Source organism: Chelonoidis abingdonii, chromosome 3 (assembly GCF_003597395.2).
Source record: "Chelonoidis abingdonii isolate Lonesome George chromosome 3, CheloAbing_2.0, whole genome shotgun sequence".
Lineage (NCBI taxonomy): Eukaryota > Metazoa > Chordata > Testudines > Testudinidae > Chelonoidis > Chelonoidis abingdonii.
Genome location: NC_133771.1, coordinates 209,515,893 through 209,587,981, shown reverse-complemented (window position 1 = coordinate 209,587,981; position 72,089 = coordinate 209,515,893). Strand labels below are relative to the sequence as shown.

Sequence of the window (72,089 nt, the reverse complement as noted above, 5' to 3'; positions counted from 1 at the left end):
GCCTTCACAACCTCCTCAGGCAAGGAGTTCCACAAGTTGACTGTGAGCTGTGTGAAGAAGAACTTTCTTTTATTTGTTTTAGACCTGCAGCCTATTAATTTCACATCAGGGTACCAGTGAGCTGCTGCCATTGGAGAAGGAACAAGGTATCAGGCATTAAGGGCTGAGGAAAGGGTAAGGGGGGCAGCACTAGATGGGATGGAGAGGGGGAAGGAGGACTGAGAACTCAAGTGGTGAAGGGAAGCAGGTAGAAACAAAGCACTGGGGTTCACACCCTTACCCTGAAGGTAGAGCAGAGGGTTGTCAGCCTGCAGTGCCCCAGTCAGAAACATGCCACCCGCTCTAGGCTCGTGCTTAGCACCTAGCTGGAGACTGAAAACAGAACGCCTCCTTGTGGAGTGAGGCAAAAGCAAGCAGAAGATGGCTGTCCAAGGAGCACGCTGCAGCTGCCTGCAAAGGATGCGGAGAAGATAGCAGCTGGAGCATCCCGTTACTGCGGGGAGGAGGAGGTGAGTTGCTGCAGCAGCTGGCTCAGAGCGAGTGTTCCATCATGGCAGAATCCTTGGGGCTGCTCAAGTGGGGACCCTTCCACTGTTCAATCATTTGTGATTCCAGAGGCCTTGACCCTGCAATGAACTGTGTGGGGGTGAACTCCCATTGACTCTGCTGCCTGCCACACAGAGCTCATGGCAGCACTAGGCCTTAGAAGGTTTTATGGGGGATCTCTGTCTCCTTGATCCTCCTTTCCCCATGAATACTTGTCTACACTAACATTGGCCAGAGTAGCCATGCCAGCTGGACTCAACGCTCACAAACAAAACAACTTTGTTATGGTGCTTGGACAAGAGAAACACACCTTCCCACCCTCTCTTCTTGGTTTCCCTAGCAACCTTGTTTTGTTGTTCCACAATGAAAGGCCAAATCAAATAGCATCCGAGGCAGAGGCACATTAAAAACCTCTTCCCTTCATTGAAAGACTCCATAACTTGGCAACTTCCCTGGTTTGGGAAAAGTAAACAGTTTAGACAGCATGCTTACACTACGATTTCTATTCCTGGAGGATGTGGAGATCTGAACTTCACTACTGTTCTGTTAGTAATTACACAGCCTTTCCTGAGAATACGGTCATGCCATTTGTCGGGTTAGAATTAGTAGCCTATTACATAAGGGTGCATTTCCCCCAACTCACTTGATGTATCACAGCACCATCTGCTGGCTCCTATAAATTAAACAGATTGACATCTCTGCTAAAAAAAAATCAACTGGTATAATATTTTTAACACTTCACAGCTAACCTGAAGGTTCTAGATCTTGGTGTTTTCAACAAAGTTGTTACATTTTTTTTAACATTCTACAAATAAGTTCCACATGTAAAAAAAAACCTAAATAGTTCTGAGTAACCCATCTCTAGGAAAAGGAACGGTCAGCAAAGATGGTTAATAAAATAATTATCTATAAAGGGCTCGCGCCAGGAGTTCCTTCTCAGAAATGGTATAATGATCAAAATCCACCCATTCTGCTAGTCCCCCAAATTGAATTTTGTGCCTTTTGCAAGACTCCTTGGCTATAGTTTTGCAATGCAATTAGTTATTCTGAGTGCCTCGGGTTTTGGGTGTCCAACTTGACACTCCTGAAAGGGACCTGATTTTCACCCGCCCTCTGAAAATCAGGCCTTTCAAGATGTCTGAAACTGGTCCCACCCAAAAGCTTTAGAAAATCCTCACTGGCCTCTGGCAATTATTTACTCCAGGCAGTTGCCTAGCTGAGCTTGCTTCACCAGAATGGCTTGGTCATGTTCATAAACTTTACTGACAGTTGCTTCTTGCAGTTAAGTTATAACCTCTTGGGGGTTGAGAGGAGTGTTCTGATCCCAGCCCCTTGCGAGACGAAGCTCTGTGAGCATCTTGGAAAGGTGAGTGGCTTTGAAGAGGGGACGACTTGAGCAAACTGGGGAAATGGTTAAGAAAGGAACACAATGTCTCTGTCACAGTAGACACACACACACAGTCAAATATATTTACAGCACCTGCCAGGTGGATCTGCCGGGGCTAGTAAATGTACTTTTATTTTTTAAACAAGCCATCAGAGGAGTATAAAGAAAATGGGAATTTTTGCCGATAGTCCCTTGGTCATTTTTATTTCCTCCAAGTGGGTTTCCTTTGCCTATTTAAAACAATCCAGATTCAAAGGAGACTAGGTTCCCACCCCCGAGCAAAAAGTAATATTGTTTTTAGATTATGAAATCTTTGATACACAGAAGGTGAAAATAATTTACTTTACTGCCTTAAACACCTGGTCCCCCAAACCCTTACTCACAAAGTGTAAATCAATGGGACTACTCACGTGAGTAAGGGCTAGCACAGAAGTAACGGCACGCAAGATCAGGCTCTTATTTAGAAGTGTAGCATAATCATTGTGTAAACTGGACAATTAACACCCCCGGCAGCCAACTGTACCATGAGATTTGAGGTAGCTCCTAATTTGGGAGACTGTGTGATCAAGTGGATAGTGCAGATTGGGAATTAGAAGACCAGCTCTGCTTTGTAAATTAAGGCAAGTCATTTCATCTCTGTTTCCCCTCCTGCCCTTTGTCAGTCTTGTCTGTTTAGATTGCAAGCTCTTCAGGGCAGATACTGTCTCTGACTATATCTTTGTACAGCACCTAGCATAGTGGGGGCCCATCTCGGTTGGGATTTCTAGGTGCTACTGTAACGCAAGCCACAGGAACGATCATTTAATCAGACAGAACACTGCAGACAATGCGGTAGAACTGAATACTGCGTGGCAGTGAATGGCCATTCTTTACTATTGCTAGTAGTCTGCGCACCTCCATTTCTACAGTCTGTGCTAGCATTAATATACCATCTCCTAAAATGCACATTAAAAAAAGGGATTGCATCCACACACCCAGTAGCATTTTATATTCCTTTCCTGACTCGCTCTTTCATTGAGCCATTTGAGCTGCTGTGTGATGAAGAGCAATTTGCAATTAATAATACCAATTTTAAAATGTGACTCCAGATACACAGCCTTTGATTTAAGGAAGAGGGTTTCCCCTTTCAGGGCCCAGCACACGTACAAGGTTCAAACAAAGTACGAGGTGCTAATGAACAGAGACTTGACAAACTGTTTTCCTGTGCAGGATCTCAGCACATAATGATTTCATTCAGCAGCTACTGCTGAAGCATGGAAAGCATTGCTAAAGAAATCCCACAGTGTTCAGACTATCTTTTTCCAAACTTTAGTTCCCCACATACACACGCCCCGTTTGCCAGTGGATAACCTAAATATTCATCAGCTGATATTTGCCATAGCTGTGAAGTCATGAATGAGGCCAAACGCCTTTCCCGCCTGCCCTGTCTGCAAAATGGCAGCTTCTGGTCATAGCTCATCACCAAACGACACTTTCCGAAATCCCCAAAGTGCACTTGCAGGCTTTTCAAATTCGGTCGGGTTTTTAATGTGCAAAGCAGAAATGCTGCCTGCCTAATATTTACCCTGGGATTTACAGGGGAAAAAAATATTACTTTGCTATGCTTTGGGATGCCTTGACGTAACGAACAGAAATGCTGACAGCTCAACTCTTGGTTGGTTGATTTCAATGGACATGACTGCTGCAGGTCTCCTTTCTGAGTCAAACACCAGACACTTGAATGATTTGTTGGGTGGAAAAGAGAAACAGCTTTAATCTGTAATGCTGTTTTCTTAACCACTTAGTTGCTGTCACAAGAAGCCACATGCATTGGAAAACACTTTTCATAAGACTCCTTTAAGCATGCCTTGAAATTTGGATCCTGAAATGTAGCATCTCCCATCCCTTGTCACACGTGTTTGCCCTCCATAGTCTAGGTAGGGATTGCCTCCTTTAGAATTGTTCTAACCAAATCCCAAATCATTTGTTCAAGTTTATACAGAGTTAATAGGTAGAGGAGTGTCTTCCTAATTAATACAACCAGGGATCCCCTGACCACTTCTGATACTGCCACTCCAGGCTGTGGGCTATTATCACTGTCACCAGTGCAGAAGAGGTGGTGGAGGGACAAGGACTGCTTGATGCCGCTTTTCCAACCACCAGTGTCTCACTGTTCCTCCCTGTTTCTCTTTTTTCTCTCTCTCTCTCTTTCTCTTTTTATGCACACACAGTGAAAGAGAGCGTGTGTGAGGAAGTGAAAGAGAGAGAATGACAGAGTGAGAGTGAGCCATGACAAAGAAGTCTGCTCCCAGAGTCATATTTGCTAACATAACCAATGGAACTACACCAGATTACAACAGCTGAGAATACAGCCCAGTTGGCTGTATCATTACAGCCCTTTGAGACAGAGGAAACATTTTTCTCAGAAAGTTTTCATTAAATGGCCAAAATTTGAAAAATTTCAGTAATCACTCTGCTTTGCTGGCCAGTCAAAGCAATGAATGTAGCTGTGCATTTTCCCAGTGCATTGCTCTTCCTATATTAATTACTAGTACGTCACTATTAGTGACAATAAAAATACTTTGGAGTAAAATATTCAATGCAATGTGTGAGGATTCGGCTAGAATGCAGCTTTTGCTGTTAGTGGGAGGCAGTAGTTAAGTCCCCTCACTTCCCTTTCTCTACAACCAGGTTGAAATCGTAACTGTGAAGATTACAACTATGATATGCAGTGACAGATTTGGATGCCTGGAACTATATCCAAAATCTTTGCTCACTCTAGGTGAATCAGGGATTTTGACCACATTAGTGGACAATAACTTGGAGTAACAGAAGGTTCAATAAGAGTAAGTTCTATAAGTACATTAGGCACAAGAGAAAAACCAAAGACAGTGTAGGTCCTCTACTTAGAGGGGAACGAAAGCTAAAAATAGAAGACATTAAGATGGCTGAGATGTGCAATATCTATTTTAATTCGGTCTTCATTAAAAAGGTTAATAGTGACCAGATACTTAACACAATTAATATTAACATGGAGGGAAAGAATAGAGAACGAACAGGTTAAACTATTTAGATAAGTTATGTGTATTCAAGTTGGCAAGGCTTGATGAAATTCACCCTAAGATATTTAAGGATGGTTGCTAAGATACTGAAACCATCTCTGAATCACTAGCAATTATCTCTGAGAACTCCTGGAGAACGGGTGAAGTCCCAGAAGACAGGAGAAGGGCAAACATAGTACACATCTTTAACAAGGAGAATGAACAGGACCCAGGGGATTACAGTACAATCTACTTAATTTTAATGCTTGAAAAGATACTGAAACAAACTATTAAACAATCAATGTGTCAGCACACAAAGGATAATAAAGAGTTATAAGAAATAGCCAACATGGATTTACCAAGAACAAATCATATGAAGCCAACGTAATTTCATTTTTGACAAAGTTGCCTAATGGATTAGGGGGAAGCTGTAGACATGATATATATTGATTTAGTAATATATATTGATTTTAGTGCCTGCCACAGTCTCACATGATATTATCATAAGCAAACTAGGGAAATGTGGTCTAGATGGAATTATTGTAAGATGGGCACAAAACTGGTTGAAAGACTGTACTCAAAGAGTAGTTATCAATAATTTGCTGTCAAACTGGGGTGGTGTATCTAGTTGGGTCCTGCAGGCGTTAGTCATGAATCAAGTACTATCTAATATTTTCATTAATGACATGTTAATGGAGTGGAGAGAATGCTACTAAAATTTGCCGATGACAGCAAGCTGGGAGGAGTTGCAAGCACTTTGGAAGACAAGATTAGAATTCAAAAGGACCTTAACAAAATTGACAAACTGGTCTGAAATCAACAAGATGAAATTCAATGGAGATGACTGGAAAGTACTGCATTTAGGAAGAAAAAAATCAAATGCACAACTACAAAATGGGGAATAACTGCCTAGGTGGTAATATTGCTGAAAAGTATCTGTGGGTGAGAGTGAATCACAAATGGAATATGAGTAAACGATGATGCAGTTGTGAAAAAGGGCAAATATTGTCCTGGGGTATATTAACAGGAGTGTTATATATAAGACAAAGGAAGTAATTGTTGTTCTCTATCAGGCACTGGTGAGGCCTCAGCTGCAATACTTTGTCCAATTATGTGCATCACACTTAGGAAAGCTGTGGAAAAATTGGGGAGAGTCTGGAGGACAGCAACACAAATGATCAAAGGTTTAGCAAACCTGGCTTGTGAGGAAAGGCTAAACAAACTGGTCATGTTTAGTCATGAGAAAAGAAAACTGAGGGGAACACAATAACAGTCCAGATATGTTCAGGGCTATACAGAGGTTGGTGATCAATTGTTCTCTACAGCTACTGAAGGTAGGACAAAAAGGAATGTGCTTAATCTGCAGCATGGGAGATTTAGGTTAGACATTAGGAAAAACTTTGTGACTGTAAGGATAGTTAAGCACCGGAACAGGCTTCCAAGAGAGGTTGTGGAATCCCCATCACTGGAGGTTTTTAAGAACAGGTTAGGCTAATACCTGTCAGGGATGGGCTATATTTACTTGATCCCACCTCAGCACAGGGGCTGTAATAGGTTCCCTGGATTATGATTGTATAGTACAGTGGGACTGAATGACTCAGGGGACGGCTAACGGCTTTTCCCCTCTGGGTCGTTAATTCCAGTATATCCTGGCAAGTGGAAATAGAACATTTTAACCATCTGGTGGCTTTTCAGTGTTCCGCTTAGTAAATATGTTTTGCATCATGAAAGCCATCACCAAACCTTGCAAACTTGTTGGTTGTCACATCTTGGGCTGTGTCTTCACAAGAGATATTTTCCTAAGGTTCTCCACCCTAGCAGCTCCATCAGAGGTAGCCTGGGACAGAAGATGCTTCTTGTCACCACTGCAGTTTTAGTCAGGCCTGCACAAGACTCTGGCTAAAGCACCAGCAGCATCTTGCAGGTAAGCGCACTGTAACCATGGCTACCAGTGGAGGAGAAGATTCAGTGTTTGCAATGGTAGGGTGCTGTAGTGGGAAATTGCTAGGTAGACAAGGCCAGAGAGGACAAAACAGGCATGGAAAGCAGTGGAGTAACTGCCAGCAGCAAAGTCTGGGCTAGGCAATGAGCACAGACCTTCAGTGCTGAGCGCCCCCTAGCAGGATAAATCCCCTGCTACACCCCCACCACCAGTGAAGCTCTAAATGCCTCCCTCTCCCCAAATATTCATGCCCTCCTTCTAAATGTCCAGCTTCTCCTCCCTATCACAAGCGCACACACCCCCACACCAAACCCTCACCTCCTCCAACCATCCTCCTCCTTCTCCCCAAACACACCTCTCTTCCACCCCATGCTCAGCCCATAGTTAGCATGACAATGCTGCTGGAACTGCTATTGCTATTTTATTTTGAACAAGGAAAGGTAAAAATTGAAAGTCTCTGCACAGATTTGTGTCTTTATAGCCTTCTCCTGCACTCCCTTGTCAAGTGATTGAGGGTTTCCAAGATGGGCCCTGAGCTTGCAAACCATTGTTAAGGAATGTTCTATGCACCCACAGGGCCGGTTCTGTTGCACGAATGCTACTCTGAAAGCTCAAATGGCAGCTGTTTACTTTAGATGAGGAACATCAGGATGGGGTGTGTGGGCTTTATAAAACCAAAATCAGGCACATTACAAATTTCGTTCCGTAGTTTTCAACTTGTCAACCTTTTGCAAGAGACATGTCTCCAAGTAAGCCAAGGAGTTGGACTGTCACTGCAGGAGCATCTGCAATTTGTGCTCACGGTCATGGTCCTTGTAAATGAAAATGTAGGCACGTAACTACACACATATGTGCAGGTCTTCTTTATCAAAATAGTTGGCCATCGAGTCTATGCAAATGAGGCCTCACTTAAGGTCCCATTGAAAAGTCCCTCCACTGCATACATAGAGTTCTTATCACTTGAAAGCATGAATCCATGCAGCTTGGATAGGAACCTAACGTTCCAGGCATCTCAGTTTAAATTTAAAGCTGATCTCAGACCTCCCTCACTATCAATAAGGCAATTTTACATCCCCCAGCAATTCTCTTCCAAATCTATTCTGTTCTTCCCCAAATCAAACAATTCTTCTGATTTCTCCCTATCCCAAAACCTCTTTGCAGGGCTGCCAGCTCCACAGATGGAAATATGGACTAGGCCTCCAGTTCCCCAGGAGAGGTGTTAAAAACCCAGATCAGAACTGGCCAGGCAAGGACTCCTGGGAGCTGTGCAGTTGCCATGTTAGCCAAACCTTCAAAGAAGTTTGAGAAGGATAAGAAGTTTGGATCAATTATTCCTGCTTTAGTCCATTTAAAATAGAAACGGCCCCACAGGGTTGCAAAACCACAACAATCATATTTTTGTTTGGCAAAGCACAAACCAGTAGCATTTCAGATCTGTCTTCATCAGAACTACCGGCACACATGAGGAAGAGTAGAGGGGTAAGGGGTTCGGGCACCAGCCCAGCTCTGATTTGTAACTGATGGTTTGCTTGCGTGCCCTCAGAATGGTTGATGGAGCTTCGTGACATCTTGTGGTCACCCCAAATGCACATCCACAAAGTTGTTCGTTAGAGAGTAAGGACTCGTCAGTAATGCATCAGATTGGGACTGTGGGGGATCTGGGTTCTGTGAGATCTTGGGCAAGTCATTTAGGGCCAGATTTTTAATGGCATTTAGATGCCTGACTCCCACTGATATCAATGGGAGTTATGTGTCCAAAAACCTTTAAAAATCTGGCTCTTAATCTCTCTTTATCTCCATTCCCCATCTGTAAAATGGGGATAATAATAGATCCTTTCCCCAACTATTTGTCTAGTCTATTTAGATCATAAACTCTTCAGGGTAGAGACAGTATCTTATTAGATTTCTGTAAGGGCCTAGCACAATAGGGCTTGCAGATGCTACTAATATAGTAATTAATATAATGTTATGAATTCACTCACCTTGCCCAAGCAATCTAGAATCTAGGCATGCAAAGTGAATTTGTAACCACCTAAATGGCAGATTGTGAAGCACCAGGCTTGTCTTTCAAGAGGTACAGGTATCTAAGTGCAAATGCTGTGTTTCTGCAAGCACAATTGACCACTTGCTGTTTTTATTAACCGTTTAAGCATTGTTGCTTGAAATCTATAAAACGCAATGCCTTTGAAAATGAAGATGCTAAACTGTGACTTCAAGCCAGTTTGCATCTGGAGGAAAAGTTTTGCTGCACTGAAAAATTCTTTGTGTAACCCATGTGGTATTCTCCCTCTGTTTGGCAGGAGATAAGATAAACAGAAGCATAGCAAAATGAAAACAAAATGGAACATGTGTGCATCATGAAATAATTACAGTGCCATTTCATTAGAATCTAAATCTGGATTGGCAAACTTGCTTTCAAAACAATTTTGCTCAATCCACTGTGATAGAATTTGAAAGCAGTGACATTTTGCAATATAGAAGCCAGAGCCTAGCTGCTGTAAGTTGGTGTAGATTGACAAAGTCTATTTGGAGTGATACCAATTTATACCAGCTGAGGGTCTGGCCCAATAATTTTAAACTTACTTTCTAGGAGTGTTCAAGGACACCATATACTCTGTGTCCTGTAAGGCCGTGGTTACTTATAACGGTATTCAGTGTGGGGTGGAGCCAAATGTCCACATCAAAAGTAGTTTTATAAGACAGAGCCTTACAGCGAGGTTCACGACTTCAGAAAGCAGCTTTTCCCATGCTCTTAGGATTTGATTTTGGGCTGAAAACCATTCAGGAAGCCAAAAAACACAGCGCCTCCTTCCCGAGGTTGGTTTCATCTCTTTCCCTGTAACACCCTTTCAACTCCCGATTGTCAGATTACTACTATAATTTACCTACTGTAGCACCCACTAGATGCTCTTTCCAAACATTCAAGAAGGAGTGGTTCCTAGTTTCAATGAGTTCAAGGTCTAAGGACATACAGGTAGATGGTGGTGAAGTTATACCACATAGAGGAGATCAGTTGGAAGGAGGCATGAAGATGATGATGCAAAAGGCCAAAAAACAAGCAGACAAGTCAGGAGCGCTGGTGGATGGGGGGAAATGTGAAGGAGGGACAGGCAGAGTTTGAAGACACTGACAAGAAGCTCTAATGTGATGCAATAGCAGAGGTGGAGCCAATAAAAGTGGAGCCAATAAAAGAAGGGAGTGAAATGATCAGATGATCATGCCAGGAAGATGCGTTTAGGGGCTGCATTTGGAATGGACTGAAGGGGACAAATCAAATACAACCCAGTGGGTTACGTCTCCAGGTTTGGGTTGAGGCACATTGGTGGTATGAAGAAGCTAATGTGCCTTCTGTCTATGCTGTTCCTGATCTATAATGACCTGATCCAAAGTCAGTTGAAGTAAATTGAAAATCTGTTGATTTGATTGGGCTTTGGATCAGGTCCTAGATGAAATAAGGATTTTAGTCCCTGGGGCTATCAAGCCAGGACCTTCCACAAGTAATAAATTCACATGAAAACTCCAAGTACACAAAACCTGAGAAATGTCTGTCCACGATACATGATTGTTAGGGCAGTAGACTTGTCAAGACACATTTTGGAAAAGGTTATTGTTGCAACAAAGGCAAATGTATTTTGTTTGCAGAACCACCCCTCTAAGTCACACTGTTTCGTTCAGATAGTACCAACAACCGCTAACATCTACTGGCCCACTCCTCCATCTCAAAGGCTCAGACTAGTTACCTGAATTCTTCAGAAAAGTTATCAAGATTTTGGAACTCTCTAATTCCTCCTCCTCACTTTTCCTTTACCTCCTTGTCCACATAACACAATTTGGAAGGTGAAATACTCAGTGTGCTTCTTGCTTTGCTACAACTGCCATGCCTTCTTTTGATGGTTATCACTCTTTGTGATGAGCTTAATCCCCATCACCTGTAAAGCAAGGGAAATAACCTGATTAATTATGCTTCACACATGGGAGGTGATTATCTAATTGCCTCCTGGCCAAGGCTAGGCTGTATAAGATGTTGAGGGAGGGACTGAAGAAGAGATGGGTCCTGGGGAAGAAGATCCTAAACTAGGGCTTAACTGGTTGGATACAACAAGGGACCTGTACTGAAGCCCAAGAGGTAGAAGGGCTATTAACTTAAAGACTCATTAGAATCTTCATTTGGACTTGTTCATGTTATCCCAGAAGGGGCTTAGACTTTTATGTGACTTGACAAGAAGGCCCCTGGAACACCCAGAGGGGGAGAAGATGCAGACAGAGAAAAGCTATTGCTGGCCAAAGAACTGGCCACCGGTGGTGTGAGCAAGAGGTGAAGTCCTATGCAGTGCTGCGTGCCCAGGTGTGAAGGGGCACCCTAGAGGCAAGGATGCACATTTACATCCTCCTCTGTGCTTTTTGGTTTAGGGGCAACATTGCCAATTACTTCTGTTTTCCCTACTTGAACAATCGAACTTATCAGCCTAAGACACAGCATCCTATCCCATCTTCATCATCAAGCAATAAGTTACATGAATAACTGTGACATACCAGAGTGCAAACCCAACCAAGAAGTAGCTTCGTCACCCCTGCCCTCTGACCAGGGGTGCCCTTTACAATGCTTTGCTGCAGTCACTTCCAGCCTGGACTGCTCACAAACAGCCTCCAGCATGCAAGTTACTCCCAGCTATGCCTCTGTGTGCGCTGCAACCAGCCAGCCAGCCACAGCTTGACTCCTGCTACCCTTGGTAATACTGAAGGGGACCCAACACACTCCCAGTCTTAAATTTTCCCCAATAAATGTATGTCCTGTACTGCCCAGTCCTCTCTAGGGCAATACAAGTTTCTATTAAGTCCATTATTTCATTAATAGAAATAATACGCACAACACTTGCCACCCAAATTGAGTTTCCCAAATACTTCAATTTAAACACACTGGATTAGATAAGACAAGTTTATTAACTACAAAGAAAGATTTTTAAGGGAGTACAAGAAACGATGCATGAAAGTCAGAAATGGTTAGAAGGGAATAAAGTTAAAATGCTATTAGTGCCTAACAAACTGTATCAGATTTAAGCAAAATTTCTCACCATATGTGTTCAGCAGTCTTACTGATCAAACCCTATAGATCAGGACCTCTTCTCCCAGAATCCAATGAAGTCTTCCTTTGTTGCTTCAGATGTAGAGAGTAATATGGGCAGGGGGAGAGAGATGGGTGCCTTGAGGTGTTTCTCCCTCCTTTTTATAGTTTCCATGCCCCTCTTGGGTACCAGGAGACAAAAAGTCTATGGGGAAGGATGTTCCCTGCTGCTTTTTCCTCACCGGTTTCCCTTTCTACTTGATTACTCTGTTTACTGCTTAAATGCAAATCAAGCAGCACACAAATACCTTTGTTTGAGACAGACCTGTCAGTCAACTTCTGCTTGGTTAGGGCGGTGGTTTGGATTATATGTTAACATCATCATACAGGGAAATCTAATCTTAACATATGATACCACACATTTTATCAGGATGATACTGATCAGTAAACTACAAATTTTCAGATGATACCTTACATGGCATACTATGTACAAAGATTATTACAATAGTGTATAAGTCGTGAATACAGGGGTATATTCTCTCACACTAACATCTGTCACATGTGGCTCGTTCTCACTCATCCTAGCCCCAGGGGAGAAATTGGGTATGCAATGTAAGTTGTTTTTATTTTGGTTGGATGGGTCTGGGGGGATTTGTGTGGGTTTTTATAAATCTGCGTGCTCCTCCGTGATCTGTTGAGCCAACCCCTGCTTTCCCACCCCATAATCAAAAATCAGATACGAAACTTATGTCTTTTCACATTAATTTTCAGAAACAATGTTGTTAGTTGTCACAAGATCCAGGGGAATTCCACTTCACCATGAAAGTTTTTAAAAAACTGAAAGATTTAAGGTAAATGCATTAACTTCGTCCTGCAGCCTTTTAACATTTGGCTCTGAAATCACTCTTTATGAAGAGGGCTTATCAGCTTTGAACATGGAGAGTCAGTCAGTTAGGAGATAAGCAGAGCAAGTTCATTATCCCACAGGAGCAGTAACCTAGAAATGGTTAATTAAACCCAACGAATAAGGTCTATTTCCTCATCATCAAAATTTACTCTGCTCCACAACACTATGGGACCTTCCTCAAATTAAGTTGGGTTAAGGACAGGAAACTGCATCTTCTAAACTTTAGAAATAGATCTTAAACATGTAAACATAAGATACTATGCCCCTATCTTTTGAGTAACATTTATATTATCTAAAATAAACAGTCTTTCTGAAATTGCTTTGTAATTGACATCTGACACAGTCCACATTGCAACACATATGATAAGTGCAGTAAACAGTCGAAATTATGCTTCCTTATGCTCTGAGAAACACTCATATTTCCTCCAACAGATAAACTTTATTTTGTTGCTGTGCAACCGTCATGCAACATAATACACTTGGCAGTAAATACGAGTAAGAATTTTACAACTGAAGGGTAGCGTGTGGTCTTTTGTTTCCCTCCTTCCCCCATACTTTGAGTTAAAGTCCCAATTTATGTTCATGCTGTAATATTCCATCATTTTATTCTAAAACTTTTTGCAAACTCAAGCTTTTGGCAAAAAAATGACTCAATGAGTGAAGCTCAATCCGGGGTATTTCAAATAGTGCATAAGGGAAGTTGGGGGAGGAGGATCGGGGAGGATGAAGACGCATCAGTCCTATGTGATTGATGGGAGATAAATGGCTATGGGTCTGAGCCTACACCCGTTTATATCAATGGCAAAATGCCCCAGGACTTCAATGAATGCAGAACAGTGGGATAGAGCCCCACCTCCTGTTTAAAAAAAAACTTATCACTAGATTTCTAGGGCAGGCTTTTCCAAAGCATTCTGCATTGATTTTCCTTCACTCCAACTGATGGTACCATTGACTTCAAAGGGAGTGGAGTTAGGCCAACAGCGATCACTTTAGAAAACTCTAGTCCTGGTATTTCGTGTTCACTTGAGAGGTATCAAGCAATCTTGGTTTTAAGCTGAAGGAGCCTACTAGATTCTTAACCTGACTGCTGTATGGATTGGGGGAGGTCACTTAACACTGCTGTGCCCATTCCCATATTTTGTACCCAGGCAAAATTCCCATTCCCATCTCCTGAGAAGTGTAGTTTGCTCGAGGCATACAGGACCAAGTTCCTTGTCTTAGTTTCCTCAGACCAAATAGTGTCAATACTACTTATGGACCTGCCTCAGGCAGTGTTAGATCTAAGGGCTATCAATCCTTCAAGTGCACAAGTAGTTCTTATTTGATTGAAATACACAAAGTAAAGCTTTGGAAGGTCAAGCCATAGAATCATAGAATGATAGCATATTAGGGTTGGAAGGGACCTCAGGAGGTCATCTAGTACAACCCCCTGCTCAAACCAGGACCAATTCCCAACTAAATCATCCCAGACAGGGCTTTGTTAAGCCTGACCTTAAAAACCTCTAAGGAAGGAGATTCCACCACCTTCCTAGAAAACCCATTCCAGTGCTTCACCACCCTCCTAGTGAAAAAGGTTTTCCTAACATCCAACCTAAACCTCCCCCACTGCAACTTGAGACCATTACTCCTTGTTCTGTCACCTGCTACCACTGAGAACAGTCTAGATCCATCCNACTTATCCATAAATAGCTATGGCCCTCACATGAACAATGGGACTCGTCATTTGAAAAAGGACTACTTATGTAAGCGCAGTGCATGGGATTCTTCCATCCTAAGTGCAGGACTCTGCACTTATCCATAAATAGCTATGGCCCTCACATGAACAATGGGACTCGTCATTTGAAAAAGGACTACTTATGTAAGCGCAGTGCATGGGATTCTTCCATCCTAAGTGCAGGACTCTGCACTTATCCATAAATAGCTATGGCCCTCACATGAACAATGGGACTCGTCATTTGAAAAAGGACTACTTATGTAAGCGCAGTGCATGGGATTCTTCCATCCTAAGTGCAGGACTCTGCACTTATCCATAAATAGCTATGGCCCTCACATGAACAATGGGACTCGTCATTTGAAAAAGGACTACTTATGTAAGCGCAGTGCATGGGATTCTTCCATCCTAAGTGCAGGACTCTGCACTTATCCATAAATAGCTATGGCCCTCACATGAACAATGGGACTCGTCATTTGAAAAAGGACTACTTATGTAAGCGCAGTGCATGGGATTCTTCCATCCTAAGTGCAGGACTCTGCACTTATCCATAAATAGCTATGGCCCTCACATGAACAATGGGACTCGTCATTTGAAAAAGGACTACTTATGTAAGCAAGGGGTGGAAGAATTAGCCTCTTGGGGGCCCAATCCAAAGGCCATTAAAGTCAACAGGAGTATTTTCATTTACTTCAATGGGTTTTGGATAAAGTCCTTGATGAGTCAAATCCTTCTCTCCTTACTCGCGCAAGAAGGCACGTTGAGTTTAATGGGACTTGGGTAAATGGAACATGATTTGTCCCAACGGTTGCAGAGTACCATTTATATGCCTATCTGAAATGTCAGCCAATTTATGGCTGCAAGGCTGGAGAATTGGCATATTATCTAAGCACTCTCCTCCTGCTTTCTCTGAGGGGTAAAAATTCCCAGTTCACAACCTTGAGGACCTCCAGCAAAATGAATGCTTGTCAGCACTAATATTCCTAAATTAAATATCAAGCCAAAAAAACAGAAACGCATGTCCAGGCCTTCTTTATACATCATCAATGGAAATAAGAGGACACACATTCAATTTTACTTACTTTCTTAGCAGTTTACATATAACCTTTCTGCATGTCAGTTTCCCCATTTGTAGAATAATGGATAGATACCCTCCTCGTGTGAAATGCTTTAAGATGTGTGGCTGACGTCATACTCAGCATTTACTGCATCATTACTATTATTTAGTATTTATACTTCAGGGAAGTGAAATTTGTCCAAGAAATCATCTAAACCAATGTTAATTTTTTTTTTTAAGTAAAAATATTGCAGAACTCCAGCTGGTGTTCAAGTCACTAGGACTACATGGATTCATACCAGCTGAGGATCCGGCTTACGGTCGGTATTCATATGTTATTATAACCTAAGTGCAAAGAGATTTGTGTCAGTTAAGACTGTGAACCTCCAAACTCCAGACTGGCTGTACAACCCCTTGCATCTCAAAAGCCTCCAAGATACTTACACAGCTCCCAGCCTACGCTGTTTACACAGTGATGTAGTTGCTAGGGGAAACAATGCCATGTTGATACGAAAGGAATATTTAATCTGAACAATCTGAAGTGTAGCTTCTATAAACAGTGAACAAGAGGTATCCTTTAAACTTTGATATTTTGGTAGTTGTTTGCTATCAAAACATTTCTGTTTATAGTTTCATTTTAACAGCTAAGCTACTTCCAGACATGCATGTTAACATCTGAGAAAAGTTCTTCACATCTGTACACATATTGAAAAGTCAGCAGTTTCTGGTTAGCTGGACAACAACTACAATTGTGTGCACTGGGAGAGAATTAGGGCCTACTCTTGCCATCCTTTTCGCACCAGGGGCCAGATTTTCACTGAGCACTGAGGAAAACCTGGCCCATGTACTTCTTTCAGAAGTAGCCCCCTATAAACCAATAGGACTACTCTCCTAAGTAAGGGTTTCGTGATGAGGCCCAAACAGAACAACCTGGCCACAGTGAATAGGGTGGCGTTGTCTAGAGCCACACTTTTTTGTACTAAATCTTGGACACGGCAGGGGAAGTTCTTCGTACCAATGATGCATCAATCCCTTTCACACTCCGGCATCCTGGGAGAGAAATTATATACGTATGTGAATATACTTAGAAGAATAATCAGCATTATTCAGGATCTGGTCTTCCAGCAAAAGATGACCCTTGACTGTTATCATAGATTATTAGGGTTGGAAGGGACCTCAGGACATCATCTAGTCCAACCCCCTGCTCAAAGCAGGGCTAATCCCCAACTGGCCCGCTCAACATTGAACTCATAACCCTGGGTTTAGCAGACCAACGTGCAAACCGCTGAGCTATCCCTCCCCCACAATAGTCTTGTGATTAAGGCATAGGTACAGCATTCAAGTCATCTTCTACAAATGTCCTGCGTCACCTTAGGCATGGCACTTTCAGAGTTTAATTCCAGAAGGGACCGTTATGATGATGTAATCTGACCACTTTACATAACACAGGCTAGAAAATGTCACCTGTGATTCCCACATTGAGCCATATCATTTGTAATTGAGCTCAAGTTACCTTTTAGAAAAACACCCAATCTCAATTTGCAGATGCCTAGTCGTGAATAATGTACCACATCCCTGGTGTTGTATGCTAATTGGTAATTACCAACACTGAAAAAATTACTATGTAGTCCCACTTACTCTCTCTGTGCCTCAGTACTCTATCTGTAAAACAGGGATAATTATACTCCTTTTCCTGGCATTGTCTATGTAAATTGCAAATTCTGCAGGGCATGGACTCTTATTCTAGATTTGTGCAGTGCCCAGCACATGGGTCCTGTTCTCTCTGGTCCCTAAGCATCATTGTAAAAAACATAATAAATACTAACAGATGGAACTATTCAGGATGGAGACTGTTTTGCTATATGAATGTGCAGCACCGAGCGCAATGGGTCTTTGTTGGGGTGTATAAATACAATTGTAATACACAGAACTGTGTTAAGTTTACAGTTCAGTGCAGGCTCCTTAACTTTTATAGCTTAGTGGATAGGACAGTGGTCTGGGACTCAGGAGATGGGAGTTCAATTCCAGGCTCCGCCACTGGCCTGCTGGGTGACCTTGAGTAAGGCACATCCTGCCCTGTGCCTCAGTTTCCTCATTCATAAAAATGGGGATAATGATACTAGTCTCCTTTGGAAAGCACTTTGACGCCAACAGCTGAAAAGAGCTAGATACTGGACCACTTTTATTACCTACAAAAGCTGATGACAGGGAAGATTTTTATTAAACTATATTCTGCTGTGATAGTTACAAGCTAACAAGTTTAGCTAAAGGCTTCTCTATGTGACAAAGAAACCTGCAGCGGTGCTGGTGTTTCAGTATGTTAGTGCTGATCCAGTGCAGTGCTAGGGGATGATTCACTGGAGGTGGCGTCTTCCTCATGAAACATAAAAGCGAGGTTAAGGCTGTACGCACCTTTCATAATGGAACCTGGAACCAGATTAAACTCATTTTTCTATTAGCACAGTGCAGTATGGGATGTGCCAAGTCCAGAGACCAGCCATTATGGACCTAATCGAAACAGGGTGACCAGACAGCAAATGTGAAAAATCGGGATGGGGGTGGGGGGTAATAGGAGCCTATATAAGAAAAAGACCCAAAAATCAGGACTGTCCCTATGAAATGGCTAGATCCAATGGCTACTGCAGTCAACAGAAATCTTTCTATTGACTTCACTGGACTTGGCATCAGGCTCTGAGAGCAGTAGGACCCAAAGTACCCTTCCAGGGCTCATTGCTGCAGAGCTGGGGTGGAGTTGAAGGGAACTGATCCCTTACTGGTGTACTGCAAGTAGTGAGTTTGCTTTCACAGTCCACTTGAAGGAGGAAGATGGGAGAACAAAGCTGTCGGCCATCCCTGAAGATGTGGAGTGGGGAAAGGGTCCAACCTTCTTCCCTCTGATCATGCTAGAGTTGGAGGAGACTCCAGGCCAGAAGGATCCCCCAAAGACAGCATCTACAAAGAAACAGAGCCGGGGCCTGCTGGGAGGAGAGCATGTTCTGAAGAAGGTGGACCCTGCACATGGTTTCAAGAAGAAAATATGGGAGACGTAGCATTTTCTGCCACGTTCCCCTTTGAACCTGAAACCGGGGGTGAAAATGCATCAGCCCAAACCAAAGCCCTGGATCTAAACACCACAGAACTGGGAGACAGCTCTGAGTTTCATCAGGGTCCCATATCTCAATACTGGGTCAAGCTGGTCCCCCACACTAATCCCCTCTGGGATTTCAAAATGTAGATCAGGATCCAAATGTTGCAGCTCAAGCCCATTGCTGGGGGAAAAAAAAAAAAAAAGAGACCCACCTTTGCTGTTGGCTTCTGCAAACTGAACCTAGCGACTGTCAGATGGCTCTACCCCTCACTAACACTAGAAGCATTAGAGATCACTTGGTGCTTTTTGCAAATACAGAGGCATGAACCCCAATATTCTGCCCAAATTCCCATTTCCACTTTCAATATTCATTCTACTTCAGTCTCCCCTTGCTGTTCCACTAGGATATGGGATGCTGCTTCCCATCCTGCTCCCAACTGTCATGTAGTGTTAAACATTGTGTCTTCCATCCTAGAAGGAGCTGGGTGGAAGGGGGGTAAGTAATACCATAGGACAAAATCGTCCCCATTCCCCATATAAAAATGTCTTAGAGAAATTAAACATTTTCTATGGTTTTTTAATGATTTTATAACAATTATTAGAAAATGTATCTGTGTTATAGAATCACAGAAATGTAGGACTGGAAGAGACCTCAATAGGTCCAGTCCTCAGCACTCAAGCCAGGACTACATAATAACTAGCCCATTCCTGACAGGTGTTTGTCTAACCTCCTCTTAAAACCTCCAATAATGGAGATTCCACAACCGCCGTAGGCAATTTATTCCAGTGCTTAACCACCCTGACAGTTAGGAAGTTTTTCCTAATGTCCAACCTAAACTGCTCTTGCTGCAGTTTAAGCCCATTGTTTCTCGTGCTAGCCTCAAAGATTAACAAGAACAATTTTTCTCCCTCCTCCTTGTACCAACCTTTTATATACTTGAAAATTGTTATCATGTCCTAGGGCAATCTCAGCACAGCCATGGGTGGGGAAGGAGGCAGAAAGAGTACTTACTGTCCCAGAGTAATTCTGCTTGCTGAGACCAGGATGACTTAGGGCAGCCAGAGGGGCTTTAAAAAGAGGCACTGTGCACCTTTAACTACTGCACATGCAGAGAATAGCCATGGATGTGACCATGTCCCCAAACCAGTAGGTGGTGTCCACTTCCTGGGGCCCATGATGCCCAAACTGGGCCAGGTATGGCATACCTGCCATGTTACAGCACTGAGAACAAGAGTGTCTGAGTGTTATTTCCCTCCACTCTCTGTCACATGGAAACAAAGGGACGGATTTCGTCCACAGTTGGGGATCCTTTGAGATGAAAGGTGTTATACAAATGTGAGACAGCGGCTGGGTCTACGCTGCAGTCAGCAGGGTGGGTGCAGCATATCCATGATAGCTTTGATCTAGCTAGTGCCACTAAAAACAGCCGTGAAGACATGGTGCCACAGATCCCCAGCACAGTTCCTCCCTGACTGGGTACCCAAGTGGGCTTGTACAACCTGCACTGAAGACTGTGCTGCCACATCTTCACAGGTATTTCAGCCTCACTCGCTAGATTAAATCTAGCACAGGTTAGTCTATCTGAACTGCAAATAATACTTTCAATTACAGCATACAGGGAAGGATTGTGACTATGGAAAGGAAGCTAGCGTCTCACCAGAAAGTGCCATTGCTAGCTGGAATTCTTCCTTCAGCATCTGGAGAACTTCTTTTGCCCCTTCTTCACCCTAATAGATTGAAGACAATATACTGTAGTTCAACATATATACGCACCAGAGGGCTGAATTAAGGTTTCATGAACAATCTTAATTCTGGCATTTCATAAATTTCACAGGCTTGAGTTTGTACCCACAACAGTCCCTGGTAATACTTTTTGAATGTTAGTGCATGTCTAAAAGGCTAGTCTAATAGTCAAAATTTGGACTGCAGCCTTTGATGAATTACCTGATAAGCCAACCCCCAGATGATAGGTCTTCCAATGAACACCACTGTGGCACCAAGAGCTAATGCCTTGAGAACATCTGTGCCTTTTCTCACTCCACCATCCAGGAACACCTCCACCTTCCCTTCCACAGCCTCAACAATTTCCGGCAAGACATCAATCTAGGAAAGCAAGAACAGGACAGTAGCAATTCAGTCACTTGTGACACTACTGAATTTTTAAGCCAACTGCCACATGGAGGAACCAGTTTTTAATGAAGATAAGCCTGAATTGTGTGCCTAATGTATGTGCACAAATAATGCAGTTGTGTGTACAAATATGGAAGTGACTAATCACACTAGTAAGCAGAGGTTAGTACTGATCCAGTGCAGTGCTAGGGGACACTTTGTTGGAGATGCTGTCTTTCTCGTGACATATAAAAGCAAGGTCCTGGTTAGAGCTGTATACACCTTTCATGAAACCTAGAACCAAATTAAACTCATTTTTCTCTTAGCCCAGGGCAGTATGAGATGGACCAAGTCCGGTGACCAGTCACGATGAACCTGATACACCAGACTTGAAGAAGAGCTCTGTGCACATTTGAAAGCTTGTCTTTCTCACCATCACAAGATGGTCCAATAAAAGATATTACCTCCCCTACCTTGTCTCTCTAATTGTGCTAGTAGACATGAATAAAGATCCTGTTTTACATGCACAATCACAATGGCTACATACGCATGTTTCCTGTGGTTATGGCCATTGACCGCTCCAGGCCTCAGCACGCCAAGCACATGTTTAGGGCAGCATGCCGCAAGGGGCGCTCTACCAGTCGCCGGGAAGGTGGCAGGCAGGGTGCCTTCAGCAGCATGCCTGTGGAGGGTCCGCTGGTCCCGAGGCTTCGGTGGATGCCTGCGGGAGGTCCACCGAAGCCGCGAGACCGGCGAGCGGCAGAGCGCCACCCGCGGCATGACACCGTGCTTGGGGTGGCGAAATGTCTAGAGCCACCCCTGGTTATGGCCCATCAGAGACTGGGATCCCATTCTGCCAGGCTCTGTACATACACATAGCAAGAGACAGCCCTTGCCCTGAAGAATTTACTGTTCAAGTTGGTAGAAAATTTTCCATCAAAGCATTTTTACCAGTGAAAATGACTTTTTTAATGAACACATTTTTGTGATTGATTTTCCATTTTTGTAAGGAAAATGTCTGCATTCACTGACAAACAAAACATTTTCAGTGTTTCAACTAAAACCTGAAATAATACAATTTTAAAAAAATGGTTTTGTCTAATTTTTTTTTGCGGGGGTGGCAGAGAGAGAGAGAATAATTCACTTTCCGTCCAACTCAACTTACTATAGAACTAGCCATGGGAAAGGATGGAAAAAAGAAAGGGGGATTATTCCTATTTTACAAACAAGGAACTGAGGCAGAGCCAGACTAAGTATTTTGCCCACGGTCACACAAGATGCCTCGAGTCCCAGACTCCTACTGTAATTACAGGACCACCCTTCCTGTCATGCCTAACTTTGTACTATCTCAGCAAAGCAGGAGAGAAATTAGATTCGAAGCAAAGTGCTAAAGAGGCTGACAACATTGTGCTCTAGGAAGGTAAGCTGGGCTCCAAATTCACCTCTTTTCAGACAGGGATGTAACTACTTTTCCTTTTAAAGGATCAAAATATCACCCTCTTTCTACATCCAAGCAAACTCCATCACCATACAAGGAATGTCATTACTAAAGTAAGATGTTTTAATTATGGTTTGCATCAATTTCCTCAATGTGTAATTAGGCATTAGGAAATATTAACCAGTTTGGGTTCAACTCAGATTTCAAAAACCCATCAAATTAAAACATGTGATTATGATGCAGAAATAGAAACACTTTATGATCTGGTACAAAAGGATATTATGAAAAATGTATTATAAATATACCCCACTGTTGCAATATAAAATCCAGTGAACAGACCAGAATATTCAAAACACATAACTTAATGGTTTCTTCTCCTCCAAGCTAACTTATTACAAGCAAATAATTTGTAACAAATACATTTTTCAGTTTAATTTTTTCTCTATTTCAGTTGGCAAAATGTGAGTAGATGTCAACATTCTTGAATTTCCTTATTATTCAAAATAATTTGTTAATTCCTTCATGAATGGTTCATTTCAGAATAGCTCTCATATACAGAGTAAAATTTTCAGAAATGCCCAAGTGACTTAGGAGTCCCATTTTCAGAAGTGAGCAAGGAGATTTTCAGATGTGCCTCATTTTGTGGGTGCTCAGCTTCAGCCACCTAAAAAGAGACCTCATTTTCAGAAAGGGCTGAGCATTTACCCTCTGAAAATCAGGCCCTTTTTTGGTGTCTTAAATTGGCTACCTGAAAAATGAGGCTACCAAAAAATCACTGGACGCATTTAAAATCTTGATCTAGGTCCCTTTTGAAAATGGGACTTTGACTTAAAAGTCTGTAAGGCACTCTTGAAGATTTTAGTGATAGTTCACTACAAATTCTCTTTTATATTTAAACTTCAGAGTCCGTGCAGCATTGGTTAGTAAACACAAGTTATATGGTTACTTCCCCAGTTGAGGGTCTTAAGTGCTGCCTGATGCCATGTAGATTTGGAATTTTACAATCAAGTACATCATTCGACATTTGCTTTCTGCAAACATTCAAGGTGGTAAAGCCAGACCGAGTGAATGTTTGCAGAAAGCAAATATTCAAAAGTCATGATCACAGTTAAATTTCATTTTGAATGCAAACAAATGTTCATACAAACACTTTCCTGTTGTTGACTCTGATCTAATTACAGAAGTTAGCTGGAAGGAATAAGCTCTAAATTCTGTTCATGTGACTTATTGCAAAGCACGTTCTTGTCTCCCCACAGGGGCAAGTCTCCTAGCGATTTAATGGGAGAGCCACACTAGTATTCAGAGAACATCTGAGAACTGAAAGACCTGAGGGTAGAATTTTGACCGCTACATTACAATTAAAAACTGAGCCAAGTTGCCAGCTGACATATTTACATTCTCCCAGGGTAAGTATCACTGCACAGCTGCCTTCTCCCAATCCTCCTCCTCCCACCCTGCCATCAGTAGTCCTTGGTCTGCCTGAGACACATGGCCAAGCTAGGGCCAATCAGAGGCTGACTCCTTGCTTTGTGTAACATTTAGGAAATACGTGTGATCATAGCTAGAATAGAAAGCTAAGATAAGGTTTCTTCTGAAAAACTAGAAAAAGGTCATTTGTGTAACACCAACAGGATCTGGGGAGGAGGGTTAATGGTGGGAATTGGCAGGCCCCCCAGAGAGGAAGGAAGGAAGAGATCAAAGAGTTCTAAGGGAAGGAAGGGATGTTCTAACACAAATCCTGGAAATTTTTCATTCAAAAAGTTTTTCAGTGAAAAACAGCTTGTGCTTCAGAACAGAGAGCCACTGTGAAAACATTTTTATCAAGCTTTCCAGTTTTTCATCAAAAGCAACAATTTCCCCAATTACTCTTCTCTGCCACTGAATGCAAAAGCATGGCTGATTACTAGTTGTATGGTAAACAGGTAAACATCTTTTCTTTTTTACTGTACTCACTATCTTTTCACAGTTACAAAGTTATAGAGCAGCAAAAGGAAAAATGAAACATGAAGGGCTAGTTTACACTAGAATGCAGCTGCACCGTTGTACCATGTCTGGCGAAGACACTCTATGTTGACAGGAGAGAGCTCTCCCATGGGCATAATAAATACACCTCTGCCAGAGCACTGTCCATACCAGTGCTCAGGTAGGCATAACTACGTCACTCAAAGGGCGGCTTATTCACACCCCTGAGTGACATAAATTACACTAAAGTAAGTGGTAGGGTAGACCCAGCCTCAATGACTCTGCAAGGTTTCCAAAGTTGGAGAAGCAGTGAAAAGTCAAAGTGTCAGACTTTGGAATTTTCATTTCTCCTTTTGCTGCCTTGTAGCCTTTCAGTAGGTTTTGAAAAGTTTTAGTATATCAAAAGGAAAAGCCGGGGGGACAAGTCTGGGCATGATTTTTTCAGCTTATTGCACTAGGTGGTAAAAGAGATGGGTGGGGAGAAAAATGGAAACAAATACTAAGAATTTCTAAATTTTTAAAATTCAGAAAACTTTGAAATAATATTCCATAATTTTTTTTGAAGGGGGGGTGAAGCGGGAACAAATTTTGTTGCATTGATCCAAGTTTGAAATTTTTTTGCAAATTCTTTTTCCCATTTTCATCCAGTTCTATAAGACTCCTGGTTTCCTATAAGACTTGATTTTAGGCAACCTCTCCCACCCACCTGAGCATCCATCTAAATCTCCTGCTTGTCACACGGTCTCTCAGGAGTTCAGGAATCTCAGGCAGCAAGGAGCCAGAGAGAGGGTGAATGGGGAAAACTAGAAAGGAAGGGGAAAATGGTAGAGAAACTCCAAGGAGAGGAAAGCTAGGTGTGATGAGCAGGAGACCTTTGATAGATTTGGTAGTAGGAAGGTTTATTCAAATAAGGAAATGCATATTCAAATCTGCATGTTAGAATATTGCCTAATTAGCATAAAATCCTCAGAATTCCAGGCCTCTATCCTTAACTGGTATGGCTAGGAGAAGGTAACGGTACAGAAGTTGCTGGGCCCTATCATTCTTAGTGTAAGTGGATGATCACCAAAGCCTGTGGGCTCATGGACATCAGAGGGAACAGAGACAGATGGGAGTGGGAAGGAGTTCACTAAGGCTCAACCCCCTAAACAAATGCAGACTTTCTGTTCACAGTAAAATGGAGATATCAGAGTTAATTCAGCTATAGTTGGCTTCTCACCCTGGCTAATCCATTCAACAAATTCTTTAGCTATGACCTCTGGCCTCCTGCTATATTATTTATTCCACATTCCACTGTGTTGTATTGCCATCAGGTAGCATGGGGTAAGACATTGTTTCAATGTGTCAGAAGACACGTACCCACTTGCGCCTCCCAGTGCAGTTAAAGGTTTGAATTAACCATGGCATGCCAAGCAGCAAGGACTACTTTTCTCCTTTTATTGGGCTCTTAAATGAGCTAACCTGAAACCACTCCTTTGGATTGCTTTCCTGAGCCCTGCAGCCAGGGCAGGCTGCCCAGGTTCCCAGAGGCAACAGCCCACATGTTAATTCTTCTGTAGCTTTTGGTTTGATTTCTCAGAAGAAAGAAATCCACAGGCTGCCCTCACACACACCAGTAAGAGGCTACGAGTGCCTACATGGATGCTGTGAAATTCTAAGGGACCTTGAAAGAAACAGCCCATTGGACCTTAAAAAAATATAGCACATGTTTACATGTTTCCTCTCCAGTAACCACATGTGCAACTTAAAAGGGGCAGGGCAGGAGCAGGGGGGTGGTGAGGCAGAGGGAGAGAGAGAACAAGTTAGCAAGCAGCTGTAGATGCAATTAAAGTTACTAAACAGATTCTCAAGTGCCATTCCTAAGTGCTTTCACCAATACTCACAGTTGCTGGCACACCATCCAGTTGGCGTGCACCATGGTTTGACACCAGGATCCCATTTACACCGTGCTTCACAGCTTCTCTAGCATCATCAGCTGCAAGAAACAAAAGTCAGCAGTTAATTAGGGCTGTCCATGTAGCAATGACAGCAACTGTAAAAATATTCTGTTAATGAGAATCTACCCAGTGCTCTGTCTCCTAATAGCTGGGCCTTGCACCAGCCTGCAGATAGTTATGTCCATAAATTGTGGCCTGGCCAGAATTAAAGTTAGCCCCATTCGTATTACTCAGAACATTGGAGGAGATAAGTAGCTCTGAGTAGGCAGTTATACATCTCTTCTGGTGGCTGGCATGTACTTTCATCACACTGATCTGCAATTTATCATCCTTAAGACAATCCTGCTGCTGTGTGTTTTACTGTAGTCTGAAATTATTAATATCATTACAGTGTGTAATCACTTGACTATGTTCAGTTGCCTTTTGACTGATTACAGAAGAGTCAGAAAGAAACAAAAAAAGTCCCGTTCTCACTTCTACACATGCAGGGTGTAACTCAGAGCTGAACTTGAGTCTGTACGTGCCATGGGTAGAATACATCCATTTGTTCCCGTTTCCTGTCATAGCTGATTTCAGATTCACTCAAAATTAATGCCAACATATGAATGCTTATACAATTATGGAAAATGGCATATTTTATTGATTTGAGAATGTCAGTTAAAATGGAAAATGAGGGTCATCTAGAACTTAGTCAGAGGGAGGATGGTGTAATGGTTAGGGCCATAGTCTAAGACTTAGAATTCCAGTCTTTGCTCTGGCTCAGACTGAGTGACCTTGGTCAAGTCACTCTGGCGTTTTTGAAAATATGACCCTAAATGACCAAGCCTTCTAAGTGCCTAAGTCATTTTTGATAATGGGATTTAGGACCCTAAGTCTCATCAGAAGTCAATAGGACTCAGCAACTAAGTGACACAGGCACTTAGGTATCTAAGTCACATGAATACTTCTGACCATTTTACCCAACGCTTCTCTGTGCCTCAATCCTCCTATCTGTACAATGGGGATAATAGCACTTTCCTACTCCACAGGGCTGTTGTGAGCATAAATATAGTGAAGACTGTGACGTGCTCAGCTCCTATGGCACTGGGGGGCTTTATAAGTACTACAGATAAAATCATACTGAGTTTGACATATTAAAGTAGGTAAACATGTAGAACTATTTATAGCACTTCCATGGTGCCCACTACCATAGTATCTAAGCACGCACACACACACACAAACTAAAAAACCTTTTAATGGGATCTCAAAGTCCTTTCCACATGCTAATTATGTCCCACAGCATCCTTGGGACGTTGAAACATTACTGTTCACATTTTATAGATGGGTTCACCGCATAAGCAGTCAAACAACTTACCCAAATACCAAGACAGGGGCTGAGTCAGGAACTGAAACCAAGTATCCTGACTCCAAGTGCACAGGACAATGACCCTTCCCTTATGCATGTAAATGAGCTGTGAGAATCTCTGACATTAGGCAGAACAGTGTACGGGATATGCACAAAGCAATACAAACTTGATTTCTACAGAAAACAACCCTTGGGGGGTGAGTGCAGCACCTACCACAGTGGGATTCTGCCCCATGAATGACGTTCCTAAGTGCCACTGCAACAGTTAATAAGTCAAAGCCAACCTTTGTCTGTCCAGTCTGCAGAGCAGTATGTGAAGAGAGCTCAGGTGAAGGGTCCCATAGACATCACTGATTTGTTTGCAGGTGGTGGTGGTCTCTCGGGAAAGCAGTGTGATTTAGAGCACCCGGAACAGCACTCAGAACAGGGAAGTACTGAATGCTAATTCCTGGTTCTGTGACTGGCTTGCCATGAGACCTTGGGCTAGCCACATCTCCATGCTTGATTCAATTAATTACTTAATCAGGAATTACTATAATGAGGTCAGCAGAGTTATGGTGATCAGAAACCTGTGTGAGCAAAAACACAACCAAGTCCTCTTCATCTCATTGCAAGAGTAACGTGAGGAGTAGCAACCTAAGGTCCTGGTTCTGACATCACTGACACTGGTCTAATTCCATTGGTTTCCAGGAAGCTGCACCCACTTTACACCAGCACAGGTGAGATCAGAATTAGGTCCACAAAATTCTATACCATGTAAATGCTTAATAGTAGTGGTGAGATGGGTCTGTAACTATGCACGGCAGCCAGGCTTGATGCTAATTCTCTGCCATTACCCAGGTTACATCTCTGTAACTGCACTGACGTCAGAAGCCCATAAAACCCATGCATTGTGTGCTGAAGAAGCAGGATATAATTTTTGTTAGCTCGCACTCTCCTAGGGCCCAATCATTGAAGGCGATGAGCATTTCCTGGCCAGGATGACCACAGACCTCTGACAATGCCTTCAGTGCCTACTACAAAACCCACATCTTTGCCCTAGCCTTCCCACAACCAGAAAAATAATGATGTCCAGCCTCTGCTGATCAGGAGGAAAAGAGAGAGCAATATACATCTATGCATATGCTTCATAACATTGGGAGAGACTCCCATAGCACAACGAGGCATGCTGTAGAAGAGTTTACATGAGAAAGAAAGGCAGAGAGAATGCCCTTCAACTCCTGTTGAACTGGTTGGCACAGAAAGACAATTAGCACTTCCCAATCCAGCCCCCAGTTAGGAAGAAGAAACCGTTTGTTTCAACTGGTTTAGGCTCCAGTTAGGCAACTCCTCCCTATTCAGAAAATCATTGAAACATGCATGTAAATCCCCATTAAAATCCAGGAGGTTTCAGCATTTGCTTAAAGTTATGGTGGCCTATGTTATAAGAATATTTTTTAAAAGATAAAGGAAAATCGTGCACTCTCTATGTCTATTCTATGTTTATACATTCATCCTACAGAAAAATCTGTGCCGATAAAGCAACATAAAAGTGTTTATTTCTATCAGTACTGGATTTAAATAAAGGAAGCCTCATGAGAGCCTGTTGCAGATCCTTCGCTGCTACAAACCTCGGAGAATTCCTTTAGCGACGATCGGCAGAGATGTCAGTCCTCTGAGCCATTTAATATCCTCCCACTTGATGGACGGATCAATCGCTTGGGCTACATAAACAGCCAGTCCGCTATTTTCGCCGTAGCCTTTCTCGGAGGAAAATTCCAAATCGTGGGTGTTGAAATTTTTCATTCTAACGTTACACAGAAACAAAAGAAAATTACACTGAAAAAAAAAATTTAAAAACCCACATTCACCCTGCAATAAGTTCCATGCCAGCGGATCCCTTCACTGGTACAGATCTCATGGCAAAATCGGGGGCTCATATTGCACAGTGTGATGGGGCCTGTCACCTCCCGTGAGCGCCTCCTATCAGCTGGGTGTGTGCTTGCACTCATTCTCTCTAGCGGCATCACTTGTGGTGACCCCTGTTACGCTGTTAACTTCTCAAGCAGGTTTTCAGTGACTCAGCCCTCTGGCCGAGTCACACATCATCTGTGGGTGTGTAACACAAGCCAACCCCTTCTGGGGTACACAGCCTAACAGGGCCTCTGACAGTGCCATTAGCTATGTCTCTATCAGTAGCTCTGTCCCTGAGCTCAGTCCTTAATCAATCCAACAGGGCCTATCTCAATACCCTCAGTTGGTCTCTTTAGCCTTACTTCTGGGTTCGGTTCTCTCAGCCACTTCTGGGCTAGCTGTCAATACTCCCTGCTCTGTTATAGAGTAGTACCCCCAAGACTCCCTCCCTGGAGACTCTTCGCTCGGTAGCAAAGCTCACTGGCCCCAGATCTTCAGCTAAGCCACTAGTTCAGTCCCCTTCCGGGGGGTATCGAAGTCCACAAATGCTGACCTTCTTTGGGGTCTTCAACCCGCTCCCTGGGGCCTGTGTAAATTCACCTTCTTCGGGGCTTTGGCCATTCTGCCTGTGGCAGGTGGAGGGGTACCTGCTAGGCTCACACACTATTCCAAGTCCCAAGCCAGGGACCCTATAAATAGTTGCAACCTGCTGCGTCCCTTTTAACTCTGTGACTAATGTTCCCTGGGCCACTTCCCCATGGTCCCTTCACCTGTACCTTCACCCTGCAGTCAGCAGGAGCACCTTCCTTACTCCCCAGGATCCAGTCAGTAATTGGTCTGATCTGTCTAGCAGCTCCTTTTTATAGTAGTCTAATGGGCTGTGATTGGTTACCCCTGCAGCCTCTAATTGGCTGCTTCCATGCTGACCTCTAGGAAACCTGGAGGAGTCACCTCTGCTGCTCCTTTTCTGGGATGGGGCGTGGTAGGACTGAGAGGCCTCCAGCAAGAGGCCTCAGGGACTGATACACCCCATCACACACAGTTAGCAAAGGCACATATCCTCGCATTTAGGATAGTATTCAATATCAACCAAATAAAAAAAAATTGGCCAGACATGTGTCTCATAGCTTGCATACAAAGGACCTATGCTATCATTGCAATCAATAGCAACACTCCCCTTGCTTTCAAGGGAAGTAAGATCAGGCCCCAGTCCAATAGCAAGTTGGTGTTAGGGTCAGGAATAGAACCTATGAAAAGGAAGGACGGCCCAGTGATTAAGACAGTGGATTCAAGTCCCTTCTCTGCCACAAGCTTCTTGTGTGACCTTTGACAAGTCACCAAGTCTCTCTGTACCTCAGTTCCCCATCTGTACAATGGGGATAACACCACAGCCCTGCCTCCTACAAGGATGTTGCGAGGATAAATACAGTAAAGATTGTGATGAGTTCAGATACTATGCTAACGGAGCCCATGTAAGTACCTAAAATACATAGATGCTCATTCTGCTGGACCAGAGTTGCTATTTTAGGGCCTAATCCAAAGCCCATTAAACACAATGAGTGATATCCTGATCTCATTGAAGCCTGTTGACTTCAATGCAGCCAGGATCTCACCCAGTGGATCTGGCCTACAGGTATCCCTAAGAGTATGCTACAAGCACTACAGCAGCACAGCTGTAGCTACATCCCTGTAGTGTAGACAATGAGGCCATGTCTATACTGCAGCTGTGTCGCTGTAGCACTGTAGTGTAGATGCTTCCTACCTCAAAGGAAAGGTTTTTTTCCATCAATGTAGGCAATCCACTTCTCAGAGGCAATAGCTAAGTCGATGGAAGAATTCTCCTCTCAACCTAGCTTCTTATACAGTGGGGGTTCGGTCAACCTAGATATGTTGCCCAGGGCATTAAATGTCTCACAGCTCCGAGGGACACAGCTAGGCTGGTCTAAGGCTTTGTCTACATTAGCACTTATGTCAGTCAGTGAAAAAAACCACACACACGACCAACATAAGTTTCTCCAACAAAAGCCCCAGTGTGGACAGCACTATGTTGGCGGGAGATGCTCTTCTGCTGACATAGCTACCACCACTCATTGGGGGTGGTTTAATTATGCTAGGGGACAGCTCTCCCCCATAGGCATAGAGGAAGACCTTACCATGGTACAGTTGTGCCACTGTAAGGTCTGATATGTAGACATAGCCTAAGTTTTAGGTGTAGACCAGGCTTTAGTTAACCCATTTACATTTCAAGAGTTAGCTTGAAGCAAGAGAGATATCAAGGGGATTTTCCCCAGTGCAGTCTTCATAGTCTGGTTCATCAGATGAGCTCACCTAGCATTATAGTGGGAGTGGGAGTGGCAGCAATTGTTAACAATCAAGGTTGCTTAACAGTTTCCATTCAAACACCCCTTCTTACAGATGTACATAACTTTCTGAAATGTTTACCTCTGGGACTGAGGTAATATTTTTTATTGGACTAACTCCTCCCATCTCCAGAAGTAGGTCCAATAAAAGATAACACCTCATCCAACTTGTCTCCATAGTATCCTGGGACCAGCATGGCTACAACAACACTGCATATCTTTGGGGCTGAAATTTTCCTTGCACAGTCACTGCCTGAAGGTGAATATTTCTGGAAAGTTTGAGCAAATGAAGACTTCACTGTTTTTTGAGTAAGATGAAAAAGGACATCTCATGTCATTCTTGTACACAGTAGGTTGCAGGGTTACTAACAGCAGGTCAGACTCTTATACCAGATATGGGCCGACTATAGAACTTCTTCCACTGAGAGATACACCAGAGGTGTGTCTTTCATAACCATCCTTCAATGCCCTCTTGCCTATAGCTACACTAACTCAAGTAAGGGATCTTGCACAGGGTGCCACCTAGGGGCTGAACACTATTGCACAGTTTAGCATTCCGAAACAGGGTGGGAGGATCACATTGGCCTTTGTTAAGCTCTATGCCTTGCATATGGGTATAGGAGGGTTCACAGTCCTTAAGCCGAGCTCATTATCTTACTAGACAAGAGACTTACCCAAGTCACCCAGTGGCAAAGCCAGGATTAGTACCAAGCTCTTCTGTGGCCCACTCCAGTGCCCTATCTACCAAACAACTCTGCCTTTTCAGAAATTGGGCCCATTCTGTGATGGCAGGAAGTTCATTTAATGAACAGCTCTAGGAACCAAGCAATTTTCACTTGAAACAGACTGGTTTCACTTCTCTGTTCATACCTGAAACTAGCTGAATTTCACCTGGTTTTAGGCTTTCATTGTGCCGCTCTAATAGTAGCATTAGAAGAAAACGAGAAGGGAAAGTCTGCATCCTCCTTCCCCTCTCCAAGTAAGATCCAGCTTTTTAGCCCTTGGTTTGTGGGGTGGGTAGGAAAAAACAGAACCACGGAGCCGATTATAGCAATAACTGTTGTTTTTCTTGGACTCTGAAACGCAGATCAACGCTTGAATGAATGTTGTCTTACACACATTTCGGTGCACAATGGCACCTTGTTGTTACTCAGAAACTTTGTTGAAAGTCTGAAGCCAAGAAAAAGTTATCAGATCACTTGACAAAAGCATCATACTGGAGAATTTCACCTATGGCTCTGAAACAAAAAGCTACACAGATGTCTTTTTGTGTTTTTCCTTTGAATTACACTATTTCAGTATTTAAAATAATCCCCTGGTTTTAGAAAGTTTGACAGGGTTAATTTGGTGAAAAAGCAGATTGTCATCCAGGTAATTCTACTGCTTGAGCAAAACTGTTTCAGAAATGTTCTACCCAGTCTGACCGCGAGAGGCTCACAAGTAGGACTTGTTTCATTAGCAGTAAGTGACGCGGCAGACAGAAAGAGTTGTAGGAAACAGATCTTCGTTGTGTGTGCTGATTGACTCATGTTATGTGCTGAGAGTCAGTGATCCTGACTCAGCGTGGAACCCCTTGGTGGCAGACTGAACAAGGTGCCTCCTGAAACTGGATCCTCTTTCTCCAGTCCAATTCATTACACTACAAGATCCAGATTTCATAGAATCGTACAACTGGAAGGGACCTTGAGAGGTCATCTACTCCAGCCCCCTGCACTCAAGGCAGGACTAAGTATTATCAGGACCATCCCTGACAGGTGTTTGTCCAACCTGCTCTTAAAAATCTCCAATGATGGAGATTCCACCACCTCTCTAGGCAATTTATTCCAGTTAGGAAGTTTTTCTTAATGTCCAAGCTAAACCGCCCTTCCTGCAATTTAAGCCCATTGCTTCTTGTCCTATCCTCAGAGGTTAATAAGAACAATTTTTCTCCCTCCTTCTTGTAACAACCTTTTATGTACTTGTATTTGTTTCTTTTTAATCAGGAGGAGTTCCTCTTCCCCCCTTCTCACTGCTTTTAATACTCCCACTGACACTCAAGACCGTTTACCTCAGTGTTGATGTCAAGTACACTCCTAGAGGTGGCAGAGGAGAGAACATGACAGAGGAAGCTTGCTCAGCTCCTGAGTCATAAAGGAAAAAGTGACACACCTAACCTGGAAGAACCTCCTCCTCCCCTCCCTCCCTCCCCCCGGCCCCCCCAGAAGGGAACAAGCCAAAACCACACACAACATTGCAGCAGCAGCAGCAACAGAGGCGTATGTTTTAGCTGAAAATGGACTTTCCAGAGCAGTAGGCTGGTAAGTACCTGAGGTGTGGGGGCAGCTGGAATTTGTTGCGGACATCGTCAAAGCGTTTGCCAAGCAGTGGTGTGTCCACCGTCACAAAGATTCCTTTGTAGCCTGCTCTCTCAGCACGCTGCACTAGTGACCTGGTGACCTCCCGGTCCTTGTAGATATAAAGCTGCAGCCAGTGAAGGCCATCAGGAGCCGCCTGGGCAACTTCTTCGATGGTGGAGGTGGCCCAGGAGCTGAGCATCATCCCTGTCCCCAGCGACCTGCAAGCTGAAGAGCAGAAGTTAGATTAGTTCCCGTTCTTCATAAGTGGGACCTCTTTAGAGCTGGCTACTTGGCAGGAGTCACCAGGTTAAAACAGCAGTGAAGACACGGAAGCTCTGCTTCCAATTCAGATTAGCAGCTCAAGTTAAAGCCTATAGGGAAGTCTGGCATTGGACTCAAAGCGGCAAATCCAAGTTAAAAGCAGAGTTGCCATGTCTTCACTGCTGTTGTCTCCCAAATTAGCTCACTTGGGCTAAGAATGCATCTTTTTCCCTGCAGTAAAAATATACCCTGAATAGTAGGCACACAAAGGATGGGAGGTAAGAGAGAGGTGACTTGCCCAAAGTCAAACAGCAGGTCAGTGGCAGAGCTGGAAATACAGTCTAGGTCTCCTGCCTCCCAATCTAGTTCCCTGTCTAGTAGACCGCAGCACCTCTTGAGCTTTTTCCTCCTAGAACTTAAATATCTTATGGGTGAAAAATCCCCTCCTGTGCAGGAAGTCAGCCATAGAGTTATGCATCATTTAAAAGCTCCGAATAGGGGGTCGGTGGTGCCCAGGCTGTGTGCTAGCTCTCTGCACAGAGGAGAATTCCACCCCAGGGTGCTTGACAAACTAACTAACCTCGCACAATCATATTTTATCAATCTAACAGGGTAATCTATCACAATGTAAAACAGAGGGAAACACACAGTAAAGCTCTAAAATATCAGATAAAGCCTGCTTTTTTCTTGGTGCACTGCAGCATGCATATTTTTTCATGTAAATGGTCTTCTGTCTAAAAACCTCATCTCCATACTTTCCAGGCCCTAAAAAGTGGTCTTTATGAGGACGTTTGATTAAATAAGTATTACAAATCGCTCAAAGTGGAATCTTATGAACAGTTTATTCAAACAAATTGGTTACACTCTCTCACAACCACTCAGCAGCCTTCAATGGATAAAACAAGCATGCTTTGGTCTTCCATCTTGCAAGTTTTGCTACTCCAAGAAGCACAGACAGAGGGATGCATAAATTACAGAATCCAGGAAGCAGGATAAATATAGCTATCAGATAGGTATTTATGATGCATCAGAATCTACTAACTGATTGTTTTTATTTATATTCTCCTTTTGCTTAACTCAGTAGAAGGACAACTGTATAAAGTGAACAACAGATGGATCTCTTGCATTTACACCAGAGCTTCTCAAACTGGGGGTTAGGACCCCTCAGGGGGTCATGAGGTTATTACATGGGGGGTCGCGAGCTGTCAGCCTCCACCCCAACCACGCTTTGCATCCAGCATTTATAATGGTGTTAAATATGTAAAGAAGTTGTTTTTAATTTATAAGGTGGTTCACACTCAGAGGCTTGCTATGTGAAAGGGGTCACCAGTACAAACGTTTAAGAACCACTAGTGAGAGAAATGATAGAGAATTTTCACTCCCTGGCCCACCCAGAAAATTGTAAATTTCAAATCATTTATTTGAAAAACTTTGCCTCTTATTTTTTTCACAAATTAGCAGCAACCGTATAATAATTTCTGCCAATGGATTCATTGCTCAAAATTACGTGTTAAATAATTCTTGGTCTAAATGTCAGGTGGTTCACAAAGCAGTTTCTTGAAAATATTCAGAAATCAAGTTGATATGGTTGGACACGTAAGTAACCTGGTACATTTCTGTCACATGATTAGACGAGAATCATTTTAACAGTTAGATGTCTGGTATGAATCCTCTCATATTTGAAATTCGCTTTCAGCAAATATTCTGCAATATGACCTTGAAACTCACCATGTCAACAAATATTCGTACCAAAAAACTTAATGAAAATATTTGTGGAAAGAAAAATCTGTGCAACTCTTCCATAATGTCTAAATTGAACCAAGGTGTAAGAAAGAATCCAGACTGATTTAAGATTCTAGCTTGATTTCACGTGACTGGCCATTCAAAGAAAAATCTTTTTACTCATGCGCTAACCAAATCATGATGGAATCTCTCAGAAAGCCATCAGCTTTTCAAGATAGAACACACCTTTGGCTCAGATCCAGCAAAGAACTGAAGCACATACTTTAGTTTGTCATGAATGGGACTGCACTGATGCTTAAATTTAATTGGCCAGAAGGGACCATCATGATCATTTAATCTGAGCCTCTGCAAATTGCAGGCCGAAGTGCCACACCCACCCACTTCTGTAATAGGCCCATAACCTTGGGCTGAGTTAACGAAGTTGCAGAGAATCGACTGGGATCAATGGGAGTTACGCACCTAAATCACCTACAGTGGGATACAGAAAGTCACCAAAGTGTTTTGCAAAATCATTGCCTGTAAATGTTGGTAACTCAGCTACAGCAGACCTGAAATCTAATAATGGGAGAGAATGTAAATATTTTGCATTCAGATGTATTTAAATAGTTATTTACTGTTCGGGCTTGTCTACACAGTGGAGTAATGTGCTCTATGGGGGTATGATTTCTCAAGCTCGTTAACATGTTGCATATTAATTGGACCATGTAGACTCTGTTAGTATGCTTTAATTAATGCTGCTTGAAACATTACTATATTGAAGTGCGCTTGGGAACCTGTAATGCACAGCAGAGTCTACATGGCCCAATTAATATGCAACACATTAGTGCACTTTAGAAATCACCCCTCATCTCCCATAAAGTGCATTATCCTACCATGTAGACACACCCTTAGTTGAACCTCTGCAACCCTGGTAACATAAGTTTAACCACAAATGAGTAAATGAGAACATAATCTACCCTATTACGTTCATATATATTCTGTTAATAGGAGGAGATCTTGGCTAGTTTTTAATAAACATTTCAGTTTAACTATATATATGGAAATGAATTGGAAAGACCATGTTTACATCTGGATCCAGATTACATTTAGGTTACGGTTTGAGTTCATGGTTGAATCTGGGCTCAATAGTGCCAAATTGGATTAAAAGGAGCCAAATTCTCATAAAATTTCAGCCTCCTCTGAACTATATATGGAAAATTAACCCCTTTTGGGTATGGACTAAAATAAATCATCATCATTCTTCCCATGCCATCAGGTGCATAACGCAGAAGCCAGATGGTGCAAATCACTCTTATTCCTGGGCTTGTTTGTCCAGCTCTTTTATATTCAGACGTAGAAAGGCTGCTCCACCCATCACTGTGCTACCGAGTGTGCCTCTAGATCCGCCTCTTCATCCCTTGAACTTGGGGTCACCAAAGACACACTTGTTTAGGTTGCCTATTATTATGGGCCAAATCCAAAATCAAAACTACAGGCATCCATTTGGGATCTGCAGTGTCAAACCACACACACCCACACACAAAAATTCAAAGTTGTTTGGATTCTAAGTTCCCATTTTAGCTGAGCTACACTTTAAATATCTTGGCCCTTTTAAAACATTTAAAAATAATATTTTTAGCCTTCCAAAAAACTATGGTGCTTTTGGCTGATCTAAACTAACTTCAGATACTTAAACCTCTTTTGTTAACAAATAGTGAAATGATCTGATAATGGAAGAATCAGCTCCTTAAAAGTTATGTAGCCTCATAAGCACCATTAACCTTCCTGGGAGTTACAGTCTGGGTAATGGAGAACAGACTATTAGATGAATCCCAGCCTAACGTGATCTGAATGGCCATGAGAATAACTTCACTGATAGAATCTCAATGACCATGTAGCATGCTGTTGAAGGAAGAGTTTGGTGTCCACACCAGGCAGTACCTCCATGATTGAAAAGCCTGGATCTCAGCCACCACTGTGACCAGGCGGCACTTTCTGGGCCCAGAGCTGGTCCTTAACCCTTTCCACCCAAGTGTGGGGCTTATATCACACAGCCTCCCCTTCAAGCTAGAACCCAGTGGTGGATCTTTCTCCTGCTCTCCTCCCCGATCCAGAGAGAAAAAAATCAATGTTTGCTTGTGCCTTTCCAAGGCAGTGGAGCACCTTGGAGTTTGTCCCTTGGAGGAATAGTTTCATACTCAAATATAATGCCGAGCATTCTTCGCTGTCTGCTTCTTGGGACAACATGGCACTGAGGCCCACCTCTCATGCATCTGTCTGTAGGATAAATGGCATGGGAAAATCAGGGTAAAAGAGAACTGGCCCCTGGATTAGCTGGTCCTTCAAAGTCTAGAAGGCTCTGTCACATGGCTCCGTCAATTGCACCTTCCTGGGTGGGGTCCTCTTTATGAGGTTTATAAGAGGGGTGGTTATTGTGGCAAAGCTAGGCACAAAACTTCTATAATAGCCAGTCAGGCTGATGAAACACCAAATCTGCTTTTTGTTTGTAAGGGTTGGGCAGTCAGTCAGTGCCTGGACTTTATCCAAAAGGAGGTGTAGTCAGCCCCGCCTCATTGCGTCCCCAAGGTATGTCACTTCTCTCTGCTCCAGGCAGCACTTGTCCAGGTTTGTGGTAAGCCCTGCATTCTCGAGAGCTTGGACGACCACCGTGATGTGATGCAGGTGGGCCTCCCATCTGCTACTGTAAATGACTATGTCATCAACACAGGCAGCCATGTATTGGTTGTGGGGTCACAGCACCTAGACCATTAGTCGCTGAAAGATTGTAGCCTCACCGTGCAGGCTGAAGGGCATCGTCATGAATTGATAGAGGCCAAGAGGTGTTGGGAAGGTTATCTTCTCCCAGGATGCTCTCATCAGCAGGATTTGCCAATAACCCTTTGTTAAGTCCAGCATGGAGATGTACTTGGTGCTTCCTTTAATAGCTCATCCACTTAGGGCACTGGGTAGGCATCAAAGCATGATATCGTATTGACCTTTCTGAAGTCTATACAGAATCAGGTTTTGCCACTGTTTTTTGGCACTAGTACAATGGGAATCCTCCATTCCCTGCAGGACTCCTCGACAACCATTAGGGTCAGCATAGCTTGAAGCTCCTCTCAAACCATTGCCCTCATATTCTTTGGCAGTGATCAATGATTCTCATGTACCCTCTGTCCAGGGGTCATCACAATGTGATGGTGGATTAGGTGCACCCTTCCCGGTAGGGCCGAGAATACTGCGAGGAAAACCTATATCAGCTGCAGCAACTGGGCTTGCTGTGCCAGGCTCCGCTCCAACCTCACTGGCACAACTGTTAGGTCTAGTGATGGTGCGGCTTGAAGCGCCACTCGAATTCCGGGAAACACAGGACTATCAGAAAGCCTTCCTGACCCTTCCAGACCTTCAGAAGATTGATATAGTAAATCGGCCTTTCCTTCCATCTCCTGGGCTGATCGATCTCATAGTCAACTGGACCTACCTCTTCACCCCTTCAGATGGGCCCTCCCATTGGGCCAATAGTTTAGACTCGGAGGTCGGAAGTAGTAACAACATCCTACAGCCTGGTTCCAACGTTCGCAGCCGGGCTCCCTGGTTATAGGCAAGTTCCTGTGTTTGCTGGGCTTTCAACAGGTTTTCCTCAGCAAAAACCACTAGTGTCTTCAGTCTTTTGTGTAGCTGAAGCAAATATGGCACTGGGCTCTGACCCGAGACTCCTGCTCTTCCCAGGCTTTCCAGAGGGGGACCAAAATCCTCTGGGCTGTCTCCAATATAGAAGTTCAAAGGGTAGGAATCCAGTGGAGGCTTAGGGGACCCCCGTATGGCAAAAAGTACTGAGAGCCCCCTACCTAAGGGTCAGTGAGACCAGGCCTTCAGCTGCTGTGTAATTTTTCATCAGGGTCACGGCTTCCTCCAGAGTCAATGGTCTGTGGTACTTCACCCACTCCTTCCCCGTGGCTGGGAGAATTTGGGAAAACTGCTTTAACACTACAGCCTGTGCTACCCATACTCTGGTCCATTTCTCCAACCAGTGCCAACACTTTTCCTTCAGGCAGTGGGCCACCATCCAGGGACAGGTTCCAGTTGGGTAGCTCTCTGAGAAACCTCTGGTGGAACATCTCAGGGTTGATATCTTAGTAGTCAAGTATGTCCACTTTTACTTTGGCATAGTCTAATGCTTCAGTTGGGTCCAGCCCCAGTTGGTCACTTGCATAGGGCTGGTCAAGTATGGGGCTATCAAGACAGCCTAATGTTCTGGTAGCCAATGCACCACAGTGACCACCCACTCAAAGATGACCAGGAAGGCTTCAGGGTCATCTCCGGGGCCCATTTTTGTAAGCCAGATGGTCAGAATGACAGGAAGGGCATATCCTAAGTGTCCAAGCACTGTGGAGTTGAATGCTCCCTGAGGCTGCAGTAACATCATTACCGGCTGAATCAGACATTCCTGTTATGCCTGGTGCTGGGCCACTAGCTACCGAATTAACCATTGGGCTGCTTGTTGTTGCTGTTGGACTACAATCTGTTGCAGTATGTACCCTTGCTGTTCCCGGGCCACAAGCTGTTGCTGGTTCTCTAGCATCCATTTCAGAAGCCTTTTTGTACCCAAGGCTTCCCGAGGATTGTCCGGTCAGTATTCCAGGGGTCCTTTTAGCAGGACCTAGCCATTGCCTGCATTCTTCACCACATGTCGGGGGAAAGGAGGAGTTTGGTGTCTGCACATGGGAATATTGCCTAGAGGTGATACTCTGGGCTCTGTCGCCTGGTGGATGGAGTCAACAGCTGGAGTCAACAGCCATGGATAGGGGAACTTGGGCCCTCCCTGCTCCAGTAGTTCCAACCCAGGGCCCAATGAAACAATAATTTGAAATGTGAGGCCAAGGGGGTGGGTTGCCCTTATGTCTGCTCCCCGAACCACTTCCTACTCCAGCTTCAATTTCTCTGTTGGTGTCCCTGGGTCGCCCCGAGTCCCTCCTGGAGTACTCCCTCTCTGTGCTCCAAAAGGCCTTCCTCTCTCAGTCACGTCTCATCATCATTAAAGGCCTGGGGCACCTTGGCAGTGAGGCCTGGGCCCAACCCCATGGGGCCTTTGCAGCTTCTCAGTAGGATCCTGCACTACACTATGGCTCCTCTGCTCCATCTGCCCTGACTGATCTGAGCTGCCTGCACTGTGAGCATGGCCAGCAGGGATTTTCTGGGCCCAGAGCTGCTCTTTAACCTTCACCTCCCCAGTGTGGGGCTTGTACACCCCATCGCACATGCATATTGGCCTGTGTCAACTGGTCAGACCAGATGGTTGCAATGATCCCGTCAGATCTGATAATCTAGCTGTTGCTGGAAATATGCACCCCATTCTCGTATTTTATTTTAGCAACAGTGTTATGATAGAAGAAATTAGCTACTACAGCAACCATATTTTATCCTTACATTTCAGAATGTGCTTTTATTTGCTTAGTTATGTAAACGACTCCTGGATACACACCCACATGCATCTGACAAGGTGGGTATTCACCCACGAAAGCTCATGCTCCAAAACCTCTGTTAGTCTATCTAGTCTGTCACAGGACTCTTTGCTGCTTTTACAGATCCAGACTAATACGGCTACCCCTCTGATACTTGACACCCACTTTGGACACCCTTGTATTAGCAAGAGACCTTTGGACAGAGCTAACACATCAGATTAATTTTGCTAGCCTGTCCACCCACTCTTGTTTTTCATTTACCTTTTACCTCTTGTCTTTTAGGCCTCGATCCTACTCTGGTTGACACACATCCTTAACTAGATACATGTTGATTACTCCCATTAAAGCCAAAGGGGATACTAAAATTGCCAAAAGTTAGGCATGCATCAAGGTCATTTCAGGTTCAGACTGTAAATTCTGTAGGGCAGAGCCCTTTATGTTTGTGCCTAACACAAAGGGGCTCCAATCCACTTGAGGCCAGTGAGAGGCTTCAGGACACTACCACAACATAACTGATAAATAATAATCAATTGTGATTCTGCTGGGGAATTCTATTTTAATAATGGGATAAAGGGACAGATTAAAGTTTAATGAGTTCAGATCAACCAAGAAGCGGGGCCAAAACCCCACCAAGGAGCGCGGTGAGAGGTAACACAGAGTTTCTTAACTTTTTCCATACTAGCAGCCGACCTCCACAGTTTCCTCCTCTTACCTAGGCAGAATCTAGCTGGGATCCCACTCCCATTTAGCCAGATGGGCAAGATAGGTTGATCAAGACCTCTAGGTTCAGACCCCCTGGGGAAGCATGTTTAAGGTTCCCTGGAGTTTGGTTTACATATTGTGACTCGGGTTATTCATTGCCTTGTATGTTTCTTGGGAGGGTGACTAAATTTTCTTCCTTTCTCGCAGGGAGATTCTCCCATCATTTCCGGTCTTGGGGGACCCTTTGGAAAGGGTAACCTGAATTGCCAGTCTGAACCAAATCCATCACTAACTATATCATCTCTAGGTCATAGGATAATGCATTATGTTGGTTCATGATACCCTTAGAACTTGGCAGTAGTTTTCTGACAGAAACAACCATGTTTTCCAAGTTGTATTTTCTAAGAAAGAAAATTGTTTGAAGTGCCTGAAGTTATTTGCTTGATGAAACACAGTTGGCCAAGAAGGTCCCTGCAATGAGTTGCTCAACAAAACACTCTGTGCCAGCTGTGCCTAAAATAATTACGTTGACGAAATGAATTTTGTCATCTGTGCAGGAAGTCATTATGGAGTGGGGAAAATATGCAATGACGAAGTACAAAATGGTTTCTGTTGATCTAAAAAATTCAGGGCTGTCATTCCCAAGCGTTTCCATAAATGTGCACCGCAAAGGCCACGGGCTGTGTCAGCCTCTCCCATGATTCTGTTTGCCGCAGGAGCTCTGATTAGCTCAGACCAGCCATTTTTGCCAGTGTTGACATTGTTTGTTAAACAAATGAAATGACTCCATTGAGATTTTCCAGAAGTACAGCTGAGAAGCCAATGACCTAAAGGGGAATGTGGCACCCAGATCTGCCAGTTGCAGTAGACTGGAAGTACATAAGAGAAGTCATACACAAAAACAGTGTAAGATCTGATCTCTCTACAGATGCTTAAGGAATACACCTCCCCTCCTTCCCTATGAAATAGGAGAGTGTAGGGGGGAAACTTTGACCTTGATTTCTAGCTGGTTTGGTTTTTAAGTGCCAGATTATGGCTCAGCCATAAGTGATGCCCCCCCACATGAGCCTAAGTAGGTATAAGCAACTCGCCGTCTGTGCACAGCATTCCCATATTCCTGTTGCAGATGCAGAGGGAGAAAAAGAAATGCTGCATGACTGGCTCAACAACACCTCATGCAGGTGGGCAGAAAGAGATAAGCATGGCTGGAACCTCAGCTCATCCCCACCTCATATGCCTGTCCAGCTGAGCCAGTGGGGTGAGGAGCGGTTTATTATCTAGCAGTAGTCAGAATCACTGGGAGATGACTTATTCCCCGTTTCGGGCTGATGCTCTGAGCAAATCAGACACACTGAACATGCTTTTGAAAAACAAAGAGGTGGGGAAAGACTGCTCATTCTACAAACCATACAACCCATTGTGCTGGAAAAGTCAGCATTGTGCTGTCTCTTGGAGTCCAATCCACTATGACGATGTGCCTGCTGAATGGTGACCAGCTACCCCAAGTAGATGTATTAATTAGCAGAGTTGCTACATCTCAAAGCTGGACTTACTGTGCCTGCAACCTGACCACCATCCCTCCCCCATTCCTCACTGAGATTAAATCAGGGCATCCTTAGTCCCCAGGCAACAGCCTCTCCAAGGAACTAAAGGGCATCCTTCTTCCGGTCGAGAGCCCCATGCAGGTGGGTAGTTCCTGAGACCCCTCACGACAGCCATTCTCCTGCTGGAAAGAGTACATTCTCACAATAGGAGAGGAATATGAAATCTATTTTTTCTGTATATCTTACAGGAAATGCAAGGTTACAGAGTGTTGTATTTTCCAAGAGACTAGCCCAGGTCCTCACCTGGTGTAAATCACCATAGCTTCATCGAAGTCATGTGGATTTACACCAACTGGCAATCTCTTTTGCGTGTTTCTGTAGTTGGAAGGGATACCACTCAGGCATCCACAGGGGTAGAGGCTTATTTGAGCACACAATCTGCTAATAACTAGCTTTTATATAGCATTTTTCATCACTGGATCTCAAAGCACTTAACGCACCAAGTTTCATGCTTTTTCCTTTTCTTATTTAAAACTCAAGACAGTTAAATATCAGATCATCTGTTAAGCTCAAAATTTTAGGTGCACCAAAGCGAGGACATTCCAAAATGAAGGTATATCAGACTGCCGCAACCACAACTCAACCCTTGCAGATAGTAGTTTGTATTGCTGTACTGTATATGCCAGTTAATGTATGCCTTAAAAGCAAATAGATCCTGGTTTTGTGGTAATCAATTATGGAATGTCCTGAATTTTGTGCATTTTAAATCTCAGCCTAACACGGAGTTACCATGGTTGCATTTAAAAGCATTATGGGTCTCAGTTTCCTCAGCAATGTCCTATTATTGTAACAGAGGCCAAAAATATCAGCTGACCAGCCATTTCTAAGAAAACTGACAGTGCGGGAAGCCCTGATTGCTAATTGCTCCTATCTATTAAAGGTATTAGAGCTCCATCATGTGGAACATATTTGTATAACTATAGAGAGATCTCAAAAACCATTAACTAGCTAATAAATATCCCAGGATGGAAGCAATGCATCTTTAAACATGGTATAAATCTTTATGAAAGCAACTTGCTCTTACAGAGAGTTTCCGATTCAGGCTGAAGGCTAACGAGCGATGAAGGCTTGTCTTCATCGGAGGGCTACGATCGATCTAGTCCTTGAACACTGTGCTGAGCTGTGTTGCAGTTCACCCCAGCAGACCCCGTGTGCAGTGCCTCAAACCACGTTTTTCATGTAGAACTCAATCCTCCAATAGGAATAGAGCCGGACTCAAAGTTGCCCCTTAATAAGGAACAGACACTGGCATTTGTCTGCTTCTAGCATGGGAGATGTAGCTCAACAGAGAGTATATGTACGCACCTTTCCCACACAGTGCTAGTTTTACCTCATTATCCCAGATTTTATAGCCTTGTTCATTATTTTCACATTACAACAATTTAAAGGTACTGACTGGTCCTCTTTCATGTACAGTTATTGCCTGGCCTCCGAGATGCACACCGGGTGTTCTCTGTAATTCCATAGGGTTAGGCTGAGCTAGAGACAAACAGCCCAGAGTAAGGAGTAAGAAGTAGCTCCTAAGCTGGACACTGAATACTGGTTAATGCCCCAGGACTTTAGCTCTATATTACAGCCTTGTAGACTGTAAGCTCTTTGGGGGCAGAGATCATCATTTACTATCTGTTTGTACAATGAGGCCCCAGCTTGCCAACTCCTTGGCAGGACCACAATATAAATGTGAAATGTTAATATGTACTCAAAGCGTTAAAATCCTTGAGCTGGTGGCACCATTATGGTGAAGCAAAGGCTCCTGAAATCCTACAGACGAAAGCATGGATTCTTGTAGCTGTACATAAACAGACCCATGACCGCCAGTAGAGGTGGTGTAATACTGAGGAGACAATCCATTAATCTGTGTTGGAATTTTTATGCACTTATTTGTAGTGAATTGTTGTATCAACTGCTTTCACACACCCTTCTGCGTGCAAAGGACTTTACCAAGAGGAATGATCCCAGAACCAGCTAATTGTCAGTGGCTGTTTCAGAACATACGGGCCAAGTGAACATTGAATTCACAATCAAACACTAGAAACTTGATTCTGAAGATTATGCTCCTCCAATCAGGGAACAGAAACAGTACCACTGGCATGTAAAATGAAAACAACTTAAAAGCTGAATATCAAATACTCCCCTCGAAAGCTGTTTGCAAGCAAGCTATCAGCCAAAAAAATATTCATAGAATGTGTTGGGAGGATAATTTTGAATAATAAAACTGAGGAAATTGCCTGGGGATGTTGTGAAGGCCAAAACTATAACAGGGTTCAAAAAAAACAACTAGATAAGTTGATGGAGGATAGTTCCATTAATGGCTATTAGCCAAGATGGGCAGGGATGCAACCTCATGCTCTGAGCGTCCTTAGCCTCTGTTTGCCAGAAGCTGGGAGTGAATAATAGGGGATGGCTCACATTCAATGGTTGCCAGTCCTGTTGATTCCCTCTGAAGCATCTGCTATTGGCCATTATCAGAAGACAGAATACCAGGCTAGATGGACCATTGACCTGGTGAACTATGCCCTTCTTAGGAAATTGTGACCGGTTTACAGCCAGTTCCCAACAAAAAAAAAAAAGAGGCAAAATGCCTTGAATTAATTATCTGTTATGAATCATTAACCCAGCTCAAGGTATCATGAGTGATAACTAGAATGACTACGGACCTGGAAAACATGTCTTATATTGAGAGACTAAATTAGCTCAATCCATATAATTTACTGAAGAGCAGGTTAAGAGGTGATTTGCTCCAGCTCTATAAGTACCTATATGGTAAAGAGACTTCTGGCAGTGGAGGGCTTTTTAGTCTAGCAAACGAAGGCATAGCAAGATTCAATGGTTGGAACCTGAAGCGAGAGACATTCAGACTAGAAATCGGGCACACAAGGGATGTGCTGGATTCCCCATCACTCAGAGTTCAAATCAAGACCAGGTGTCTTTCTAAAAGACATGCTATGGCCCAAGCAGAAGTTATGGGTTTGGGGCAGATCTTAATGGGTGAGGTTCTTTGGTCTGTTTTATACAAGAGGTCAGACTAGATGATCAGAATGTTCCCTTCTGGCTTTAAAATCTCTGAATCTATAAAGCATTATTTATATTACAGTTGATTCCAAAAAGCATGTGATGATGTACAAACACCTCGAAAATCATAGTCTTTGTCTCAGTAAGTTTACAAAAGAAAACCAGAGAAAGGGTTAGAGAAAAAGAGTGCAACATAGAAGCAAAATTGATACACAGATGATTGACACCCTGTGAGATTCTGCCAGAATCTCAAGGAGTTCTGTGGGGATTCTATACAACCATCTGCACTTCATAGTACCGACAATGCAAACACCTGTCATTTGCTCCTGTTTCCTTGCCATGTATTTAAGCTGATGGCACTTTTCCATGTTTCTCTCTCCTGCAAACCATTGTTACCCTGAAGTGCCATCAGGTTGCAAGTGCCCCCAAAGAAGTTCTTTTAAAGAAGAATGTTTCTAAATGAAAGGCCAAATTTTTTCACATCTGTGTGCCTAAAGAGAGGCAACTAAATCAAAGTGACCTGCTTTTCAAAGGTGCTGGGTGTATACAGGTCTCATCTGAAGCCAGATGGAGATGCACGTGCTCAGTAACTTTGAAGGCCACTCTGATTTAAGTCCCTAAACATTAAATTAGTGCCTGACATTAGATCCCCAAAGTTTGCAGACATTGGCTCATGTTGCTGTTGAAATGGGATTCATTTGGTACAAAAGAATGTAATCACTTCATGATTTGTCCCTTCTCTCCTTTACAGAGAAAATAAAGACAGCAGTTAACATACCGCAGTTCATTCTGTGCCTCAGCGCTTGCCTATTTCTGGAAGGAAGAGAAGAAGTAAAAATAGTAGGCCAGAAAATTGGTTCAACTCCATTGACTTCAGCAGAACTATGTTGATTTATATCCCCTGAAGAACTGGCTCATATGGCAATTCCCTTGCCATTAATGCTCATCTTACCTGGCTGACATTTTCAGGAATTGGAGTCAGAAAAAATGGAATTGTTGCTAATATGTAGTGCTAAGAACAATGGGATAGATCTTCAACTGCTCCTCCAGTGGAGCTACGCTGATATGCACCAACTGAGGATCTGAGCCCTAATTCTAAAATAATTCTGTTGTAGCTGAGCAAGTTGTTCTGAGAAGAAGGGATTGTGTTAGTGTATGGAGTGCAGGGAAGAAACAACAGGCACATCTTCAGAGTTATGCATGTTTTAATTCCTTTTGACAGTAACGGGAAGTGCATGGCTAAAGGCTAAAGTGTTCCAAAGGGCAAAACAAGTAAAAAAATTTTAAAATGAGATCTTGGCCACAGTGAACTGATAAGTTCATCCTCGTCATCCTTAAAATGTACTAGAGAATATTTTAGCCTTGTTCTCATACATGTAACAGTCTAGCCACAAACTACTGCTAAAGCATCTAGTTGAGCCTGAAAACCAGGGTCAAATTCTACTCCCAATTACATCAGTGTAAACCCACCAGGAATTGAGTTTTCTGTGCTGCTGTTGAGTTCTCTTCTCCACATATCAACCGCGGGAAGCGCCAGCCTTCTGTGCCCAAAGCTCCAGTTGACTAGGCAGGTGGCTGAAAATCTCATGCCTACTTCCTGTAGGTCAGGTCAGGCTTTGTAGCCTGCTACTGTAATAACAGTAGATGGTACCACCTGCAGTGCTGTGTGCAGAGAAGCGCTTGAGTGACTTGGCAAACCTCAGCAAGTGCCAAAGCCTTCAGGTGGATGAGCACTTGAGGAAGGTAGTGGAATCCTCGATGGAGGAAATGTTGTCAGAAGGCAGAAGAGGTAAATCATGATTTAACCAATGGCAGCCACAAACCGGAGAGAAAGCAATGGGAAACCACCCTCTGTACTTTCGCCCATGAAAACTATAATAGCAGAACAAAGGCAAAGTAATCCATGTGTGGCTCCCCAGGCCAGAAAATGTGGTAAATTATACTGGAGAAGAGGCTCCAGCCATCAATACAAGCTGTGGTTACAATGATGTTGTACCAAATCCTTACATCAAGGAAAAGAATGACTTGAACCTTCATAAATGAATCTTCAGAGTAGTAATGTGGAATGTGAGGAGTCTGTATGAAGGGAAGCTCACTATTGTGACCAAAGAAAAGGAAAGATGTAAGACAAAAATATATGGAATCTCAGAGCTGCATTGGAAGGGTAGGGGTCATTTCATGACAATAGATGGATACAAGTGTACTATTCATGATCTGAGAAAATGGGGTTGCATTTATGTCATCGGAGGAAACATCAAAGTGTGTGACTGCATAAAATCCAATCAGCAACAGAATCATTACAATTTACCTTTGAGAGTAGCCTGCCAATAAGCTGAGTATATAGGTTTATGCCTGTTTATTCAACAGCAGCTGATGACAATATGATTGATGAGTTCTGTGAACAACTTGAAGAGACACTCACTAAAACACAACCTAAAGATATCCTTGCTGTAATTAGGGACTTGAATATTAAAGTTGGAGCTGTAAGCTTTCCTAAAATAGTCATGGGGGGAAACGGTCTGGGTTCACAAAATGAAAGATGAAAGCGTTTAGCTGAATTTTGTTCCTCTGCTCACTTGATCTTTACAAACACCATCTTCACCCAACAACCTAGATATTTACACATGGGAGTGTATGCCAAAAAGCCAAATCAACTATGTAATGATGTAGCAGTACCAGAGATTGAGTGTTCATTGGACAAAAACTGTCCTGAGTGCAAACTGTCGGTCAGACCATCAGCTGTTAGCTTCAAAAATAAAATTAAAACTTAAAAAGATATGATGTTCAATGGGTCCACTGCGCTTGGACTTGTCCAGAATCAACAAAAAATATATAACTTCTGTCCAGAATGGGTTTGAGGCATTGTCATCAGGTGAAAGAGGAGAACAACCCAAATGATCTTTGAAACAAAATTAAAATTATTACACTTGGAACCGTCAAAGCACACATTCTGAAAAGTGAGAGTCAGACCACACCATAGTTAACTAAGAAGGTGTTTGACTTGGTGCAAAAATGACACCGGAGTGAAAAAGAATGGCTTGAGGATGGAAGAACATGGCAGAGAATATAAGCAACCGAGCAGACAGATTCAAAGGCTGACTAGACAAGACATAAGGGAACATGTAAAAGCAGAATTATGGAATTTGAGAAATATAAAGAGTAATGTGTTCGCAGTGGTCAGACTTCTTATGCAAAGGTTTTCCCTGTGATCAAATATAATAAAAGATCATGATGGCAGACTCCTCACTGAAGGTCATATGAAATGCAATTGGAGAGATTACTGCGCCACTCTGTATCCCTCACCAGAACCGTAATACAGGATGACAGAAGAGAGAGTATGGAGCCAGATCCATCCATGCTGCAAGCTGAAGTGGTGCGTACTATTATGAAGTCTAAATACTAAGATAGGTGAACTACAGTCCCTGGCATGAGGATATTAATATAATAGGCATCCCAGAAACTTGGTGGAATGAGAATAATCAATAAGACATGATAATACCAGGGTACAAGATATATAGGAATGACAGAGCAGGTGGAGTGGCACTATATGTGAAAGAAAACATAGAATCAAATAAAATAAAATTCTTAAAGGAATTGAACTGTACTGTAGATAGAAATGGATAGAAATTCCTTGCTTGAATAATAAGAGTATAGCAGTAGGAATATACTACAGATCACCTGACCAGTGAAAAAAGCTAATGATGTTAGGAACCAGATGATAAAACATAAAATACTTTAATGACACTATATAAATCCATGGTATATAAATCCATGGTATATAAATCCATAGCATGCACACACCTTGAATACCACGTGCAGTTCCAGTTGCCCCATGCCAAAAGAGAGAGATTAGAATTGGAAGGGCTACAGAGAAGTGCAACTTAAATGATTAGGGGGTAGGGAGACTGTTCATCTAAGGAGGGAGGGATGTGTTAGAGGTCTGTAAAATCATTAATGGTGTGCAGAAACTGAATAAGAAATTGTTATTTACCCTTTCATATAACACAGGAACTAGAGGTTACCAGATGAAATTAATAGGTAGCAAGTTTAAAACAAACAAAAATAAATACCTCGTCACACAATGCACAGGCAATCTGGGAAACTTGTTGTAATGGGAAGTTGTGAAGGACAATAGTATAACTGAGTTCAAAAAAGAATCAGATAAGTTCATAGCGAATTGGTCCATCAATGGCTACTAGCCATAATGGTCAAGGATGCAACCTCATGCTCTGGGTTTCCCTAACCTCCCAACAGCCAGAAGCTGGGACTGGATGAGAGGGGATGGATCACTCAAAATTGCTCTGTTCTGTTCATTCCCTCTGAAGCTTCTGATACTGGCCACTGTCAAAAGACAGGATGCCGAGCTAGATGGACTATTGATATGATCCAGTATGGCCGTTCTTATGTTCTTCTGAAAATGAAGGCTGGGAATGCACCAGGGTAGATAATGTGCCTGCAGAATTGTTGAAAAAGATTAGCAAACAGGGTACTGATCTTATGTTGAAAATTTAGAATGATGTACGGATGACAAGAAATTGGCAAGAAGACCAGACAAAAGGAGTTTTTCTGCTCTTACTGAACCAGGAGACATACAGATCGTAGTAACTATCATAGCATCTCCCTGATATCACATGTGAGCAAAGTTCTGGTTTATACTATCCAGGATCACACAAAATGGATAAAAGCAGAAGTTCTACCATAACAAACTGGTTTCAGAGAGAGTCAAGGCACATGCGACTGAATGGCGAATATCTGTCACATCACTGAAAAATGCAATGGGTACAATCATCCGTTGATCATGTGCTTCATGGACTACTCAAAAACATCTGACTCCATCCAACACGACTGCCTTTGGAGGGTACCGGCAGATCTATGGATTTCAAAGCATACCACTGAACTCACTGCAAGTCTTTACCATGAACAACATTCCACAGTGCAAACAGCAATCGGTGACAGTGAGTGGATTTCCACTGGGAGGGATGTGAGACAAGGGTGTATATTGTATCCAAGCTTCTAATATATAAACAGAATTTATTATGAGACAAGCCTTGGAAGGTTTTGACAAAGTGGAAGGAGCTGGGATCTTCACTGGGGAACATCTCTTAACCAACTTCAGATATGCTGGTGGATACTCTTTGATACAACACAGATGCAATGCAACAAGTCTGCAAAAACAGTTTGTGAGGAATATAGACTGTTCCTGAATGCAATGAAAACAAAATGCATGTACATTGACATGACTAACAAAACAGGATGCCAATGAACACCACAATTAAAGGGCAAGCTGTAGAAGCAGCAGATGAAATCAATTATTTGGGATCATGCACACCAACTAAGGAGGCTGCTCTGAAGAAATCAGAAAGCTAGAGATGGCTTGCTCAGCTATAGCCTCCTTTAAGAAAGTGTGGAAAAAATGTGTATCTCGGAATGTACAAAGGTGCAACTGGTGAAAAGCCTAATTTTTTCTCTAGCGATTTATGGATGAGGGTCCTGGGAAGTTAATTCTGCTGACAAGAAGAAAATTGAAGCTTTTGAAATGTGGTGCTGGCAAAGACTCTTGCGTTATCTCCTAGATGGAAAAAAAAAGACAAATGCTTGTGTTAGAGATACTATTGTAGACAAACACCCCCTGATCTTGGAAATCAACAGATGCAACTGGATGTAGTTTGGTCACATTAGAAGATTGAAATAAGCTTGAGAAAGTTACTATGGAAGGAACAGTGGAGGGTCATTGCAGATGGATGCCTGCTGCCGTTGCAGGGACACAGAGCTTGGGACAGGGGACAGGGGACTGGCCAAGGGAGCAGCTGGTCTGTCTGTCCACAATGAGGTTGCACTGCACAAAGAATCAGCCTCAGCCCGAAGGAAAGAGGTGCCCCGATTGGTGACTTGGGGAGTGATGCTGGAGCAGCAATTGGGCTGTTTGCTGATGATAGGTTGTTACTGACCGCAGTGATGGAGTGATTATGGGTGAATTCCTGCCTCCCCAAAGACTGATGTAGAAGTCTCCATCCCAAGGCAAGAGGTGGGAGCTTCTAACTCCACAGAGAGGGGACCCCTCCTCCACCATATGGGCATAACTGTGGTGACTCCCTTAGGAATAGCAAACCAGTAAGCAGAACTTACTTGGCTGAAAGAGACTATGGTGGAAGATATGCTGATCACACACAGTGTCCCAGTTCAACCCATCCACAACAGAATTAATATGTAGGCACCCGTAGTCGTTGAAAAATGTCATTCTCTTGGGGACAGAGAAATATTTGCTGTCCTACCCCATCTCTCCCTGACCCAGAACAAGTATCAGTTACACCACTTAGACTAGCAGGGGATTAGGTGTGCATACAACTCAAACAAGCGGAGGCTATTATCTGCTTTTACATGGGCTTAATGATCAGTGGTTTCAAAATGCTCTTACAGCTTTTCTATATCAATTATGCGTAGCTGTTTTGAAACAGGGATTATGAAATGGTTATTAACTTAGGCCCTCTGCCTCAGTTGCTGAAACCTTCCCCACTGTACGTTGGATTTCTCATCACAGATGCACACAGAGAGAACAAAAAAAAACGAAAAACTTGACAGCAACAACTAAAAGCCATCTGTAGAAAAGAATCACTAGCAAGAAACAAAGCAAAGATTCATGAGCTGCATGCTCAGTCTCATTCCATTCATCTCTTTTATTTGCTGGAGGAGTTTCTCTGCTGTGGTGGTTTACCTCTGGCGGTAGCTGTTTCTCCATCCACGTGAGCCATGCGCTGCATGGCAGTTGCTCCGGCACATATTGGCATGCTGATTTTCTGCCCCAAGACAGAGGTTGACAGGTCCATGACAGACACATCCCTGAGCATCCGTGGATACAGCCTCAATCTGAGAGAAAGGGGAGGTGGGAGAAAAAATGAACTATATTATTCACAGCTCACAAGGAATGAGATCAAGTTTCCTTTCATCGGGCCAATCATCAGGAAAGGTCGAGAAGAGAATGAAGCCCTGAGAGCTATTTGAAAGGTAGGCAGGGGTTAGTTAAAAGTTAGGAAGTGACATGGCTTTAATTGTGTGTGTGTATATATATATATATCTTCCTACTGTATCTTCCACTGCATGCATCCGATGAAGTGGGTTTTAGCCCACGAAAGCTTATGCTCAAAGAAATTTGTTAGTCTCTAAGGTGCCACAAGGACTCCTCATTCTTTTAGCTTTAATTTACTATCCCAAGCTTCTGTGAAGCTGATGAAATGTACCACGCAAGGTCGGAAAGGAATCAATAAAGGGGAAAAGAGGTGAAGAGCATTAGAACAGGGGCTCTCAACCTTTCCAGAAGACTGTCTTCCTTTCAGGAGTCTGATTTGTCTTGAGCACCCCCAAGTTTTGCCTCACCTGAAAACTACTTGCTTACAAAATCAGACATAAAATTGCAGAAGTGTCCCAGCCACACTATTACTGAAAAATTGCTGAGTTTCTCATTTTTACCATAATAATTATAACATAAATCAGTTGGAATATAAATATTGTCCTTATATTTCAGTGTATAGCATATAGAGCAGCATAAACAAGTAATTGTCTGTATGAAATTTTAGTTTGTGCTGACTTCACTAGTGCTTTTTATGTAGCCCATTGTAAAACTAGGCAAATATCTAGATGAACTGAGGTACTCCCTGAGGACCTCTGTGTACCCCCAGGGGTACATGTACCCCTGGTTGAGAATCCACTGCCTCAGAACATTATCAGTTGACACAGTATTAAAAAAACCAGCCAACAGATGCAAAACAGTTACATGAGTCTCCATCCCAGAGCAGAAATGGGTGTCTGTCACTTCAGATAGCAAGAAAAGTTATTATTGCTCAGCTCAGTGTCCCTCAATTATTTCCCCCTGTGGAACTGCGAGCCTCTGGAAACAAGCATTTCATGGAAAATGGTACAGCATGGTCAGTGATCTCATGCACTTTTGTCCCTGTGCAGCTGACACCCTGTGCATTGGCTGTCTATAATATGCCATATTCTTTCCTTAAGGTGAGTTATCTTACTCCCATCGCACCAAGTCAGGGGGAGTAAGGGAGTCCCAGGTAAGACTTTCATCCCCTGGTATGGGCTACCTGAGTCATCGCTGGTGGCCTTGTGGGGAGAACACGCTCCACTGGGCTTGCTCTTTAGATGCAAATTGCAAGATTATTCAGTGGAACTAGCTGAATTAGCTTGACAGTTTAATTTTTGTCAACTCAATGGCTGCATTAAGTGACAAATGTGTAGACAGGTGATCAGTGAATATCCTAGCAGGTGAGCGATTATGTGACAAGTAACTGGGTACGCCCCATGCACATTTTGAGAGGAGTGGCATGTAAATACATTGGATGGTAAAATGCTTCTTTGATTTTTCAAGCAATGGGGAGAAGTTTGAGTAGCGGGGGGGGAAGGAAATGAGTAGAGCCTTAGTTTCCCTCACCCTCTCCACTTAAAAGTAATGGCCCAGTGCAGAAGGGGAAGTCCCCTGCTACTGATCTGTGCCAGCAGCAAGATTACTTCCTTCCTGGAGCAAGTGGGGCGGGATGGAATGAATTGAGGCGACACCAAGTATGAGCCCCAGGAGGATTGCAAGGGCTAATATGAATCGAGAGGACTTGCGGCCAGCAGGTGCAGGGGATAGACCGGAGAATCACACTGTCACCAGGAAAAGGCAAGTCTACATGATTGGAGACTCCTTACTGAGAAGAATAGACAGGCCTGTAACTAGAGCAGATTGGGAAAACAGAAGGGTGTGCTGTCTGCCAGGTGCTAAGATACAGGATGTGGACCTGAGGCTGAAAAGGATCCTAGCAGAAGCGGGAAAGAATCCGTTGAGTGTCCTTCATGTGGGAACGAATGATACGGCTAGTTACTCGCTGGACTGTATCAAGGAGGACTATGCCAGACTGGGGAAGACGCTCAAGGAAATCGAGGCTCAGGTGATCTTCAGTGGGATTCTGCTGGTTCCTAGAGCAGGGCGACAAAATGCGGAGGAGGCCTGGAATGTACTTTATAGTCACAGCTGCAGAACATTCGGAAGCCTTGCATCCCAAAGAAGAGGAGAAAAAACATAGGGCAGGAGTTGTAAAGCCAAGCGATGACGCATGCCATCTCAGAGGGGATTAGGAAATAAGCAAGAAAGCTTACAGGAGTGGAAGAAAGGCGGGACTAGCAAGGGAACACGACTTAGTGAGGTCAGAAGAACGTGTAAGGGATAATCAGTGAGGAAGGCTAAAAGCCATTTAGAAACTGGACCTGCAAGGGAATTCAAATCCAAAAGTAAAAAAGGGTTTCTAAAAGCCACAAATAATAAGAAGAACAAAAGAAAGAAGAAGTGGGGCCCGCTATAACACTGAGGATTGGATATGGAGGTTAAGGATAACCTAGGCATGGCCCAATATCTTAATACGTACTTTGCCTCAGTCTTAGTAAGACTAGTGAGGAGTTTTAGGATGATGGAGGTGATAAAAGCAGGCATGAGGATATGGAGGTGGATTATTACCGGCATCTGAGGTAGAGGCCACAAACTGGAACAGCCTTAATGGGAACATCGTAGGGCCCGGACAATCTCCTCCAAGGATGTTAAAGAAACGGCGCATATAATATTGCCGAGCCCATTAGGAGAGAAATTTAATTTAATCAATCGTAAACTCGGGAGGTTGTAAAAAACGTAGACTGTGAGAATTGTCTAACCGTAGTTCCTATTTTTAGAAAGGGAAAAAAAGTGATCAGGGTAACTATGGCCTTGTTAACTTGACTCTGTAGTATGTTAAGGTCTGGAAAAAATTTTAAAGGAGAAGTAGTTAAGGACATTTGACGGTCAATGGAATGGGACGAAATTGCAACATGGATTTACTAAAAGTAGTCGTGCCAAACCAACACTGATCTCCTTTTTTCGAGAAGGTGACAATTCTTAGACAAGGAAATGCGGTAGATCTAATTTTACACTCGAGTTTCAGTAAAAGGCATTTGAACGGTTCCACACTGAGGGACGTAGTTAAAGTTGGAAAAGGGGATCAATATGAAAGACATTGTAAGGTGACAATAAGGAAACTTGTTTTACAAAAAGGGGTAAAGGACAACAATTTTACAGACGGCTACGTACTGGAAGGGTGACACATGTCAGGCAATGCTAAGGAGGTACTAGTGGAGTACCTCAAGAGAATACAAGTCATTTAGGTGAGCAAAGACAATCAAGTTATTTAAGCCTTTTATACCTACAAGAACCTTGGACAAAACGAGCGGGAATGTGCTAATAAAGTTGCGGATGACAAAACTGGGGGGTAATTGCTAACACGGAGAAGACCGGGATACATAACAGTAAGATCTGGACCAACCTTGTGTACACTGGAAGTACATAGTAATAGAGGATTGAAATATAGATAGTGAAAAGTGCAGGCCATGCATTTAGGGATTAATAATAAGAATGTTAGATATACATTGGGAACTCCATCATTTGGAAGATCAACAGAGGAGGAAGAAGGACCTTGGGTATTGGTTGCATAGCGGATGTCTATGAGCCGCCAATGGCGATATGGCCGTCTAAAAAAAGCAATGCGGTTTGGGAATGCATCAGGTGCGAGAATATCAGCAAGGTAAGGAGGTGTTAGTACGTATATATAAAGGCGGCTTGGTGAGACCCCACCTGGAATATGTGTGCAGTTTTCTGTGTCCCAATGTTTAAGAAGGATGAATATACAAACTGGAACAGGTTCAGAAGACGGGACTACTAGGATGTCCAGAGGAATGGAAAACCTGCCTTATGAAAGGAGACCTCAAGAGCTTGGCTTGTTTAGCCTGGCCAAAAGAAGCTCCGGGGGGATAAACCGGTAAGAGCTGCTATGATCTATATACAATATATCGGGGGATTAATGTTTAGGCGAGGGAGAGGAATTATTTAAGCTTAGTACTAATGTAGGCACAAGGACTAATGGGACAAACTGGATATAGGAAGTTTAGACTTGAAATTAGACGTAAGGTTTCTAACCATTAGGGGAGAGAAGTTCTGGAACAGCCTGCCCGAGGAGGAGTAGTGGGGGCAAAAGACTTTATCTGGCTTAAGACTAAGCGTGAATAAGTATATGGAGGGGAGAATATGATGGGATAGTTATTTGGGCAATTGATCTTGGATTATCGGCAGATAAGTCTGCTCAATGGTCTGTGAGGGGATGTTGGATGGGATGGGATCTGAGTTACTGCAGAGATTCTTTCCTGGGTGCTGGCTGGTGAGGTCTTGCCCACATGCTAGGGTTAGCTGATCGCCAATATTTGGGGTCGGGAAGGAATTTTCCTCAGGGTGGATTGGCAGGGGCCCTGGAGGTTTTTCGCCTTCCTCTGCAGCGTGGGGCACGGGTCACTTGCTGGTGGATTCTCTGCAGCTTGAGGTGTTCAAACCACAATTTTGAGGATTCAATAACTCAGTCATGGGTTAGGGGTGCTTATAAAAGATAGATGGAGGGCTGTGAATAAAAGTGGATGGGTAGGGTTCTGTGGCCTGCTTTGTGCAGGAGGTCAGACTAGATGATCATATTGGTCCCTTCTGACCTACGAGTCTATGAGTCTATGAAATGCTCCATTTGTTGCATGGTCTGCTTACGCACAGCCTCTTAGGCAGAGCCAATGGTAAATTACACTCTACTCCTTGAATGACCAGAATCCGCCGGACCATCCCAGCCCCTGTATTGGGCCTCATCCGTTTCAATGCCCGGAAATCACACTGATGAAAAGCACACCATTCTGGTTCTTTATAAGGGCCAGATTCCCAAAATGGATGCCATGAAACGGTATTTCAAAACGGGCACCAGAAGAGTCATGTATTGCATCGCAATAAAGCTGAATATCATGTGCTTAGACAGCAAGCAACTCAGGACAAGGAGTCTTTGTACAGCGCCTAGCACCGTGGGGTCCTGGCCCCTCCGTGCCTCGCCCCCTCCCTCCCAGTGATATCACAATAGAAATAACAAATATGCATGTGGTGACGTTAACGCTGGGCTGTCTGTCAAGTCATGCTTACTGCGACCAACAGGCTGAGTTCTGAAAGACAACAGTAAAGATCGAGCCATTATTACCACCAGCCACAAGAGGGTGTGCGTTAGTAGGTGTTGGTGCATGTCTTGGGCGCGTTGTGAGACACAAGGAGGGAGGGCTGGGGGCTTTTGGCATGCAATGACAAGACACACATCAGTGTCTTGCTAATGCACAACCATGCATGGCTGCTTGCTATAAGATTGTGGCTCCTGAATTTTAACTAAAGAAAACAAATTAAAAGCTGCCTGGCTACCTCTATAGTACTGCTGAGTGCAGCCACCCAGGCTGCACTAGAGTCATGGATTCCCTTTCAAGCACCACTTCTATTATTATTATTCATATGAGGGTACCTTCTAAATGCTCCAATGTGCTAGGCCAGTGGTTCTCAAACTGTTGTACCGGTGACCCCTTTCACACAGCAAGCCTCTGAGTGCGACCCCCACTTACAAATTAAAAACACGTTTTTATATATTTAACACCATTATAAATGCTGGAGGCAAAGCGGGGTTGGGGTGGAGGCTGACTCCTTGTGACCCCCCCGCCCCAGTCTGAGAAGCCCTGTGCTAGGCATTATAAAGCCATAATAAGAGAGGATCCCTACCCTGACAACTTACAATCTAAGCAGACAAAATAAGTTTTATTAGAGGGGAAATTGAGACACAGAAAGATGAAGTGACTTTTCCCAGTCACACAGGCAGAGTCTGTGGCGGAGCCAGGAATTAAATCCAGATTCCCTGCATTGTCTTACCCATGAGACCATCCTACTTCTCCAGGAAAGCGCTCCCCTGGGAAAAGAAAAATGTTACCTTCTCTTTAGTTCAAGAGATTGTGCTCAGGAATAGGTAAAGAAGTAGCCATGTGATTTAACTATGCGAGCGTTATTTGCATTCTTGGACTGCAGAGGAGCCTTGGTCATGGACCATGACCCCAGGGTGCTAGGGGCTGTACAAACACAGAACAAAAAGATGGGTCCTTCCCGACAGAGTTTACAATCTATCCTATTTCTCATCCATTACATTCACATAAGACATGGCCCTCAGCCTCATGCCTAGCAACCCACTAAATAAGGAATTACCACGCCCATCAAGACCTCCTCCTGTCCTATCTGATTGTTGTGTTTTGGTGAAGGATGGGTCGAGGGTTGCAAGGAAGAGGACATTGCTCCTCCTCCCTCTCCCCCCATCAGCCTCTCCATTCTGGCACTTACAACCTAGAGTTCATGGAGACTTCCTATATGAAGCCATAGGTCCATTTTCTGTTCTGGCCTGAGATGACACTAGAAGATTGGTGTGAACTGTGTGTTCTACTGCCACCGAATAACACTTCCTCCTTGCTTTACTGCAACTGGTCTCCTCTGACGTTCCGAGTCAACTTTTCCCAGTGCTTATAAAGCAGGGATGGGCAAAACAGGGCAGAAAATGTAAATCCCTCTAAAACCTTTGCTCACTTTTCCAGGCAAACCTAAAATAAAACCTTATGGTTCTGGCAGTTTTAATGGTGAATTCTCTGTAACTTGGTCTTTAACCCATGATTTGAAGTAACTCAGCCAGAGGTTAGGGGTCTATTACAGAAGTGTGATTTAACTAGGTTCTGTGTGATTTTAACATAGGTTCTGTGGCCTGCAATGTGCAGGAGGTCAGAATAGATGATCACAATAGTCCCTTCTGACCGTATAGTCTATGAAAGGTTTTCCACCCCCAGACCTTCTACTTTCAGTTTTTGGCCATGGTTTCTTCTGTCAGGTTGAGATCTATAGGTGCTGGAACTAGGGGTGCTGGGGCGGGGGCTGCAGCATCCCCTGGCCTGAAGTGGTTTCCATTACATACAGGGCTTACAGTTTGGGTCAATGGCTCTCAGCACCGCTTCTATTCACATTGTTCCAGCACCCCTGCTCAGATCCCCAGCTGCTGTAAACCAATGTAGCTCTGATGAAGGATACCACTGAGGATCAAGCCGTAGGTGCCAAAATACCACAATTCTCGCCAGGAACGGACGCAGAAGTACCAAAATCCCTTTTTTAAAAGAGACAGTTTTCATGAGATTTCCAGCCTAAATTTGCAGAATCAGGAGGCTCGGTTGTTTATAAGCATCCACATTTTAGGAGAATAACCAATAAAACAACCTCAGTTCCCAACCCCTTGGACCTCTACTATCACAAATATACGGCTCCTAAAATATTCTTTTTTGTTTCCTTTTTTTGATACTTCTCCCCTTTAAACATTTTCATGGAGCAAGTTCTAGACAGATGTTGGACCAATGCTCATGTTTCAGCAGTGGTTTTACAAGGTCACTCATTCTTATGAAATAAAGAAAATGACACATGTGATTCCTCCAGGCCCTGGAACAATAGCATTGCCTGGATATATATTCAAGACAATGTATTTTTTTTTTTTTAATAATCATCTATTGAGCATCCACCTTGTTTTTCCAAGCTAATGTAGCCTGCATAACCACGTGCTGTGCGGTCAGTCATTGGGATGGGAAACCACCATGGTACATCTAAGTGATGCAGGAAGTAGCTTTTGTGATTTCAGTGGCTGTGATGGTCACTTGTAATCACTTAACATCAATCGTTCTGTAGTTAATAAACGTATCTTATTGTTTTATCTTAACCAGTGTGCTTGGATTAGAGTGTGGGGAAAACTCCATTTGGAATAGCAAGGCTGACACATGCATTATTTCCTTTGACGAAATGATGGACTGTCTATGAGTGTGCATTGTTCTGTAGTGTGCTGGACAGTACAAGACGCACATTGCTGGCGGAAGATTCGAGGCTGGGAATTAGTGGGTGTGGGCCTGTAAGTAATTCATGAATGACTGGTCAGAGTGCTCACGTAGTTAGCTGGGAGTGAATGTGCATGCTGAAGTCAGTGTGAGCAGGCCAAGAGGCATTCCAGGGTAGAGATTTTAGGGACACAGCTGTTCAAACGGTCCAGATTGTACCCTGGGGAATGTCACAGTAGCTTTCTTCCAAAGTTGGCTTAAAAAAAAGGAGAGAGGAGGAATTTAAGGAATTTCTTTTCTCTCCCCTGCTTCATTTTTTTCTTAATTTTGACATTTGAATTCCATTGAAATTTCAAAACCTGAAAAATTTCAATCAGTTCTAAATTTGGTTTATAACAAGAAGGGGAAAAAATCACTGACATTTCCCCCATTTGATTTCAAATGTCAAGTATTTGAAATCTCATTGAAGTGTTTAAATATGATACATTCTAACCAACTCTCCTTCCTTCCCTCTGAGTCAGTGCTAATTAATGCCCCAGCTCTGTGATGCTAGATAAACATACTGTGAAATCAAGCTTCTTATCCCAGGCACATTCTAACTCATTCTGCTACCTTACTTCCCTCTACAGCTCTGCACTTCCTGTCATAAACTGTCACAGCTGGTGCTGTTACCCAGAGGAAACGTATTAGTTCTCACAGGCTGTTTTGAACTGAATCCATTAATTTTCTTGTAAAGCACTTGGAGATCCTTAGATGACAGACATCACAGAAATGCAGTCAGCATATCCTCATTAAAAACCACTTGGGGAAAGACCGGTGAAAATTTCCATAGATTTATTCAAACAAGCCATTTAATAGTGGGTACGTCCCACTCGCTTCTCTGGAGATCCATCTGGAGCAGAAACAAGAAAATATTTCATTCACCCTTTGCTATCGATGGGGTGAGAGCATGATGTATGCGTTCATAGTAGATTCTTTAGTCTCCCAGTGCAGTGTGATGGAATTCCTACATGGGTTATACACAGTATGGGATTATCCTCCGTCAGCAGCACTCAGTGCTGAGAATTTACACCTGACAGGCTTCAGGAAGATGCTGACCAGAGTAAGTGAGTGCAAGCCATAAATCACCCCCAGTTCAAACACACGTCTTGAAGAGGAAGGTACCAAATGCGGTGACTTGTTGCCACTTAGTGAAGTACTTTGGCTTTCCAGAGGCAATGTTCCTCTTTGTTCCTTGGAACTTCTGTATAAAATACAAAACATTCCTGGGGGGGGGGGGTTAACTGAATATAAATACCTGCTTGAACCTGACTGCATTCTCAGTCTTCTGCAATATATATGCCGAGTCATTTGAATGACCTTAATACCTAGCCACCAGGCCATGATCTTTTGCTGTGTCTTTGGTAAACAAGCGGTCACTGTTCCATGTACGTGTCCCGGAAGATAACGTCTCTTGTTCCAAATGCCTTTGGAAAGTCCACGGCAGAGTGTGTCACAACAGGTTATCAGAGATTTGATTCCCTTCCCCCTCCGCTCTTCATTTAAAAGGCTGAAAGAAGAGATTTCAGATTGATTTCTTGAGTGCCATCAAGCCAAAGACACCCTGACCTTGTCCAAAAATCCATTCTCTGTTCACCCCGGTTGGTAATTAGAAAAATTTAGGAGTGAATTTAATCACCAGGCAGCCCAGCCTTGGAAAGACATGAGCTAAAAACAAATGCAAGGTGAGCAAGGTCATATTCTGTAGGGATGACGTGCTCTGACATCCCAACATCTTCTCAGACCTTAAAATCTTATCTTTACAACAATCACCACCATGTTATCCCAGGGCTCTACCGTTAGCAATAAAGTCCTTACATTAGGATGTGAACCTTGGCTCTTATTGCAATATGGACTCATGTTCTTGATCAGTGTTAATCACTGAGAAATCAACTAATACAAGAAAGTTACTATGACTAGCATAAAAACTGGTCTCTCGTGGACATTATATGCTAGGTGAACTGATTATACGTCAAGAGTATTTGAGGTTACTCAAACTTCTCATTGCCTAAAAGCTAAAACAAGTATTTTATAATCCATTATATATGCTTGCCGCTCCTCCAGAAGCATACATGGTACATATCAAATTAACTGTGTCACATCCCAAAGTAATCGCTCTCTTGCTAGGACATTCACGGATAACCATTCTAATCATTTGTCACTTAATGCAGCCATTGAGTTAACAATAAATAAATAAATAAACTAATCCAACAAAGTAATTCACATTTAAAGGCACCGAAACTCATGTACCAAAACGGCATGTACATGTACCTCATGTACCAAAACGGCAACCTGTGCATTTCCCACGCACTTTCCAAGTGCTGTTTCAGTCTCAATTTTGTGCTGTTACTTTGCAGGTATAAGTGACATCTGGACTTTTAGGGTAGGGTTTTGAAAAGTATTGACCTAATTCTGCCTCTGTTGAAGGTGATGGGAGGTTTAGGATTTTCATAAGTAAAGTTTAACATTAATGAATCTTTGCAACACTGACTTTGTGAGCTAAAGAAGTTGGATTCCTTCTCCCCTCCGTCCCGGAGTGGGTGGTTTACTGAAGCACAACCCATAATTTGCTCCCATGAAAGCTGTGGAGCAGAACCCACTACTACTGAGCAACAATCTAGCAGTTGAACCACGAGACCATCCATCCTTATTCAGCCTTGTGGCAGAAACCTGAAGGATATTGACTGGAGATAGTACTCACAGTACACCCCAAAGTAGAGTGAAAGCTTTAAACATACACGATACAATTGTGCTATTTGCATATCCCTTGTCACCATGAGCCTCTGGTCTGATAAATACTGAGTCACAACATGAGAGCATTTGCTTGGAAAATTAAAATCTCTTATCATATTTGGCAGCCTTCTCCATAGGCTGCAAAACACAATGGGGCAGAACCTTAGCTGATGTGAATTGTCAACACTGTATAACAGACACACTTCAGAATCATTCCAGAATCCCACAGAAAAACATCATTGTGGTGAAGCTCAGGTTGCAGATGCTCATTCGTGTTTCAAGTGCACGTTACCTTTCAGAAACAGAGTTTAAAAATACTTACATGCACTAGAAATCCAGGAATGCACTTCTCAAACAAAGCATCCAAACTACATTAAATTTGTATCCGTAGAGATGCCAACCTACTACTTTTCCTGATAGCTCTGCATAGATAGGGGCAGTGGTTCTCAAACTTTTGTACTGGTGACCCCTTTCACATAGCAAGCCTCTGTGTGCAATCCCCCTTATAAATTAAAAAACACTTTAAATATATTTAACATCATTATAAATGCTGGAGGCAAAGCAGGGTTTGGGGTGGAGGCTGACAGCCCATGACCCCCCCATGTCAGAACCTTCTGACCCCCTAAGGGGTCTTGACTCCCACTTTGGGAACCCCTGGATAAGGGAATAGAAATATATCATATTCTCAAGGTGCCTCTATAAGTTCTAATGATTATATATATATTAGCACACAACCAGTGAAAAACTCTTTGATTTTTACAGTGTCACAGGAGCAGGTAAGCACCTGACAGTCACCTAAATGAAGAATGAGCATTCAAACAGAAAGGACTTTGTTAGCTGCATAGTTAAATATAATATGGTAGGATGGACTATGACTCAGAAGATGTGAGTTCTATTCCTAGCTCTGCCACTAACCTTCTAGGTGACCTTAGGCAAGTCATTGCACCTTGCTGTGTGCGTCAGTTTCCCCACCTGTAAAATGTGGACAAGAATTACTATCTTCTCTTGTAAAGTGCTTTGAGGTCTAGTGTTGAATAGCACCATAACAGAGCCAGTTTTTCTCAGTATTAAATCACAACTGCTGTTTTGGATTTTCCAACAATAATTCCCAATAGTAAAAAGTAACACTGAAAAAATATACTGGGTCTGCTTCCACTCGCAGAGAAATCAGTGGCAGAAGTCCCATTGACCTCAGTGGGAATGTCCATTGTTAATGGATGTTTGCATTTCATCCTTTCTAAAAGTTGATATAATGGTATTTACTCATCCAAGGTAATTAATCCCATATAATGCAGAATATTTGTCACATACGAACAGACCAATAAACACTTGCTAAGGAAAAAACTGAGCAGTTAATTGAGTGAGCCGTTTGGCTGAACATCCAAAGGCAACTTACAATTACTTGAAAACTAATTAGTTTTAACAGAGATAAGCGATCAGCATTGTCCTATGATGCAACAGGCAGGGTCACACCTGTTATGTCTTCCATGGGCATTAGTTATACTCTATATGTTGTAGTGATAACGGCATGTCTTAAGCCCATTGGGGAACAAGATGTTAATGAAATCCTTATCAGAGGGGTAGCCATGTTAGTCTGGATCTGTAAAAGCAGCAAAGAGTCCTGTGGCACCTTATAGACTAACAGATTTATTGGAGCATGAGCTTTCGGGAGTCAATACCCACTTCGTCGGATTCATGAAATCCTTGTTTTCTGTTATATTAAATGGCTAAGTGTGGCCCAAAAATTTCATGTCAAGTTATGGCTGGCTTTCTCCAGTTATAACCACCACCACTAACATCATTTTCACCTTTTATTAAAGATACAGAAAAAGAAGGAAAACCAGTTTCAGCATTAGAAATACAAAATGTTAAGAGTAAGGTTTTCATTTTAGCCATATCCCTTATAATCTTCCCTTTAGCTGCACAGAGTTATTTATTGGGAATGGCCCTCTTTGTCTGGCTTTTAGACAGTATAAAAGATGGTAGTAACTGGCCCTTTTTGGAGAAATGTTAGTTTAGATGGTCGTTGAAGTCTGATCCTGTTTTCTTTAAGAGAAAATATGACAAACACACTCAAAAAGAGAAAAGAAAAGAAAACAGAAAAGATAGAAAAGCAGCTTTTTGTTTCTGGTGCATTTTCTAGACCACTGAGCGGTGCAGGTAAGCCGGCTGAATGCTCTAGCATAGACCATGCCTGAGAAAGGCCTCCATCCAACAGAACTGGTCTGATCCTCTGACTGCTCTCCTGTAATGGCTGGCCTTGGTAGAGATCTCTACCATGCAACCTAGGCACTCAGAATGTGCACTAAGTTTTGTGGTTTGCCCCTGGATGCACCAATAGGACACAGCTTTGAGTCAGCTGCTCTGCAGGAATGTATGTCATTGGCAGTCTGAATAACTGAGTGGAGGAGCAGTAATTCATTATTTTGAGATATGATATAAATCCCTTTGAGTTTCATCCTTGCACAGAGAATCTGACGAAGGTTGCAACTGATCTAAAGAGTGTTCCCTACTGCTGCTAGTACATTTGTCTGAGTCAATAAACGTGAGTGTCAGTTACCTTGGGTTGCAAATTTGCTGGAGTGCAATCCAGTTTTGAAGTTTTCCCACATCTCTTATTTGCCACCCCACCCCACCCCCAGAAAAAATGAGGAGGCTGAAACATACCCTGATAGCAGACATGTGAAGACGACTGTAAAAATTAAAATCTCAATTAGCAGATTAAATAGTGCTTAACCCAGTTCTGATCCAAAGCACACTGAGGTCAATAGAAGTCTATCTACAGACTTCAATGGAAAATCGATCTGGCTCCCAGTAAGAGCTGGTCAAAAAAAATCCCAACAAAAACCTAAACTCTGCCAAAAATATTTTCCATCTTTGGATGGAAAATATTTTTGGTTTTTGTTGTTAAATGAAATTTTCAAGAAATTCCATGTTCACAAAAAATTTTACTTAAAATCTAATTTATTTTCTCTTTTCAAAGAAAAATGTCAAAGAAAGTGAACAATTTTTCATTTGTTTTTTTTTTGTTTGGGTTTTTTATTTTTATTTTTTTGCAGAGAAAAAAACAAACATATTCCCCTACCAGCTCTACTCCTAGTAAAGACTTTCAGCATATTAAAGAGTGACTCTGTCTTTTTCCTACCTTGAAAATGCTGCTACATTATCTGCTAATGTTTGTTGATTGTCTGCTCCTGATCGGTAATAGTCGTACACCGCTTTTGGAAGAAATCTCTTGGCATATTGTTCAAAATCACCAACACAAACTGGTTTTCCAGACATTTTGCAGACCCCGCAGGATAAGTCTCTTCTCATATCTCACTCTTTTTCAGCTCTATTTTTCAGCCTGTAAATAATTAATGTGGGAACTTTTCCAAAGTTCAAGTATCTGAATCAATTGAATTGACTTTTAAAAATGTGCAAACAATCCTGGCATGAGTCTGGCCATTCTCTTTGGACTTTGCCATTCTGTTTTGATTCATAGTTTGAGGTATGTGCCCAGTGGGTTCAGGGCAGATCCTGGATGTAAAGGTCTACAAAGTGGGGAAAAGGAGAAACAAGAAATAAAAATGAATAAATAAGCAAACATATTGGCACTATAGAGGTGTATGAATTAAAGCTTAACCTAGGCTAGTCCCTCTGGTCAAGGCCTCTACTCAGGAGATCTGGCCTCAATTCCCAGTTCTACCACAGACTCCTTGTCCTTGGGTAAGTGACTTTCTCCCTGTGGCTCAGTTCCTCCTCTGTAAAATGGGATAATCCTTCCGCTCTCCCACCCTGTCTTGTCCACTCAGCCAGTAAGAGACAATACCTGCCCCAACGCACTTACTGCATGTTTGTACAGAGCCAAGCACAGCAGACCCCCCCTTCTGTAATATAAATAAATCCCACCTCTACTGACCACCCGTAACATGAAAAACTGGCCCCTCACTGCTTCATTGATTAACACCTAGATCAATGGTACTGTGCTTTCTCTTTTCCCCTGCAGGAGGGGCTGTGGGCAGCAGAAGCCTCTGCCCATTTCTCCTCTGCAGACACAAGCTTAGCAGGTGGGGGCCAGCCCTGTGAGAACCCCAGTGGGAAGAAGGCTGAATACCCCAGCAAAAGGAAAGGTTGTTTAGGGGGTCAAAACAGTGAATTGAGGGTTGTTGGTTTGTGGTGGGGAGTTGTGAGGGGGGAGATAAAGGGTGACCTTGGTTCTCTCACTAGCTCCCCTCCCCCACTCCATCAACTCCTGGTTGTGTCTTCCCTCCCCCCATACCCAAACTCCATGTTCACCCATATTATTAAGACCTCACCAACCCCAGTTCATTTGCCTGTCCAGCCATAGACTTAAATCTCTCTCCATACTGGGAGGAGCGGTGCATGATGGGACTAGTGGTTTCTATATGGTTGCAGTCCCAACATAAAGATTTATAGGTTAGGCAGGATTCTACCTTTCACTATTTTAACAGATAACATTTGTATTTATTTTTTAACTAAACCTAAAGACATTGTCTACAAGTAATGATTTGCAAAGTCTTTTTGAAACTCTGCAATCAACTGAGATTTATGCCTTAGCTGGAAATAAAATGAACTCACCTAATAGCTATTATTTATCCCCAATGCAGTAACTGTAAAACAAGTCAAGATTCAGAAATTAAATCGTAGTACTTTGACTATATAACATTAATTTCTTCTTACCAGCTTGCCAGAGAGAATTGTAACTTACGAGCACAACGGATCTTACGTTTTCAAATTTCTTGCTCTGTAGGTGTCAATTATTAATGATGCAGATGTTTTCCGGGGGTCGTGACCCTTACAGAGTCATGAGGTTATTACATGGGGTTCACAAGCTGTCAGCTTCTACCCCAAACTCTGCTTTGCCTCCAGCATTTATAAGAGTATTAAATCATTTTAAAGTGTTTTTAATGTGTAAGGGGGGGTCGCACTCAGAGGCTTGCTATGTGAAAGGGGTCACCAGTACAAAAGTTTGAGAACCACTAGGGTAGAGGGAGAAATCTAGAATTTAATCAAAATCTAATCCTTCCAAGCCATAGGATGAGGTACAGTAGAACTTTGACGGTTACCTACAAGCTCTGTAGGTCACATTTTAGTCACCACGGGTCAACACAGGGCCTGATTTCTCACTGCATGACTCCACTATTGAAGTTACACCACCTTCAAACTGGAGTAACATGCTGATGAATCAGGCTCAGTATCTACTTGTGATGTGCTATCCAATCAGGAATTGCATGTAATCAAAAAACAAAGCCATTCACCAGTCCCCCGACCATTTGCATTTTAGAGTGGCTTTATATTTCTTTAATGAGGCTGCATAGTAAATAAACAAACAAATAAAAACTGAATCACAATATGTCCTAGTGCACCGTAACACGATACAGATTCTATGTTTTAGAACAGTGCCTTTGTCTTGTTTTAAAGGTACATCACTGTTTTATGGAGACACTGTCCAGAGTATAAGGTCCAACAATGAGTGAGAAAAAACCACTTACAATTCAGCAGGGATTTTCTAACATCTTTTGAGAAACACCTTAGGGATTAGAACAGGATGGGTAGTGCTGGCCATACAGTCAGCCTTGGGAAACATTTAAAGAAAACTACAGCACTTAGAAAGAAAGCTGTATATCTCTAATTGCTTTTCCCATATGAAGGGAAGATTAGTCTAAGAGGCTTGCGAGAGAGAGGTTTATGCTTCTTATGGGTATTCATCTGCTGAGAACTTTCATGAGAGGAATTACTGGAGATGAATATTAACGTAGGTGTAATTATACCAGGAGATATTTTATCTAAGAAATGCAGCTCACACATCCATGTCAATTTCAAGCAAAATCCAGAATGGTTTAATTGACCTCTCTCACCCCTCCTGATACAAAATTGGGGCTGTATCCTACTTTTATTATTTCAAAAGCATACAGTCTATTTTAAACAGGCCACCTACCCCAATGCACACCAGAGAACAAATACTGTGTGATCATTTTAATACAGGAAGCTGCATTCAAAGCTACTTTGCATGTCTGTTTATAATCTTGATAATTTGCACAAAAACTGATGAAAATAGCTTAGCTCAGGGGTAGCCAACCTGATCCTGAGAACAAGCCAGAATTTATCAATGTACATTGCCAAAGAACCACAGTAACACATCAGCAGCCCCCTATCAGCTCCCCCTGCCCCTACTCCCAGAACCTCCCACCCATGGGCAGCCCTGCCGATCAGCACCTCCCCCTCCCTCCCCGCACTTCCTGATCAGCTGTTTTGTGGCATGCAGGAGGCTCTGGGGGTAGAGGGGGAGAAGTGAGGGCATGGCAGGCTCAGGGGAGGGGGTGGAAAGGGGTGGAGTGGGGGCAGGGCCTGTGGCAGAGCCAGGGACTGAGCAGTGAGCACCACCCCCCGGCACATTGGAAAGTTGGCACCTGTAACTCCAACCCCGGAGTTGGTGCCTGTACAAGGCACCTCATGTTAACCTGTGAAGAGCCACATGTGGCTCCAGAGCCACAGGTTGGCCACCCCTGGCTTAGCTGCTTTGCTCTTCTCAATCTGTTCATGCCACCTTCCCCATCCACTACTTAATTTCATTAGTCACGCTTATAAACAAGATGGGCTTTATGTCACTAAGTTATTTGGTGCACAAGCCAATGCTTCCTCTCCCATACTACAGCGTGCGCGCACACGCACGCACACACACCAGGGAAGAATGCTCAGTCCAGACTGGCTAAGAAGGTAAACGTAGGACCAAATTCTGGCTGCTCTGTGCACAGAGCCATATGCCAGAAAATCCTCAAGGAACGGGAGAGACCTTCCACCTCAGTTTCAAACCCCTCCCAAAGCATGTGGGAAAGCTGCTCCAGGATTGTCCCATGACAGGCAACCAGGGAAGGACACTCCTGGTTGGAGTCTCAGTCTAAGAAAATGTGGTCCACCCATTCATATGCATAGGCCACCCTGACCCAGCACTGGTGACTATGAACACACATCAGGCAGACCATTCAGGTTCCTAGCAGAGATAAGGTGGGTAAGGAAGGCCAGTGAGTAGGGCTGGGTCACTATACTCACCATTGCAAAGGTTGCATTTGCAATATCCATGCATTTCCATTACGGAGCTACTTCCATGATAGGCCGGAATTTGTCCCATGTTTTTGATGTAGATGTAATTTATACATCTTTATGTACATCTTCTGATTATAGATGAACATTCAGCAAGCAGAAAAGAATGGCTACATTTTTTCAAATTCATTTTCACAGCAAATAATTCACTCTGCTGTACTGCGAAAAGATATGCCATAATCCAAGCAAATTGCCTTGAAGGTGGAATGAAATGCTTTTAAAAAAAAATGTACTAAATGTATAATCACCCTTGGTGCTCCTTCTATCTCCCCGGCAGCACTGCTTTCACTGATTCAGGTGTTAGAGACGTCACTCACACCGCCTACAGAGCATGCCGCAAGGCACCACTGTTTAAACACGTCCTTCCCCAAACGGCAATGCTGTAATGATGTCAGGCGCAGAAGGCGTCAAGTACCTGTGCCCTATGGCTGTAAGGAACTGGCTTAGAAGAAGGGGTCCAACTAATTTCAGAAGGAGTTTGATATATTGTGAATGTTGGACAGCACACTCAGACTACCACGCATGAATGCCATAGTCATGCTTCTGAATAGCATTGTTAGGCGGTACCAGGCCAGGATGGAGCTAGGATGGGATGAGCAGCTTT

At 43.1% G+C, this 72,089-nt stretch overlaps 1 protein-coding gene across 1 annotated transcript; it reads right to left on the bottom strand.

Annotated features, from left to right (window-relative positions):
- Positions 1 to 16,473: 16,473 nt before the first annotated feature.
- Positions 16,474 to 67,908, bottom strand: HAO1 (hydroxyacid oxidase 1). Its single transcript, XM_032780334.2, has 8 exons — positions 67,527 to 67,908; positions 53,577 to 53,728; positions 34,071 to 34,326; positions 29,123 to 29,298; positions 26,114 to 26,205; positions 20,666 to 20,824; positions 20,379 to 20,448; positions 16,474 to 16,682 (listed from the first exon to the last, which is right to left on the bottom strand). Exons 1-8 carry the CDS (start codon positions 67,694 to 67,696, stop codon positions 16,612 to 16,614), a joined length of 1,146 nt encoding a protein of 381 aa, XP_032636225.1. The 5' UTR covers positions 67,697 to 67,908; the 3' UTR covers positions 16,474 to 16,611.
- Positions 67,909 to 72,089: the final 4,181 nt, after the last annotated feature.

What these genes read in the sequence shown, in the direction of transcription:
- HAO1 (XM_032780334.2), bottom strand. Translation starts at nt 67,696, where the DNA reads ATGAGAAGAGACTTATCCTGCGGGGTCTGCAAAATGTCTGGAAAACCA. An exon ending in AATGTAGCAGCATTTTCAAG is followed by an intron (nt 53,729 to 67,526) that starts GTAGGAAAAAGA and finishes CCTTTCTCTCAG; the next exon opens with ATTGAGGCTGTATCCACGGA. An exon ending in TCTGGGGGTTGGCTTATCAG is followed by an intron (nt 20,449 to 20,665) that starts GTAATTCATCAA and finishes TCAATCTATTAG; the next exon opens with GGTGAAGAAGGGGCAAAAGA.